The sequence below is a fragment of the Helicoverpa zea genome, chromosome 8 (assembly GCF_022581195.2).
Source record: "Helicoverpa zea isolate HzStark_Cry1AcR chromosome 8, ilHelZeax1.1, whole genome shotgun sequence".
In the NCBI taxonomy this organism is placed as follows: domain Eukaryota; kingdom Metazoa; phylum Arthropoda; class Insecta; order Lepidoptera; family Noctuidae; genus Helicoverpa; species Helicoverpa zea.
In genome coordinates, this window is record NC_061459.1 from 8,607,663 (window position 1) to 8,679,751 (window position 72,089).

The following is a 72,089-nucleotide window of genomic DNA, read 5'->3' on the forward strand; positions in this document are numbered from 1 at the left end:
TCGCTTAACAATAAAACAAGCCAATTCTAAATTTAATGAAATCGTATTCAATAGGCGGTTCGGCGTTCGACTCAAAATGTGTCCGTCCATTAATCGTGAACAAAGAAGACTATTAAATCAATTACCTACAGTAAATTTCTATAGGGAAGGGGAGGGGGCAATTTGCATGAACGTAGCCCAATGACGCTAATTTCAGTGGTCACTGGGTGTAATAAAATTTTATCAGACATTCGGACATCGATTTCCCTTTGACCGTAAATGTTAATGTTTAATCCGTAAGGGGTTTGTCACAATGTGAGTAAAGTTAGAGCGAGCTACGTTTCACTTTTATGTGTGAACCTTCATTTATTCTAACGACGTATTTTTAACTGTTAACAAGACTTAAGTTATACGAGAATTAATCATACGTTTGAGCAACTGTATAGTCCATGTAAAAATAATTAATAATGGTTAGGGATCAGAATAGAATCAGATTTAGTGATTCATAATTGAGGAGTTACCCACTTGTTCTAGCGTTATTAAGTATGTCTATTGAGTGGAGGTACTTCAATAGATTTTTGGAAGCTGACAACATCGCTGTCAAGCAGACAGTAGGTAATCACTTTGCAAACAATATCTACTTATAAACCAAACCAAAATGCAGGTTTTAAAATTAGCAAAGAAATTCCTTTATACAACTACGTTAATGTGCAAACACAACACTGAAGAGATCGGTTACATTCTTTCGTGTTTAATGAAGTTATCGTATTGGAAGCTCACGTCAGTTTGTCAGAGCGGGCCTGGCTTTGTCGTGTCGTCACCGTGAAAATCATTCAGTAGGAAAACCCGCAGGAAAATGTCGGTTTAAAGGGTTCCCCGCTCCACATCTCCTGTTAATTGTAACACATTTTTCGATTGAGTTAACTTTGTTTTTGGGTGAAGATTGTAATCATTTTGACGGCAACTCGTTAAAATATTTGAGTGATATTGTTAAGGATAATTGTTTGAGGGTGAAACGATTTCAGATGATTTAATGATTTCCTATTGGGTGATCAGAAGATTTGCTTGTTATTTTCCTGAATTCACATCTTGTAGAGAGTTTGATACATGTAGAAATATGTTCAAAGTCAATAAACCCTTTCGATATGAAACAAATAAGGCAGAATTTTAATTAAAATTACGGCTACCGATAGATGTATTTATTTGAAAATGGGGTGACCAAAGTGCACCCTAAAAGAGTGGAACGCTTTATGGTTCATGAAAAAACTTTATCAAAATTTAATAGCATTCCCCACTAGTAGGCAGAATGGCCAATGACTTTGATATTTTCGACGGTATTAATTAAAAAATTATAAAGCTTCCCGCCCCGCAGCCATTGTTGGGGCCCCACAAAGCATTTATATCGCGGAAAAAGATAAATATGCGAGACGCAGGTAATTCGCGTTCGCTTTTATTGAGCTGTTGTTTGATTCAAAGGCTCTTTATTGCGAACAACATTCATCGCGTGTATATATTGACTTAAACATCGAACTCTTTAATGGACAAGGCTTATTGGAATTCTGACGTCATTGTTATTGGGAAAGCTTTTATTTGATACGAGTTTTCACGGAAGACAATATATATATTCTTTTCAGATAAACGACTAATGTGACACCTTAAGAGCATAATGTTTTTTAGCGACACGATGTTTTGAAACAAGAAGTGCTACGCTAATGCGCACTGGAAATCTCAAAGGTAAATATTTATTCTCATAATAATAAAACGGCTGGAAGACTGCGATGATTTTCCGTAACAATGTTTCCCTTAGGAAGGCGCAGGTAATTATGATTGAGCACAAAATGGGTAAAAATAAGGTGGAGTATTGTTTCAGACATAATTAGGGTTTGTGGTCCCAGAGGGCATCGCGCTTCGCCAAAATGCAAGTCATAGAAAGTGCGGGAGATTTTTTTACAGATATTGTGATTTTCTTTTGTTTAGGTACTCAAATACCTAATAGAGAGTGGAGATTGTTTTTTATACACGTCATAAACCTACAGTGCTTTATCGAGACGCCTATTGTTTATCAAGAAGCATGAGTTAATCCACTCCCACATATGCAGTACTTGTGACATAAATTTCACTCAAGAAGTCGTATTAGATTAACGTATCTGCCTTCAGCCACGTTTGAATGTAACGGCAAGGAGCGTCGATTATGAATATTAATATGGCGGCGACACTCCCGCTTAGTGGTTCAACGCTAATTCGGATAGACAAACCGCTCTCGACAGTCAATGTTGGCATGTATTTGAATCTCGTAGTCATCTTATACGTGTTATTTTATTGAGAGGAAAATTCCTCCTTATGGTTTATCAGTGCATTTTAGTCTGGAGCGTTTAGAAGATTGGTCAGAGACTCAATCTTTTTTCAGAATCAGAATCTATTTTGGCGTATGGTGTTATCTTCAATTCCAACCAATTGATTTACTTTATGATCTACATAGAAATGAAGTCAAAATGCTGTTTTAATTTACTGTAGCGTGTCTGTTATAACACGAGTATATTGTGTACTCTGCCAATTCAAGTTAACTCTGAGCCGTTAGCTTCGATCTTCATTGGCGCTAAGATAAAGCCATAATTAAGGGCCTTCTCGATCGATTAAGTTAAGCCGAGTTTAAATAGACGTTAACTCCGAGAGAAAGGTTTACTCCGGCGTGAAATGGCATTAGGTTTTCGCGCGTTTTATACGCTGAAGACGGCAGACGAGTCGCTAAGAAAGGGGCTTTAATGGCAGATTGACTTAATTAGGTACGGCCGTATATTAGCGCAAGTATTTTTGATTGATACGACTTAAATGGATTTGTAAGTTTACAGCAGATTAGACTGCTCACCTTCTGAGTTTCTTTTAAGCCTTTCCGAAAGTTTTCTGATCAGTTAAGATTGTAATTCTATGCATAGGTATAGACAGTCCTGCTGTACTTTTAATGTGGCAGTTACTGTGTGGTACTATGTTTCATTAATAGCATTACAAACAACTCATATAACTTTTTACCTGAGAGTTATTATGTTTGATTTCCAAAGCATGTGACCCCTGAATAAACCTGTAACAACAGCATAAAAAGCTTAATACACCTATTAAATTATGACTTATAACTGTAACATAAATCCGACGTTGACGTAACAGTAGGAATTAATAATAAGAATAAATTGTTGACCTCACCAAAACGCAATAGTTAGCACGTTCTTAACCGTGTTTCGTGTGGAGTAGCAGTTAGAAATTACTTTTGTAATTAAATCAAGCATTCTTTCCAAAGTTACGTATTAATAATTTAGTAAAGGCTTTGACAGGGCAATTCCGTCTTAAGTACTTGCTACCCTTCTGTTTATGCTAAAAGGTGGGCTCGATAGGGTTGTGGAGCGAATTATCGACACTGTTGTATAAAGTCAGGTAAGTCTTTCAAAGGGATTAGTTGATTTTTTAAAATTCTGAAACGAGAAGTATTGATCAAGAAGTTGGGTGAATGGTCGGATTATAGTAGTTTTTGGCGGATACCTATGTACTTAGATATGTAGACAGACATGTGTTTAATCTACCACATTGTTAATGCTTTGCTAAAGTGTGCGAATGTTTCTCTTTAATAAAAGTCGTGCTTTTTCGAATGAAGTAATTAAAATACCTACTTAGTAAAAAAAAATCGATTTCAATATTCTAAAAACTTTAGGTATACTTACAGTGAAATTTCCATCACTACAATCGTTGTTGCGTGACGTACGTTTCCTTACGATGTTATGAATCGGCAGCGACGTAAATGCTGCTCCAAATGTCAGTTTGACCTTATGCTAAGTGGCGGGCCGCCCCTGAATTATTTGACAAGTGCCTGTTTGATCTTTATAGCTGCCCTTTCATATGATTGCTGTCAATTTACCGTGAATTTGTGATACCTGGCTGTATTATTAATAAAGTGGCTTGTAACCTTTCAGCTCATAAATTGGTTGAAGGAAACCACCTAGATCTATGTCAAGACGCAAGACGTCTTTCATAATAGATGACAAGGGTTTGTATATTCCTGGCTAGTTGTATTCACTTCCCCATCTAGCCTTGAGATTACATTGAAAAAGTTTACTAATTTGGTTTGTTTTCTACGCTGCAAATCCAAATAAGTTTAGCATTTTTATGCAGACAAGTTATACCAACGCACATACGTAGATTTGACCAATTTAGGCGGCCAAAAATATTTTACAATGTATTTCGTTTTTTCTATCTTTATTTTATCATTATTTTATTATTTATTTTATTTAAGCATTGTATTTTGATAATAAGCATGTTTTATTGAAAAAAACCGTAAATATTTTTTTTTTTATGTAGAGTATCATATATTTTCATTTTAAAAGTAGTTATGATATTTTTTATTATATCTATTTCAAAATAATATGTAATGTAGTAAAAAAAAATTAATATTTTTTTATTCCTCACTTTCTGCCTCTGATATATCAGACTCTGTGTTTGATTCAGCTGGTAATAGCATATTTTATTGTTTCAGGGCAAAATAATCTTGTTTTGATGTTTTTTTTTTGTTGGTCACATTTCTTCAGTTTCGTATTTCTTTAGTTTTCCTTCGTTTAGTCCTCTCACTACAATCTTTAAGTGATTTAGATGGCCGCCCCGGTCGATTTCCAACACTTGTCGGGCGTTCAAATGTTCTGCTTAACCAATTCTCATTAGTTTTAAGGATTTTTTTTACAGTTTCAGTTTTTTACTTTCGTAGCTATTTTAAAATATGCAAATCTTTGTTTAAAACTGCTTATATTATCAGGTGTGTCACCCTAATAGGTCAAAAGTTAGTTTCCTAGGTAATTTAGTTTTTCTTCCAAATTAGTCAGATCTTGCTATTGTATTTTATTGTAAATATAACGTAGGGTCACTATTTTTACGCCAGAGGTACTCAAAACAAAAAAAAATGCACTTTGTGACATTTTAAAGAAAAAAGTATTTTATTTTTGTATGAGCTTCAAATCTTAAAAAGCCTGTAAGTCGGACATCCGCAGCTATCCGCAGCCAAAAAATATGTCGTAAGCTAGTTTAATATGTCAAATATCTAAAACTAAAAAAAATGTTACGCGGTCGAACGCGATAATATAACAAAATTGTGTTTAAACAAGAAAATTACTAAAAAAATATTTTGCTTACACACCCTCTTTTAAAATTGAAATAATACTATAAAAAATTAAGTGATCACACTTAAAATATATTAAAATATAATAACTGTTACCTACACAACTCGAATCCATCATAATAGTTGCTTAATATCAATTAGATAGCACAAAAATAATTTTTCTTTAATACCGTCTACCGAGATATCTAAAAACGTATAACGTAAAATTTGCACTAAGGTCAAGTTCCAACTCCTGGTGCAAGCGCATATCGCATGTTTGGTAGGTAGATGTGGTAAATTCTTATTGCTGGGGTATTCCTCTTTCCATTTTACCCACAATTTGATGATAACCTTTATTTAAAAAAAAAAGACTTTTGGCCAGCTAAATTGCTCAAATCTACGTTAGTGCAACGGAGAGAGAATCATTAGCTCGCAGGTGCTACTAATGGTTACCTGTTACTTAAACATTCCTCGTATAAAATTGCGTTTTAAAAAGAAAATTGCGATTTAATTAATTTGAGGATGTTTTATTTTAACATCGTTCTGAATTACATGCTTTGTTTCCAGAAGTTTGACAAGATTATGTTTTTGGAAAAGGATTGAAAATAAAAAGTAAAAACTCACCATAGTATCGTGGTAGGTACATATTTTTATATTATTTTCAATTAGAAATTAAAGAAAGATTTAAACCCCAGTAGATGCATTAGAATTAAAATACTTGGCAACGATTTTGTTAGTAATTTGTACTGCAAAGTCATTACGTGAGTAGATGATGTAAGTCACGGTTTAAATTCTTCGGGAACTCGTTAGGGGTCGTTCCATGCGTCCGATACGGGACGGGTCGGAAACGGCCCGACTATCGCCGGCCGACGCGACAGTTTCTATTCAAATTACCTACGACTCAACCTCAAGTTTGTAACATTCAATTGTTTAATTCCGCGATGTCTTTATTCCATTGCTGTTTTTGTATGAATGTACTTACTAGACTACGGGTTTAATGTTTCAATGTATGGTGTAGTGTATGTATTTAGCCTTTGAGGTGAAGGTTGTAAGTACTGAAGGGATGTCTGAGCTCTAGACGACAGCGTCACCGCTTCCGGGCGTCGCGTCGGGTCCTACAAATGCGTGCAAACCAAAACTTTTGTTTGAATACTGTTTAGTAGACAAGTTAACAGTATAAAATATAGGTAGTTCTTCAATTACAATTAATTTCCACATTACAATAACATTACGGTGATAACTTTTATAGCCAATCACAGTATATTTTATGCAGCTCATGATATTATTTTTTATGTGTTTCTTTATCAGAGTTTTTGTATGCAACGAGATATAATTATAAACAACAAATTGTGATCATAAATGTCAATTATCTGCAATAAATGGTTTATGCAGACTCAATGCAAAGTTTTAAAACATACTAGGTACCTAGTAGGTAGGTACTGATGTTTACCTTTTGTTTTTTGACATTGTCACTCGTCCGTTATCAATAAGTAAATAAAGTACCAGAACGATAAATGCAATTATAATTATTAAAAGTCAATTTATTTATCAGTGTGCCGAGGGATAAAGACACCGAAAACTGATTGATTGACAGGCATTATTACATAATTATATTAATTGATTGACAGACGTGATTAAGTACCTACAGCTTATCGTTAAGTATGCAATTACTACCTATATACAAAGCGATGTAGAAATTAAACTTACACAAACACCTTCGATAGCTCAGTTGGTAGAGCGGTGGACTGTAGATGTGTGATAAAGTGACTGTCATCCATAGGTCGCTGGTTCAAATCCGGCTCGAAGGAATCTTTTGTCGTTTATTACGCGAATTATGCGAATTGCAATAGCTTGAGTAATGAGTATAATGTCAAATTTTCTTTATCTAAATTTTTTGCTGTTTAAAAGCTATATAACTATATTTGGAAAAAAATGTTATAGGTACTGCCGATGTAGCAGTTCATTTGTTTAGGTACTACGGTCATAGACAAAAAGACACACAAAGCGGTCAAACTAACCTCTTTTTGCGACAGGGATCAAAAATATAAAAAAATTCCTTCGAGCCGGATTTGAACCAGCGACCTATGGATGACAATCACATCACATCTACAGTCCACCGCTCTACCAACTGAGCTATCGAAGGCTTGATATGATTCACAAATAAAACTATTTCAATGAGTATAAATAATAGGGTAGTAAAATATAAAAAGATTCCTTCTCCTTTCACCTCAACACATTGCATAATGTTTTGGTTTTTTAAAAGCATTATCAAGCCTTCGATAGCTCAGTTGGTAGAGCGGTGGACTGTAGATGTGTTAGAATTGATATCCATAGGTCGCTGGTTCAAATCCGGCTCGAAGGAATCTTTTTATATTGGCTACTCTGGTTCATAAAGGCTGAATCATAAACAAGCCTTTGATAAACAGCCAGTCGAGTGGAGGGCTGTAAACGAGAAGTGTAGAAATATTAATAAATTAGTATCAGTGCTATTTCTAATCTGGCTAGAAGTTTTTTTTTGTTTTAATAAATGAAATGAAATGAAATGCAATCGTCTATTTTGCAAGTTGGACATAAAATCACTTTTACACGTCATTTTTAAGAACGCTGAGGTCGGCATTTCCTAATGACTGATCCCTGAGAAGAAATGCCGAAACAAACTCAAGGGTCATCATTTCTTTTAAAGTCCAAACATGTTTTAAATCAAATAATATTAGGTGTGAGTGTCACCATGTACGCGGTCTGGAATGGCCTTTTGAGGAAAGAGCCACATCAGGCTGGAGCTGACCAGTCCCAACAGACGGCACGCATGTATCAGTCGTCGTGTAGCTCAACCATATCTTAGGGAGCTCCGTTGAGCTCCCTAAGATATGGTTGGTCGTTACCTGTCACACGACGATACTAGTGCAGTCATTGAAGCGAAAAATACGGTCTAACCTCCGAATTTTTTTACTGTGAACCGATTTGCATAAAATTTTGGTATTAGGTTCATCTTACCCTTAACTTCAAAAGTGAATATGATTTGAACTCCGCCACCCCCCCTGGGGGGGTTGACACCCCTTCTTTGGGGTGAATATTTTTTTTGCAAAATAATCTCGGATATCGATAGAAGACCTTATTTTAAGCTAAAGTTGTCTTTAAAGTTTTAAAAAAAATCCAATACTTTTCAAGTTATTGGCAATTGAAAATTCCCAATTTTTCACGTTTTTCATCGGTTTTTTGCAAATATCTCCAAAAATACTATAGGTGAGGAGGTCAGATAGGCAGTCGCTTCTTGTAAAGCACTGGTAAAAAGTCGTGGTGGCCTAGTGGGTAAAAAAAAAAGTCGTGGTGGCCTAGTGGGTAAAGGACCAATCTCTCAAGTATGAGGGCGCGGGTTCGATCCCAGGTCAGGCAAGTACCAATGCAACTTTTCTAAGTCTGTATGTACTTTCTAAGTATATCTTAGACACCATTGGCTGTGTTTCGGATGGCACGTTAAACTGTAGGTCCCGGCTGTCATTGAACATCCTTGGCAGTCGTTACGGGTAGTCAGAAGCCAGTAAGTCTGACACCAGTCTAACCAAGGGGTATCGGGTTGCCCGGGTAACCGGGTTGAGGAGGTCAGATAGGCAGTCGCTTCTTGTAAAGCACTGGTACTCAGCTGAATCCGGTTAGACTGGAAGCCGACCCCAACATGATTGGGAAAAAGGCTCGGAGGATGATCTCCAAAAATATAGGTGTTATCGAAAATTTATAAAGAACAAAATTGTAGCAGGTAAAACAACGAACAATTTGTTTTTTTTATAAAAGGTCCTAAGTGCAATATTAAGCTAGATATTAAAGATCAAAGCCGTTTTTTATTTTGTCTGAAATTTAATCGACGTAGTTTATGCCATCTATTATTTTAGTAAGTTGATCAATTTACCAGTTTTATTATTTTCCGGTGACATATATACACATTACAATAGTTGTGACTCTTTATTATACTGCCTACTTTCACATTGCTCCAAATATTGACACTCCGAAGTTTTCAGTTACTAAGTAGAAAAAGTTTTTGGACCGTAACTCCTTCAATTTTCATGCTATCACAATTTATAAAAAACCACTGTTAAAGTAATTAAGAGAGCTACAACATCCATAATTGCAATATATAGTAAAGAACTTTTTTCTAAAACGGTGAAGGGTTAAAGTGCTTAAGAGAGGCTGTGATTGCGCTGCCACGCGCTCTTTAAACAATCATATCTCCGTCAATTTTTGTTCGACAGAAAAAACAAACAAACCAAATTGTTTGTCAGAAAAATACCTAATTTTTTTATCAGTACACTTTTATACGTATCTGTCGTAATTTTTGAGATATTATGAAAAACAAGTGGGTTTTTCTTTAATTTGAAATTTTGTTCTTTTCGTTAATCGTGACTTTTTTGAAAAATATCTGTCCTGAAGCAGCCAAACTGATACTATCTATCAAACTCTTCATAATAAAGTTAATCTTAGGCGGAATACGATTAATTTTAATTTTGGTGGAAATAGCACTTATGAAACCCATTGATTTAAAAGAAAAAATATAAGATGCTCCCCTTATTTGCAATACAGCTCACTTATTTTACGTGCAAAAGACTTTTAATAGTACTCATCTTAAAGCTTATTTCAAGCACTACAAAACCCATTTGTATTCGAATGCATAAAATGCATCTACTCGCCGCTACATGGCATTGACCACAACGATTAAATTTCAGACAAAATAAAAAACGGCTTTGATCTTTAATATCTAGCTTAATATTGCACTTAGGACCTTTTATAAAAAAACAAATTGTTCGTTGTTTTACCTGCTACAATTTTGTTCTTTATAAATTTTCGATAAAACCTATATTTTTGGAGATATTTGCAAAAAACCGATGAAAAACGTGAAAAAATTGCGAATTTTCAATTGCCAATAACTTGAAAAGTATTGGATTTTTTTTTAAATTAAAGACAACTTTAGCTTAAAATTAGGTCTTCTATCGATATCCGAGGTTATTTTGCAAAAAAAATATTCACCCCAAAGAAGGGGTGTCAACCACCCCCAGGGGGGGTGGCGGAGTTCAAATCATATTCACTTTTGAAGTTAAGGGTAAGATGAACCTAATTCCAAAATTTCATGCAAATCGGTTCACAGTAAAAAAAATCGTAGCAATAATGCTTCAATGACTGCACTATACCAGATCTGCAGAACATTTGCGTAGGCCATTCAAAAATACTCAAACCCGCCAGACTGTATTTATGTTATAAGAATATATAATGTTGCTCGCATACACGATACTCACATTCACAATAATAATAAATAATAAAAAAAATACAATTATAATATATAAATGTCAAAAAAAAAATTTCATTAATAAAATGTTATCTGATGATAATAATATTTAAATGTCAAAAGAACAATACACAGGCATTTGAAAAGATATCACTCACTAAGCGAGCAGCTCATTCACAAGCTTCTTTATCATTTAAATAATCAGATATTTTGTAATATCCTTTTTTCAAAAGTTTGGATTTTATATGATTTTTAAATTTCTTAATAGGTAAATCACGAACCGCTTTGGGAAGTTTATTGTAAAAGCGTATACATTGACCCATGAACGAGTTGCTTACTCTGTGGAGGCGAGTAGCATGTACAGCAAGATTATGTTTATTCCTAGTATTTATGCTATGAACATCAGACATTTGAACAAAGTTAGAAATGTTTTTACGAACGTACATTAAATTTTCAAAAATATATTGAGAGGCAACAGTCAGAATATTTATTTCTTTGATTTTCTCTCTGAGAGAAACTTTTGGACCCAGATTATAAATGGCTCGAACAGCTCTTTTCTGTAAAATAAATATAGTCTCAACATCTGCACAGTTTCCCCAAAGGAGGATCCCATACGTCATTGAACTATGAAAGTAACTAAAATAAACTATTCTGGCTGTATGTGGACACAGCCAGAATAGTTTATTTTGATTATTCGGTGATTAGTCGGATCTTTTTAATAGCATAGGCGGCTGAACTAAGCCTTCCTGACAGTTTAACAATATATGGGCCCCATTGGAGTTTGGAATCAACGGTCAAACCAAGAAATACCGTTGACTCAACAGGCTTCAACTCTACTCCATTTAGTTGTACATTGGTTGGTAACTGCCTTACGTTTGGCGTTGAGAATTTAATTAACTTCGTTTTAGATTCATTTGAAAGAAGATTATTGACATTAAACCAATGAACAACCTTAGAGAGTGCATTGTTAACTTCGTCAAAATTGTCGAGTTGGCGCTTGATTTTAAAAACGAGTGAAGTATCATCGGCAAACAACACAATCTTGTGATTATCCCTTATGTGATAAGGAAGGTCATTAATATAAATAAGGAACAAAAAAGGGCCTAGAATTGAACCCTGTGGAACCCCCATGGTGACCGTGGATCCAGAAGACCTCTTACCGTTGACATCCACCCTCTGAATTCTATTATGCAAATAAGAAGTCAGAAGGTCAAGAGCCTTATTTTTGATACCATAGTGGTGAAGTTTCCTGATGAGTATATCATGGTGCACGCAATCAAAAGCCTTGGACAAGTCGCAGAAAATACCGAGCGCATCCTGCGAATCCTCCCAGGCCTCGAATATATTTTTAAGCAATTCCACGCCCGCATCCGTAGTAGAACGACCCTTGGTAAATCGAAATTGTCTTGTGTGCAACAAGTTGTTTTTATTAAAATGGCTCAACAATTGACGTAATATTAACTTCTCAAAAATTTTACTCAAAGTGGGTAAAATTGAAATAAAGCCATATTAACTCACAAAACCATGATTTTAATCAAAATAATGTACTTTTATACACTAAAATATTCTCTGGATGCTGACACAGAGTATTAAGCATATGGATAGATAATGTGCTAGAAGTCGCAGCTTGCTTGTTAACAAGGCATGAAATTGTCAAGAAGATTTTGAAGACTATAGATTTTGAAAAAAAGTATTTGTTTAATTTGTTTTTCAAAAGAAGAATTAATGTAGGGCATGATGCAGTACTCCTTAGGCTAGAGAGTTTAGTGGAATTGTACATATCAATGTTAGTACACGTACGTGCCTATGAGCACTCCATTTTATCACTACTGCGTGTAACCTAAGTAGAGCACCTTTCACCTCAACACATTGCATAATGTTTTAAATGGTACTTTGTTTTTAAAGTGCATTATCAGGCCTTCGATAGCTCAGTTGGTAGAGCGGTGGACTGTAGATGTGTTAGAATTGATATCCATAGGTCGCTGGTTCAAATCCGGCTCGAAGGAATCTTTTTATATTTTACTACCCTATTATTTATACTCATTGAAATAGTTTTATTTGTGAATCATATCAAGCCTTCGATAGCTCAGTTGGTAGAGCGGTGGACTGTAGATGTGATGTGATTGTCATCCATAGGTCGCTGGTTCAAATCCGGCTCGAAGGAATTTTTTTATATTTTTGATCCCCGTCGCAAAAAGAGGTTAGTTTGACCGCTTTGTGTGTCTTTTTGTCTATGACCGTAGTACCTAAACAAATGAACTGCTACGTCGGCAGTACCTATAACATTTTTTTCCAAATATAGTTATATAGCTTTTAAACAGCAAAAAATTGAGATAAAGAAAATTTGACATTATACTCATTACTCAAGCTATTGCAATTCGCATAATTCGCGTAATAAACGACAAAAGATTCCTTCGAGCCGGATTTGAACCAGCGACCTATGGATGACAGTCACTTTATCACACATCTACAGTCCACCGCTCTACCAACTGAGCTATCGAAGGCTTGATATGATTCACAAATAAAACTATTTCAATGAGTATAAATAATAGGGTAGTAAAATATAAAAAGATTCCTTCGAGCCGGATTTGAACCAGCGACCTATGGATATCAATTCTAACACATCTACAGTCCACCGCTCTACCAACTGAGCTATCGAAGGCCTGATAATGCACTTTAAAAACAAAGTACCATTTAAAACATTATGCAATGTGTTGAGGTGAAAGGTGCTCTACTTAGGTTACACGCAGTAGTGATAAAATGGAGTGCTCATAGGCACGTACGTGTACTAACATTGATATGTACAATTCCACTAAACTCTCTAGCCTAAGGAGTACTGCATCATGCCCTACATTAATTCTTCTTTTGAAAAACAAATTAAACAAATACTTTTTTTCAAAATCTATAGTCTTCAAAATCTTCTTGACAATTTCATGCCTTGTTAACAAGCAAGCTGCGACTTCTAGCACATTATCTATCCATATGCTTAATACTCTGTGTCAGCATCCAGAGAATATTTTAGTGTATAAAAGTACATTATTTTGATTAAAATCATGGTTTTGTGAGTTAATATGGCTTTATTTCAATTTTACCCACTTTGAGTAAAATTTTTGAGAAGTTAATATTACGTCAATTGTTGAGCCATTTTAATAAAAACAACTTGTTGCACACAAGACAATTTCGATTTACCAAGGGTCGTTCTACTACGGATGCGGGCGTGGAATTGCTTAAAAATATATTCGAGGCCTGGGAGGATTCGCAGGATGCGCTCGGTATTTTCTGCGACTTGTCCAAGGCTTTTGATTGCGTGCACCATGATATACTCATCAGGAAACTTCACCACTATGGTATCAAAAATAAGGCTCTTGACCTTCTGACTTCTTATTTGCATAATAGAATTCAGAGGGTGGATGTCAACGGTAAGAGGTCTTCTGGATCCACGGTCACCATGGGGGTTCCACAGGGTTCAATTCTAGGCCCTTTTTTGTTCCTTATTTATATTAATGACCTTCCTTATCACATAAGGGATAATCACAAGATTGTGTTGTTTGCCGATGATACTTCACTCGTTTTTAAAATCAAGCGCCAACTCGACAATTTTGACGAAGTTAACAATGCACTCTCTAAGGTTGTTCATTGGTTTAATGTCAATAATCTTCTTTCAAATGAATCTAAAACGAAGTTAATTAAATTCTCAACGCCAAACGTAAGGCAGTTACCAACCAATGTACAACTAAATGGAGTAGAGTTGAAGCCTGTTGAGTCAACGGTATTTCTTGGTTTGACCGTTGATTCCAAACTCCAATGGGGCCCATATATTGTTAAACTGTCAGGAAGGCTTAGTTCAGCCGCCTATGCTATTAAAAAGATCCGACTAATCACCGAATAATCAAAATAAACTATTCTGGCTGTGTCCACATACAGCCAGAATAGTTTATTTTAGTTACTTTCATAGTTCAATGACGTATGGGATCCTCCTTTGGGGAAACTGTGCAGATGTTGAGACTATATTTATTTTACAGAAAAGAGCTGTTCGAGCCATTTATAATCTGGGTCCAAAAGTTTCTCTCAGAGAGAAAATCAAAGAAATAAATATTCTGACTGTTGCCTCTCAATATATTTTTGAAAAGGACAATGCCAGGGTCTGGGCTCAAAGTTTGCCCAGCAGTGGGAGTAGTTCCAGCTGGTTCCATAGTGCACTCTGAACACGAAATCCAAATATTTTTGAAATCGGTCCCAGAGGTCCCGAAAAAAACCGGTTCAAATGTTCTCCATAGATAGTCACTTAACAAAGCCTGAGCCATTTGCCCAGTAGTGAAAGTGGTCGAAATAGGTTCTTTACTGCACTATTAACACGAAATCCAAATATTTTGGAAATCGGTACTAGAGGTCCCGAGAAAAACCGGTTCTAATGTTAAACTTGAACAGTCACTTTATGAAGCCCCAGCCATGTGCCCAGAAGTGGGAATGCTTAGGATAGGTTTTTTACTTCACTGTTAACACGAAATCTAAATATTTTGGAAATCGGTCCCAGAGGTCCCGAGAAAAACCGGTTCTTATGTTAAACTTGAACAGTCACTTTATAAAGCCCAAGCCATTTGCCCAGAAGTGGGAATTATTAAAATTGGTTCCTTACTTTACTCTTAACACGAAATCTAAATATTTTGGAAATCGGTCCCAGAGGTCCCGAGAAAAACCGGTTCTTATATTAAACTTGAACAGTCACTTTATAAAGCCCAAAGCATTTGCCCAGTAGTGGGAATGGTTAGAATAGGTTCTTTACTTCACTGTTATCACGAAATCCAAATATTTTGGAAATCGGTCCCAGAGGTCCCGAGAAAAACTGGTTCTAATGTCAAACTTGAACAGTCACTTTATAAAGCCCAAGCCATTTGCCCAGTAGTGGGAATGGTTAGAATAGATTCTTTTCTTCACTGTTAATACGAAATCCCGGTCCCAGAGGTCCCGAGAAAAGCCGGTTCTAATGTTAAACTTGAACAGTCACTTTATGAACCCCGAGCCATGTGCCCAGAAGTGGGAATGGTTAGAATAGGTTTTTTACTTCACTCTTAAGACGGAATCCAAATATTTTGGAAATCGGTCTCAGAGATCCCGAGAAAAACCGGTTCTAATGTTCAACTTGAACAGTCACTTTATAAAGCCCAAGCCATTTGCCCAGAAGTGGGAATAGTTAAAATAGGTTCTTTACTTCACTCTTAAGACGGAATCCAAATATTTTTGAAATTGGTCCCAGAGGTCCCGAGAAAAACCGGTTCTAATGTTAGGCAGCCATTGTTAGCAAGCCATTGTAAGCAGCCACAAACCTAACAACCTCTTTTCTTGAAAAAACATTCAGATAGTGGTTTCACTGTTAACAGGATAAAAAAAAAAACAGAAATAGACGTTTAAAGGTAATTGTTGTTTCTCTTGCTTTTCAGTCTCTATCTACCACAATCAGTTCTAAGTTCGTGTAGCGTCATGCAATTAATATCCGTAATGGCAATGGAAAAATCTTATCAAGACGAATAAAATAAGCTCGAACACGAGGTAGTAAATAAATACCGTTGAGGAGTTCCCCTGTCTCACTGTCATCTCCATCGTCGGGTCAGGTCTTAACCTCCACTGTTTTGTGGTGTCGGAGACATATTCCCGAATGACAAGTTTTTATTCGATATGTGCTTACAATTTCCGAGAGTTCCCTATTGTTTTAAGGTTTCTATCACCAGACCCTGGACTGAATAACAAAGGAACCATTTGGAAAGTAAATTCTTTCAAACAATAAAATGATTGTTTGAATCGGTTGGTAAACGACGGAGTTATGCACGTACTTACGTAAAAAGAATACAAACAAACTGAGAAACTCCTCCATTTTTTGAAGTCGGTAAAAAAAAATTCTCGTTCAATACCTCGTATTTGTCGATTAATATTATAATGCATATCAATTAAGGTAATAAAAGTGGAATCGTTAAGAGTTCGTATGCATATTTTTCGTAATATTGAATAAGAGTCAAACCAGTTTTTCTCAGGACTCCTGGGATAGATTTCGAAATATTTCGGTCTGGGACCTATTATACGCCTATGGAACATAATACACTATGCAGTTACTGTGGGCAACTCTTGAGCCCAACTTCCATACAAAGAATAGCATTGTCCTTTAATGTACGTTCGTAAAAACATTTCTAACTTTGTTCAAATGTCTGATGTTCATAGCATAAATACTAGGAATAAACATAATCTTGCTGTACATGCTACTCGCCTCCACAGAGTAAGCAACTCGTTCATGGGTCAATGTATACGCTTTTACAATAAACTTCCCAAAGCGGTTCGTGATTTACCTATTAAGAAATTTAAAAATCATATAAAATCCAAACTTTTGAAAAAAGGATATTACAAAATATCTGATTATTTAAATGATAAAGAAGCTTGTGAATGAGCTGCTCGCTTAGTGAGTGATATCTTTTCAAATGCCTGTGTATTGTTCTTTTGACATTTAAATATTATTATCATCAGATAACATTTTAATAATGAAATTTTTTTTTGAAATTTTTTATATATTATAATTGTATTTTTTTTATTATTTATTATTATTGTGAATGTGAGTATCGTGTATGCGAGCAACATTATATATTCTTATAACATAAATACAGTCTGGCGGGTTTGAGTATTTTTGAATGGCCTACGCAAATGTTCTGCAGATCTGGTATCGTCGTGTGACAGGTAACGACCAACCATATCTTAGGGAGCTCAACGGAGCTCCCTAAGATATGGTTGAGCTACACGACGACTGATACATGCGTGCCGTCTGTTGGGACTGGTCAGCTCCAGCCTGATGTGGCTCTTTCCTCAAAAGGCCATTCCAGACCGCGTACATGGTGACACTCACACCTAATATTATTTGATTTAAAACATGTTTGGACTTTAAAAGAAACTATGACCCTTGAGTTTGTTTCGGCATTTCTTCTCAGGGATCAGTCATTAGGAAATGCCGACCTCAGCGTTCTTAAAAATGACGTGTAAAAGTGATTTTATGTCCAACTTGCAAAATAAACGATTTCATTTCATTTCATTTCATTTATTAAAACAAAAAAAAACTTCTAGCCAGATTAGAAATAGCACTGATACTAATTTATTAATATTTCTACACTTCTCGTTTACAGCCCTCCACTCGACTGGCTGTTTATCAAAGGCTTGTTTATGATTCAGCCTTTATGAACCAGAGTAGCCAATATAAAAAGATTCCTTCGAGCCGGATTTGAACCAGCGACCTATGGATATCAATTCTAACACATCTACAGTCCACCGCTCTACCAACTGAGCTATCGAAGGCTTGATAATGCTTTTAAAAAACCAAAGTACAATTTAAAACATTATGCAATGTGTTGAGGTGAAAGGAGCTCTAATTCTGTACAGTTAAGACATTGATTACTTAGAAAATGGAGTGCTCTTATATATTGAAATACTAGTTTTAGCCTCCACATTTTGCTTGGAGCAGCTGAACCTTGGCACTCCATTTGTTTTTATGCTGTCGTCACCTTTCCTTGTTAGAGGTAGGTATAGATGCAAATGTGGAACTTAAATCTAGAAACGGCCAACCCGATTTTGATGAAATTTGAAATAATGATACATACAGTCGACTCTTGTTAATTCAAATCTGCGATATTTCGAACCTCTCGTTAATTCAAAGTTATCACGAGTTCCCTACAAAATCTCTTTACATTTCGAACTAAATCAATACATTTTGTTGCACTTGGTAATTCGAACGAAAAAAGCATTGCTATATAACAAAAGGACGCATTAATTCGAATTCTTAGTCGTCCAACACTCGAGAATTCAGAGTTGCAGAGAGGAAGAGGCGGAAAGATTGTAAATCAGAGTCAGAGACAGTGGCGGGGCAAGGCCTAAATTTGATGTGGGCAAGACAGATTTCGCGAGGCCCTGTTCTATGGCGACCTGAAGATAGATTCTTTAAAATAATAAAAACAAACAAAACAATTAACACTGCCAAGTTTTTATTCATAAAAATACAAATTAGATTAAAGTCGCTGGCAGAAGCTAGTACTGAATAACACTATTATACGTTTCTATTTAGTGCCGGTTTTAACTCTACCAGCGCCCTGGGCGAGATTTCTACGGCGCCCTCCAATTGCAATTCAAACTCATAGGAAAAACAGAGATATAATATGCAGTTACCGATTTTTTTTTTATAGTTAACAAGTCAAAGCAAAAATTACGTAAAACGTAGCCCAATCGTACATAAGTTATTGCTGGTTGGTGATGGCAAAAACACGGAAACATAGCTTCTGATTACGCGAGCGAAGCGAGCACGAAATTTTTTATAATATTTTAGAACTCAAAACAAAAATTACTCAAAATCTATCCCAAACGTACCTATAACTCTTTGTTGACGCCTATGTATTAAAATTTTGGGACTTAAAGTAGTACCGACTTAAAGAAAGTTCATATGGAAACTATAAGTTACTTTCTTGTTAATAAATGGACTTAAAAACGACGCTACCTTTTTTCTAGGGTAGACTAAAAAATGTTGACACTGACAATGAAAACAACTGTACAGTGAAGTAAGTAAATTTTTGAGTTTTGGATCACTAAAAGTCCTAAACATATATGATAAAAGGCAACTGTGTAGTGAAGAAGCCGCGAGCGAAGGGAGCGCGAATTTTTGTGAGTATTGGGACATTAAAAGTAGCTGTATGCGATAAAAAATTCAAGTCCAAAGTAACCGCGAGCGAAGCGAGCGCGAAAATTTTTGAGTTTTGGGACATAAAAGTAGTGTTTGTTCGAAAATTTCTCAAATTTAACGCGGAATTAAACAGAAATTAAAAGAAAGAAAATTGATTTATATCTTATTTTTTTTTATTCTCACTTTAAAAATTTTTACCGCGAGGCCGTAGGCGGTGGCCCACGCCGCCCACGCCTAACGCCGCCTCTGGTCAGAGAGCAGTCTGAGTAGCAGCAATCTGTTTTGAAGCAGTATAACGGAGCTGTTTCGAATGATTAATTAATTCACATTATGAATACATGTATGCACACAAATGTGTCTTTAAACTTTTGACATTGTTATAAAATAGCAGTTAACAAATAATAATTGATCAACACTTAATAATTCGAAGTTTTGTTTATTTTCTTTCACAAATTTAAATTTATCCAAAGTAATAATGAATGTATTACTTTGGATCAGCAGATATGCTCATTTCTATTCGGGTATACTTACTCTTTTCAGTTAAAATTTTAGGACGTGGACGAAGACGAGGGCAAAATCAGTCTTTGTTATTGGATTATAGTTAAATCTATTTCATCAACCTTTTTTAGCCACATGATTCTTAAATAGACTTTAGTTTTTTCTACCTAGAAAAGATTTACCTATATCAATACAAAAATTGGTGTAATTAAGGTACATAAAATATTTGTCGTTACTTAGTAAGCTATATAAACTTATTCATGGCAAAAGATTCCTTCGAGCCAGATTTGAACCAGCGACCTATGGATGACAGTCATTTAACATCTACAGTCCACCGCTCTACAGACTGAGCTATCGAAGGCTCATTGTTACTTAGGCATAATAACCATTTCAATTGTGTGATAAAAAATAAGGGTGCTAAATGTAAAAATATTCCTTCGAGCCGGATTTGAACCAGCGACCTATGGATATCAATTCTAACATATCTACAGTCCACCGCTCTACCAACTGAGCTATCGAAGGCTTGATATGATTCATAAATAAAACTATTTCAATGAACATTATTACGAGGGTAATAAAATATAAAAAAAATCCTTCGAGCCGGATTTGAACCAGCGACCTATGGATATCAATTTTGTCACATCTACAGTCCACCGCTCTACCAACTGAGCTATCGAAGGCTTGATAGCAAGCGCAGAATATGAGATTACATCGTAGAATGTTAAGCAATAGCAGGAGGTGAAAGGTGCTCCACTTCGGTGCGTATGCGACGAAAGTGTGCAAACGCACGTTGTAACCTTGACCAGTTGTGTTTATTTACCTTATGTATGCGTTGGTGTATGGGTAGTTGGTAGCGCATTCCAGTTCGTAATCAGAAGAAAATACCACGTGGTAAACATACAATAGGACTTTTGTTTTATAAAGTCACAGGTAGTATTTTGTATAGAATTGAATCTACTTATTACTTTTTTAGTAAAAAAATATCTACTGTAACCTTCTTCACAGATAAATGTTTCAAATGCTGTATCGTATTTAGTTTGATTCAACATTCCCTCAAAATCCTTGAAAATGATTTCAACAGTTTCCAAATGCAAAATTACCACGAATTCCGGATTAAAACATACAGTGGTGCAGTTATAACAATCCCGAAGTTCACAGATAAGACGGTGCTATTTCAACACGGGTTCGGTTTTACTGCAGCTTGCACCGTTCCCTTGTCAAATCCTCCATATTATTAGCATATTAATTGAGTATTCTGGTGTTAGGAACGTTGAGGATCCTAACGTTGGGTAAAGCCGCTTTACAACCGTGGTACCATGAGGATTGGATATCATTAGCTAAGTTCTAATGAATGCGTAGACGGTAGGTACTGATTATGGTGTGTTAGGGCTCTGTATGTAGGCGGGTGGTAAGTAATGGAGTATTCTAGGCAAATTAGTATGATGCAGCTACAATTGCACCGTGACAGGATTTTCAGAATGGACCGTACTGATGATTTTTTATTTAATGTTCTAAATTTTTTAGAAGGAGACCTTATTTACAAGCAATAAGTCGTTTTGGGTCTTCAGCGAGAAACTCCACATAAGTTAAATTGAATAAGTTTTTTTTTCTGTTGATTTCTGAATGGTACGTTTGACACGTTAATAACTGTCTATTGTTTTAAAGATTTATGTTGACATAAGTGTTCATATTGAAATTGTAAAATGTTTCTATTCATAATTAAGTTTCTTTGTTCCCAAAATTCTATGACAATACAATGTGACATTGGTTGTTATAATTTTTGCTCAGAATTATATTATCATTATATGTATTTGCAGATAGTAAGGTAAACCAAAACACATCAACAAAGCTGCCAAGATTTCACTCGAGGGACAATTTAGCCAACCAGGAAACTATTGTGTCAGCAGACATACTCAACATGCAACTTATGCGACAGTTTCCCAACAATAATAGCAGCGGGAACGAAACTATTTAGCGAGTTAGCTCCGTCAATAGAGGGCGCCACCTCGCCGGGTACGAATAACTCATTTAGCAAGAAATTAACTCGCGAACTTTCGCGAATCTCCTGAGTCGACGCGTCGCATGTCTTTAAATATGGTGATTGTTCATACATTTTGTGGGGTGAATTATTACCAACTAGTGACTGCGGCAGTAATTTTGTTGTAGTTTCTCTTTTGCAGTTTTGTATTCAATGTTTTTTTACCACTAAACAGGATACAAAAAATACAAACATCCCAATTCAGAACCGCCTCCTTTTTGGGAACACGGATAAAAATTTATCTGATAAATGTAGTTCTAGGATGTCATTGTATTTGATCAGCGTAATAAATAAACATTCGTTTCTTTACAATTGTACATAATGCAATTCAATAAAGAACTAAAAAGACAAACTATTTTTTAAAACAAATGTTGTGTTCTTGTTTCAGACATTGAACTGCTACGGTCTTGTTACGTCGTAGACACGTAGAAGGATAATTCCAAAACCAACATTTATTCATTATTATCACAAATTTTAATAAAAAGCCAATTAATAGCGTTAACATGCAGTCCTGGTACAACTCCATAATATGAGTTGCCGCAATATGAAAAACTAATTGCCATCAGCTACATTTTTGTGATTATAAAACAAACACGTGTATTTATTAAAACATCAAGCTGGCTCTTGTAATCCATATTAACATTGACATGGGTGTTTTGGAAAATAATGTTATTTTGTTGTTAAAATGTCGAGTATTATGACGCACACTTGTATTGTAGGATCATAATCGTGTTTCATGGAGGCGCGAGGCGGCGCGGCGACTAGACGTTCGGCTTGTCGTGCTGGGAAACTAGGGTTGTCGATATCATATATTTATAAGAATATTTTTAGGGAGTTTTATTTTTGATACATTTAATGAGTATTCTAAGAGATTTTTTTGAAGCTATTTAATTTTTGAAGATGTAAACTAGATAAATAATTGTTTGGGTTCTTGTGCTATTGCAGTTATTATTGTTAGTATATTCTCTTCGCCTTGATTCAGTACGGACCATATTGTAATGTAATGCCCGACACATATTAGACTGACCATTTATTTCCCTTTTTTAAACCTCGCGAAGCAAAAGAACAAAAGATTTTCCTTAAACTTATTTCGAAGCGTTGCGCCCCTACTATAAACCCGCCCTGACATTCACTTAATTACATAGATTACAAGTTGACATTTTCGTTTGCCACGATTTAAACTTGACTGAAATGGATTATCCATATCCATTGCGATGGGTTAATCTAGTGTGTTTATTGTTTAGCAGTATTTTTATCGCACTGAAACACTAGCTCAGTTACTCGAAGTTTAATTAAAAAATGAAGTCTTTTAAATCAATTTTAGAGGCCAGTATATATATATGTTGCTATGTATATTGTAAGTGAACAGTAATGCTGAGACAATTTTGGATAAACTAAAAATATTGACGCAAACTCCCTAATTTCATTTGGAATTGTTCTAAAAATAACAAAGCAGCATTAATAAATGGATGATCATTTCGTTACACCTTAAAAGCTTCCAACCTGTCAAGTTCAATATTAATCAAAGTCGGAACAGACAAGTACGTATATGAATATGTGGGCGCATTTTAATTATAAACGACCGTAATGATCATTTTTCATTCTTAATTGCCGTTTTCGTGCGTTTTACCTAATCACCATTATCCGAGTAAACATAACAGTTGGGGTTTTCACTGAGTTTAAATTAATTCGTATAACATTGTTTACATATAAAAAGGTTTGAATATATTACGCAGATAGTGCGCTCAAATGTTGATAGTTCGCAAACAGTAATAAAAAGCCGTTTGTTTGAGGGTTGGCTGCGTTGATTTTGGGTACATGAATATTCCGAGCTGTTTGGCATTCTCGCCGCAGAGGCGGTATCTAAACACCGGGAGTGCAATAAAACTAAGCACACGACAATCCGACGAGCAATAAAACTCGACGCGATCGTTCAAGTTCAACATGGATGTTGGCTGAAGAGCTATACTTCGGCCGTTCAGAGAATGCGTTCCTGACACCTATCAGTTAGTCACGACTAGTGATGGGCACAACATAACACTGAGTTCGTTACCGTTCCTTCAAAATGAACCGCCGCATTATTTTAAGATTATTTTCGTTTTAAATTGGCGGAATCATTTGTTTTATATTTTAGTTATTTAAGTGGAAACCAAAAAAAGGTAATATTCATATAATAAAATTGTTTTATTTATTCTTTGTTACAAGTACATTGAATTGAATGTGCGAACAGAATATTAATCAGACTCCGATTTGCTTGAGGAGGTGGTGTCTTCATCATCATCTTCGCCTACATGTATAATTATATTATTATCAATAACAGAATCAATCCTGATATCTCGGTCTAACAAAAGCCGGGTAATCAAATAAAAACAGATCGAAAACACTTGAAAAACGTGGTCTATGCGCACGAAACGACAACGGACGACTGTTTTAGCGTCACAAAATGGCGGCCCATAACGCCATTTGGGGTTACCATTTTTAATCTAAGTATAAAAATGCGGTTTGGTCATAGTTTTATTTTTATATTTCATAAACGTTATAATTAAGTCTTATAGTCCATTATTTTCCAATTCTTAAAAAGAAAATCAAAACGTATTATTTTATATTATAACTGTATAAGAACAGATTACGATACTTGCCTGTTATTTTTAGCACAGCACTACAAAATATAAACCGCTGACATAACCTTGTAATAGCGCAGTATAGATTTAGAAAAATATTGTTTACCAAGTTATTTGACACTCAGTTTGGCACAAAATTATAACATTCATTGATTATTGATATAATAATGTTGTTTTAATGCTCCTCAATTGTTAAAACGGTAAACAACCAGCAAAAATATTTTTATCGTAACTGCAACGCCATTGCAAAGTTACGTCGTCAGTTCAATCGCGACGTGTCAGGAACGCATTCTCTGAATGGCCGAACTATAGTGACGTCACTTCGCTTTCATATCACGAGCCTAAACCACGCTTAGTGCGCGATGCTCCGACGACGACGTAGCGTCGCCACGAGCTGCAACGCTTTTTGAATAAGGGTTGTTACCTAAATGTATCGATATTTCTGCACTGTTACACGTACTTGATTTACTAACGTACATACATATGTAAATAAACTGCATGGTTTTATGACATGTCTTTTTAAAACTATTTCTTGTCTATTGCCTATATCATTAATTATTATAATTTTTTGATATCAATGTCTATTTCTTCTTTCACAAAAAATATATATTTTTTTTTAATACAAAAAGAGTTATTTAACGTAAACCTTTTTATAATTCAAACCACTTTAAAATACTATCGATATCGAGCTCCAGCATTTCCCTAAATGCTCCCGTGTTTGTGTAAGCGTATCCCTAAAGAACAGCACCACCTGACACCATTATGCTATTATAATATTTTGCTACTCTGCCTCCTGATGTCTTCTTGACGACGCAGTGAATACCAAATTCATGTACCGAACCCTCCCGAGACAACGTTTCTTTGATTTTGTATCGCGAATCAAATTTATTGGTGATTGTATTTGTATTTGATATCGGTGTCTTTTGAATGACATCGTAAAGTTTACTTTATTATGACAGGTCTTTATATCCGACTTTACGTTGAGGTATAGCAACGCTCTGTACAATATAACACAATAGTAAAATACAGATTAAGTTTTTTTGTTGGGGTTGAATGGGCACCCACTTCCCCTTGCTTCATGTCAAATGTGTTTATGATAAATTTATTGGAATTTAAAAACAAGATTCCAAAAATATATATGAATTACCTAGTACCCTTTACTTTGCCGCTGTTATATATCTCCAGCAAAATTAATCGACAAGGGGACTCAATTAAAAAAGTTATAAGTACAAAATCTCAAAATATACGACATGATTCTAAAAACCAGTTGGAAACCTAAGGTACATAAAATTGGTAGCTCTTCAAGACCAGCAAATAGGTAGGTACACACGCAATTTCTAGGCTGTTTCATGACAAAACTTGAAAAATATCTGGCAGTATGAAGTTTGGCACATGTTTCTACGTTTGCACGCATTTATTTTTTATTGTGAGGGTTCGAAACCCGCGGCTGGATTTTTGTTTAAAATTGCATTTTTATATTTGGAACGCGACCGGCAACCGACATGGCGGGTGACAAATACGCTCAACGCTGCCATGAATGACAATTGAAGAGATATTTTTATAAAGACGCACCGATTTTTATTTTTATGCGAAAGAAATTGTGCTCATAAAAATGGTGTTGAAATGATGAGTGTCATTTTTCACTGTCAACGGGATGTCTCTTTATGGGGCTATTGTGTCTACATGATAAAAAACCGTGTTTTTAAACGTACCTGCCATCAATAAGGGGAAAATGCTTTATGGCAAATATTTCATTGGCTTTGTTTTGTTCTCCTCCTTCGATTCTTCGATGATGAAGGAAGACTTTGTTTTTTTTTTCTTTTGATATTTAAATAATTTATATGAAATGAATTGTGTTTAGGAAAAAACTTCTTTAATTTGTCAACTATTGAATTTAAAGCAATACATTAACGTTACCCTTATCATAATGAAGGCTTTAGGGCAATCCGCGTCCATTATACTTTATTAACGTAAGCCGCAGTGGTGGATTGGCGTATTAAGCCTGTTCCAATGAGCTGCCATGTAGCACGCAGTTATGCTAGGAATGTGCGCACATGAGATTGGACGGGCACGCACAACAATGTTTTAGACAAATAGGTACCTATTGATAAACATAAGAAGCGAAAATAAAAAAGGTAGACTGATACTCATGATTTCTTATTCGCATTGCTGTTATTCAATGTTTGTAAAAAAATATATTAGGGAACGTTGTAGGATTTTCTTAAGCAGAAATTAAAAAAGAGTAAGTATTATATTTTTTGATTGGCATTTTCTTTGGTTATGGTATGTAGGTTTGCTATAATTTTGCATGATATTTTCCAATATGATACCCCTTATCTATTATTTTTCAACAAATACTTTTAAATAAAGTGAAATAAAACTTAGTTAAAAAGGGTTATGTATACATGTTTTAATTTTGGACACTTGATCCGTAAGCTTTTGCTCCCGACAGTACCTCTGCATATTCCTAAGCTCCAGCGGCTACATTTGATTAACCTGACTAGACAGGCTTCATTGATTTACAGTTTGGCATCTACTTTAATCCTAAGCCAATATCCAGTTCTAACTAGATAAGGCACTTAATTCATGCTTAATGTTTAGCTGCATTGAAATGCATTAGCTTTGTTAAGTTAATCATTGAAATGTAACTTAAACTATTTCTCTTTAATATTCTAAGAACTTGACTTGAACTATCGTTATATTGAATACAAAATTTCTTAGAAGTAACCGAGTTTTTTTTAATTCGGTAAAATATGACTTAGAAGAGTGTTGCTTTATGTACTGAAAATAAGTGATTTCGATCATTAAAATTTGTACATTTAAAATATGTAGTAATTCCAATGCAGTACCGTTTTTGGAAGCACGAGGTGTAACAGACGATAAAATTATTTATGTTACGTCCGTCAGTGCCGTAAATGATACGTTTAATCGAATGTAAGGTCGGTAAAAACGGTCGATCGCCCGATGCTGGACATTAATCGCCAGTTAGCGAGGCATTATTCACGGGCACGCGTTGCACCGAGCCCACCACCCTGTATCACCCCTTTAACACACGCACTTATAATACACGTATCCACATTTCTCCCCAAAACAATTCGAACCTTAACACCAACATCATAAAGCACAAAATTAAACGGTCCTAAATTCCAGTTACGCGCGATGCAACACACAAGATCGTTTGACTAATCCAAGCCAATATATTCTCTATTTCCCAATGAATAAAATTAATTCCTTTTTAAATTCCGCACATACGGCCGTTCGAAACTGTTCGAAAACGTTTTACACTATTGTACGCGTGCAATATTCGGGAAAACAGATCTTTATTTTGAGGGCATTAGAGTATGGTTAGTGGGATTTTTGTCGCACGAAATGTATTTATTAATGCGGATAGAATATGGCACAGCATTTATTACGCCAATATCAACAGCCACAGTTGCATTCGACAATTAATTATTTGTAAACAATATCGGAGGTCGTGTTCGCTCATAAATGGCTTGCTTTTGATGTAGATGCTTGATTCAATATTGATATTAGTCAATGATAGTGTATTACTGAGGCACATAATCGCATTGATGACGTATACTGGTAATATATTAATTGGCTAATTAAGGCAATTAATATATTACCACCACTTTGGGTCAATGTGCAGGCGTGTTGTGGAACAATGTATATCGTTTGATTAGGTACATTTCTAATTACATGATTACGTTTAATTGTAATATTAATTAAGTATTTTAAGCAAGTACGATTATTAAGTATTGATGGTATTGAAATAGGTTTTTTTATATTTAATTCCACGAAGTATTTTTTAAGATCTTTGAATGAGGCACTCATTTTTAATAACAAACAGTTACGATTAAACTATACTGTGATTGTTAAACCCAGCTAGATATAAGCACATTAGCCTGAGGTGTGCATAGTGAGGTAGTGGAGCGAACTATCGCGGTATCTTCACGCTCGGCCGACTGGAAGCCTTCTGCTCCATCACACGCGTCGATCGCTTTACGCACTTCAATATACTAGCAAACCCTTTTTTGACTTTTTTGTAATATATCCTACATTACAAGCAAATAAGTAAGAGTATTAAAAAAATAAAATAAAGAAGCTGAATTACGGAAAATAGATAGGTGCATATGGGTTTATTGAAAGTGATACCTTTTTTCCTGGTAAGATATCTGCTCTGTGTAAATTGGCATAAATAAAAATGGTTTTGGGTATTTTTCGAAATTTTGAAGAAGTCAGTATAAAAATTCCCTAGTACTGAGAAATTTATCACATAATATGCAGTTTTTTACAATCACACGCAAATTGATGCTCAAGCATCTCATAGCTATTGCAGAGTCACTTAAATGCAAGAGGTAGAACGAAGTACGATCGTCTTTTGTTTTTTACCTACGATTATGTCAAGGATATTACAAAATTTCTTCCTACTTTATACAGAATTTAATCGTTCCACAGTTCTAACAATTTTTACTTCACAGTCTACGAATATTTCTGCTCGCATTATCATGCCGAAGTTTCGAGAACACATCTGTCGCACAAACAAAACGTAACTCCAAACGGCTCTCGAATTTAATACTGTGAAAATGAATATTTATAAAGGCGTCAACTGTTAATCCTGTATTGTAACGTTTTCTCTCCTCCTGACTGATGACGCCAAGACAATACGGGGCTCTTATGGTGATTGTACGCCGCTTACGATTTCAATAGAAGGGTTTGTGTTGGAAGAAATAATTTTGATACTTTTCGAATATTTTTCATAAAAAAAATAATTAAGAATTATATAAATAATATGTGAATCGGAGACTGAATTTTACATGAAATGTGTTTTTTTTCCACACACGGCCTACACATGATAACAACATCATATGAATTAGTTTTAATATGTTCATTATAATTTGCCTTAAAAATACTGACCCATAATTGTTTATTTTAGTTCCAACCTACCTTCGGTGGTACCTACGAGTAACTTTATCAAGAATGTTCACAGCCAACAGCAGTGTACGCGTCTCAAGAAAGCGCAGTTCATCTAAGGAATTAACGAACAAAAGGCTTAAGTTAGCTCCAACGCCTCTCCTTTGTTTGAACGATTCGTTTAAAAGATCTCGGCTCAACAGCTGACGGGCCGTCGTTTACAGATTCAATCCACTCTTAAAGGCTTGTGAAATTATTGAGCCTCTGTATGGAATTTAAAAGCACTTAGCTGTATAATTCTGTAACGCAGTTAATGATCTTCACGAATCTTAAGCATTAAAATGAAAACAAAATTATCATAAGTACATACATATTCACTACTTCTATTTGAAAATTGGCTTATTGAAAAAATTTACAATTAAGTAAGCTACATAACTAATAACGATAGCTAACTAAATATAAGGTTATAATAATTTTCCACGATGCATTATTTTCTTACTTGCTCATAATTATGGTTGTTATATTTTTCCATCACCATTTATATGGTTCCTAGAGATAAACTACAAGCGAAGTTTACTCCAAGTTTATTAATAAGCAGGTCCAAGCGTCCCTTAATTACCAAAGTGCACAGTAGTACAATGGGTGCAACAAAACAGATTACAAATGGTAGTTGTAAATCACGGTAACACTTGCAGTTAAGGAGATATAGCCCATTCAGCTCTCTGCGTCTTAATTAACCTATGTCGTAAATATTATACAACTACAGGCATACTATGAAGTATACGTATGTATGATCTATGTATATTAACTTTTTAGACACCTAAATATTTAGTTGTAAAGGTCTGGTTCCAGAGTTGAGAAAAAAATAAACCATACGACTAAATAGCCCATATGGCTGGATTTGGTTTCAGAATTTTCTTCTCTTGCTGCTTAAAAGTTTTCGTCAGTTATTAATAAAAAAATGTTTGACAGTATATGAAAAATACACAGTTGGTGTTAAATAAATAATCTAAATCATTACACCGTTTATTGGCAACATAATAAGCAATATGGCCAGTTATAAAAGTCAGTGCAAACATTTACCGGTATTCGATAGCGCAACTTTATTAAATCGGAAGGGGACCCCAGATAAATAATTGTGTTCATTTATTTTCATATTTGTTTGCTTGCATGTAGTTATACAAATATTCTGAATTTAATTAACTGGCGTATTTATATTAAAATGCGGTGCAAATAAAGCTGCATACAGTTGAAATGATAAATGATTCGTTCGTAAAAATGTGAACGTGAAAAGCAGTAAGAAGGTAATTATTAAGGTGAGTACGAATTCATTCACGAATATTTAAAGAAATGTGTATTACTTACATAAAATATTTTTAATCACTTAAAATTGTGTATAAAAGCCATTCCGATTTTTATTTTATTGATCAAAAAATATAGGTTCACTCGAGATAGATTGGGGTAATTCTTGTGTAAAAATTACTTTACAATTTCTATAGAGAAGAAAACATGACAGTAAGTCCCAAAACTTTGTACATAGAGTAAGTATGTAACAAACAAAATAATATCCCATACTCCCGGGAACATCTGTGCTCCGTCTTAGGACTCTTGACTCAAGTCCGGGACTCGGAAACTGTGGTTGACATAGATCGATGTGCGACCGCGGACCACCGTCTCCGGGACCGGGACTACGCTAAGTGACTGATTGCACGACCCACCTCATGTGTTCTCAGAGTTACAATTTGTTTATTTGCTTATATATTTGAAACTTGTCTAGCCAGATCAAAGTTGACTTTTGATACAAATTCATCTATCTTTGAAATATTAAAAATCTTCCTAAAAGTAAAGGTATCTTGTCTGGTACATTCGAGTCACCATAATGCAGTATGATTGATCTGCTTGTCATGACAGGAATGGAGGTCGCAAAGGAGAAGTAGCGTCGTAAAGCGTCCTAAAATGACTGTGCGTCTAACATTCTTTGCAAATTGGCAAATCTAACCCTCTAGCTACTGTTGTAGTATGTTTATTTTCAATATCAGCAGTGTCAATCAACAGATCGGTAGCCCGGGTAGGTGTCAGCAGACGGTGCGCGGGGCCCAAGTGGCGTAAATAATTGATAAATTGCCATCGCACTCCCCGGAGTGACCCGGGCCCAAACTTGGAATTTACGACCATTTAATTGTAGCTTAATTCCCAAACTAGTTTCAGCTCATGATATATAGTTGCGGAGTGAACCGGGATTTACTTAGTTATATTTTTGTTTGCTGATATTGTTATTAGGTAACAGTTTCTCTTTGTGTAACTGCGTTTGTTTTGTGTAACAAGCGCGGTCACGTTACGCCATTTCTTAACAGTTCAGACACCTTAAAAATGGAAGCTCGTCGAAAAATACATCTCGCGTGTCTGGTACACAAAGTAATCTTTAAAAAGAAGCCAACATACTTGTACGACAAGCTGGACTGGGTTAGAGACGTGCAGCAGAGATATACACGTAGGAGAGAGGCAAATAAGCTAGTGATACCTGTTCACAGAACGGCTCAGTATAAGGGGGGGTTTAAATACTCTGCTACGAAAATATGGAACGACCTACCCCCTCCTTTACGTAGTAGCATGTCCCAGGTAACATTAAAAAAATATCTGACAATATTATTTCTTAATAAACAAAAGTTAGAGTAGCAACCACCTAATATAGTGTCAGTCACACTACCTACCTCTAACAGCGTTCATTGTTCATTGTTCTTGATGTGTGTGTAGTGTTATTTGTGTAGTGTAACTTGGTTTGGATATGTTAACTTTTTTCTACCTACCTAAGCTCTCTTACAAACTGTTTTTTTAAGTTAATTTTTTTTTTAATTGTTTTAAAATTTCGTGTGCGTGTAAATTGTACCGTTTTAATTTCAATGATGGTCAGGGGATATCTGAAAATCAGGGCTGTGCGCAGCACAGCTTATACTGAGATATACCCCTTGCCACACTGGTTCTTTTTTTTTTCTTGTATACTTTTTGTTATTTTTCAATGACTGTATGTGTGGCTAAATAAATGGTTTAAATGGTTTAACTGCTGTCATAGACTTAGGAACTATCAACTTTTAAGAAACTGTTTGCTACTACTGTTAATAACTATCATTATCGTCATCTTGTAGGATCTAGGCCTTTAATAACTTTTATTATAATCATCTTGCAGGACTCATGGGGCTCTCTTAACACAGTTATAAATTATGTAGTTCAATCAGAAGCAAACCTTATCCTAGTCCTAGAGCCACAATATTATCTGTATGAAACATGTTATCATCCTGTCATCTATCGAAAACTGATACGCTCGAACTCCACAATTAACCGCCGGTATAAAACCTGATGTTAATAATATTTGTCATTGGAAGTACTTATAATTGACTAAAACTGGAAAGGGTGGTGGGGGCGTCGCCATGTACTTGCGGGCCGATGTCCCGTTTAAGATCGTCAGTGCTTCGCCTTCATTGTACTCGGAATCAGCAGAGTATCTATTTCTTGAAATTCTCCTTAATCGCACCAAGTTACTTCTTGGAGTATTATATAGTCCTAATCTTAATGTAAATTACTTTGACATGTTAGACTCTCTGTTATATGATTATTGTCCCTTGTACGAGCATGTAGTTATCATGGGTGACTTTAACACTTGTTTGCTTAAGGATGACAGTCGAGCGTATAAACTTAAATCTCTCCTTTCTTCTTTCAATCTTAGTATTTTACCTCTTTCTGCTACTCACCATTTTCCCAATTGTACTCCTTCCCTGTTAGATCTCATGATTGTATCTAAGATCAGCAATGTTTCTTTTCACGGACAGCTTACTGCTTGTTTTTCCTACCATGATTTCATCTTTCTGTCTTACAGGATTCGTCCTCCTAAGCGAAAGCCACAGTACCTTTTCCTTCGGAATTACAAGGGCATTGACTTGGAGGCGTTAAAGCGTGATGCAGATCTCATTGACTGGTCCTGTATTTTTGAGTACGACTGCATCAACGAAAAGGTTAATTGCTTCAATGCTAAATTGTTAAATTTGTTCGACAGCCACGCTCCTATTCGTCGAATTAAAGTAAGGAATATTCCGGCTCCTTGGCTCACGCCTGCTATCAAGGAATTGATGGCCAGTCGTGATAGGGCGAAGAGGAGGCTGAAGCGTAGTCCGTCTGAGCGTAATCTCATAGCGTACAAAACTTTACGTAACCGCTGCAGTCGAATGTGCAGAGATGCTAAGAGACGCTACTTCCACAATTCTCTTGATAACCGTAATTCCTCTGAGGTTTGGAAATTTTTAAAATCTATCGGTATCGGTAAAACTGCGGCTGCTCCTAGTGGTGACACTGACGTGTGTGCTCTTAACAATCACTTCTCCTCTCCTCCTGTTCGTTTGGGTGCGCACGTCAGGGCCAATACTCTGAGCAGGCTAGCTAGTGTGCCGTTGCCTGATTGCCCTCCTTTCGAGTGGTGTGCTGTGACTTTGGATGATGTGAAAAAGTCAATTCTTTCGATCTCGTCTAATGCAGTTGGCAACGACGACATATGCTCACGAATGATTTCCCTCACTCTTTCCTCTGTCCTTCCTGTTTTGACTCACATTTTTAATTTTTCCTTGTTCTCCGGCACCTTTCCCGATCTGTGGAAAGCAGCTATTGTTATTCCTTTGCCCAAACTTTCTAATCCTATAGCTTTGACAGATTTTAGACCCATCTCTATACTCCCATTCCTTTCTAAAGTTCTTGAGCATCTAGTTCACCGTCAGCTGACTGCGTATATAGACAGAATGGATCTGCTGAGTCCGTTTCAATCTGGCTTTCGGCCTGGTCACAGTACATCAACGGCATTGTTGAAGGTCACTGATGACATTCGCCTCGCGATGGAGAACAAATCTCTCACCTTACTCATCCTTCTTGATTTTAGCAGTGCCTTTAACTCTGTTGACTTTGATATCCTACTTGGTATTCTTAAATCTGTAAATATTTCCCCTTCCACCGTAAGTTGGTTTGATTCTTATTTAAAAGGCCGTTCACAATGTGTTCGCCTCGATAACTTGACCTCTAGCTGGTGCAATCTCACTGCGGGTGTACCTCAAGGTGGCGTTCTCTCTCCTCTCCTGTTTTCTATTTTCATTGACTCTGTCACAAAGGTCATTTCTTCCCACTTCCATCTCTACGCAGACGACTTGCAGCTTTACAGACATTTTCCCTGTACTGATGCAGAAGCTGCCATTGCTGCCATGAATCGTGACCTGGATGCGATTGGTGATTGGGCGCAGTCCTTTGGGCTGCAAATTAATCCCAGGAAGTCTCAGGCCATGATCATTGGCAGCAGATACATGCGTAGCAGGCTAGATGTTGCGTCGCTACCACCTCTAAGTTTGAATGGGGTTCAGATTGACTACGCTAATACAGCAAAAAACCTGGGTATTACATTTGATATGAACTTATCGTGGACAGCTCAAGTTAATGAAGTTAGTCGCAAAGTTTACTGCACTTTCCATGCGCTGAAATGCCTCCAATACTTTTTGCCATTGAAAACCAAAATATCTCTTGCTCAGACTCTCATCCAACCCATCATAGATTACGCTGATGCCTGTTATCTGGATGCCACAGAGGAGCTTTTAAATAAACTTGAGCGCTTGCAAAATCTTTGTATACGTTTTGTTTTTAATCTTAAAAAGTATGATCATGTTTCACACTTTCGCAAGGAACTCAAGTGGCTCCCAATCCGTCTTCGCAGGAACACTCGCATTTTATGTCTTCTTTTTAATATCCTCTTTAATCCTAAATCTCCAACCTACCTGCGGGAACGTTTCTCCTTTCTCCGCTCACCTGATGCGTCCTGCAGGACTCATCTCAAATCCCTTCTTAAAATCCCTTCCCACTCCACTGACTTCTACTCCTATTCTTTCACCGTGCACGCTGTACGGCTGTGGAATAAGTTGCCGCCTGAGGTGAGGAGCTGCCAGACTGTTGCTGCGTTTAAACGCAAGTTGAAAGAACACTATCTTTCCTCTCTGTCATAGTTGCATATAGTATTTATTGTATGTATATTTATATATATGTATTTAAGTAGTTTATGTTAGTGATTATATATTGGTTATATCTTCTTTCTTTTTACACTGTCTATCTGTACCTATCTCTTTTTATTCTAACTCTCCCACAACGGGCCTGCTGGAAGAAATTTCTTTAGAGATAAGCTGTGCCCTTGTACTATTGTTCCTATTATTTATTCTTCTTTGTGTTTTATGTGTACAAAACCATTAAATAAATAAATAAATAAATAAATAAAAAACAGATATAAGTCATGTGTCCGGCGATTACGCTCGGGGCGGGTAATATGCACGCAATATTTGCGCGACCGCCGCCGCGCCGCGTTGCGCCGCCCCGGGCCTAGCGACATACGTTCACTAATAAAAGTGTAATACTTCACTTTATTTTGTGTAGTCACTATTTTTATTTGCTTAAACAAGAATGAGCTTTGTTTGATTGTGTAAGTTAATTATTCAAGAACAAAGTTAAATGAATAGAAACACTGAAGCATGTCTCTTTTGAATTCATCAGTACGAAAGCGGCAAATCTGCGAACAAATGAGTACCTAACCATAATTCATAAGTAAAACCAAAATTAGCATCTATGAAATCATAACATCTTATGTAAATGCAACTGGTTGAAAACATACCGCCACATGTAACAAGTACCAAGAAATTCAACAAAGCAAATACTGCAGTACAAAGCTCTTGCCAGACAAAAGTCGCAAGAGAACAACTACTAATCATATTAGCCGTATTAATTACATCCCCGGGCGCTGCCGAATGAAAATGTATGGTAAGACTAAACTCGAGGTATTCCCGCTACAAACTAATAAAGTGGAAATCCGTGCAACATTCATATCTCAGGTTCTGGGAAATTATGAACTTTGTATTATGGTTATCCTTCATTAGACATTCCTTTTACTCGTTTCAACAACTGCGTTCGCGTCGATTCATTACGGATTCTGGGCAATCTATTATTTAGTATCGGTTACAAAATATTTGTTAGAACCGCTAACAATTAATTGTGGTACTCCAATTTTGTTTGTTATCCTTTTGTTTCTGGGTAAACACTTTCAGCGGTTTCGACTTTTACTCTTTTTAATTTGAGTTCACAAATATTTATAGTGGACGCAAAATCCATACCATGTCAATAAAATCAATATGTAGATCAGTCTAACAGGCACCCCATAAGCTAATCGGTTCATAATTAACGTAACAACCGCAGAAATCATGATGGCCGACAAATTCACAGGTACATACATTACGTACATACAATCACAACATTTTCCATGGGGTTACGTTGTAAATTGAACATGACAGTCTGCGGTTTAATAACTGCGACTATCAGATGCACAGACGGACCACTGCCCTGCACGTTGATTTAATTATGTCCTTTGGCTGCACGAGCACCTGTTTGATTTACCAATACCGAACGTTTTTAATAGATAAAAGGATGAAGTAGTACACTCGGTAGTTTTGAGAATTAATATCGTGTGCTTTCATAAATCGCTGTGCCGAACTTCAAGAGGGTGCTTTTATTGGTCAAAGCGTTGCTGCGGTTTTAATTTTCGAGTGACTGCACAAATCATTTTATTAATTTGTTTTTAATTTTGTAGTAATTGTAAAGCGGATGTATTAATCTTTTGTTCGTATAATAACTTTTTTACAGGATTGACATATGAATGCCATGTGTGTGTGCCAACTGTGAAAACGAAAGTCACCATATATACCTACTTAAATAAGCATTTTCTTATATAGTATCAAGGAGAAAATAACTATCTATTGTTTCAACAATCGTTTCGAAAATGATACAGTTTTCCAAGAAAAACTTCTTATAGAAGTCGTTTAAAAATATGTTTGAAGCAAAACCAAATAAAAACTGCCTCGCACTTATATATCTGCTAATACATATGTATACAGATCACAATGATATAAAATATATTCGTACAAAATATTTAGCGTTGATTGCCGGAGGAGCGCCTAACGACAGCTGTGCGTGCAGAGTGGAGCGCGAAATCGGACGAGCGACGGCAGTCCGGGACGCACACGGTAAGCTCAATGTGAGAAGCTACGGAGATAATTATGGATATGGCAGTTTTGTATAACATGCACTAGAGGTATTTGTTAATATGAGGTTACTTTTTCGGACTGTGAAAATATTAGCAGAAAAAGGACTTTTGATAAAACTTACCGATGAAGAAGCTTTTCAAAAAAAACTTAAGTATATATATACTTGTACCCCTAGGTACTTTATAAGGTATCTTAGGTATTTTATAACGTTAAATAAAAAAATAAGATGTACGCATGTTAATGTCCTTCGGTTAATATCACCATGGGTTTTTCATGTAGGTTCCTACATTTATGTCTGTTCGTAGTTTCATAGTTCCGTGTATAGTGAACAAACTAGCTTATCATTAGTTTCCACCTCAATACTGAAATTAAGTCGGTCCCTTTATTCGGTCCTTTGTGTTTGTCTAGTTAAATTAAGTTGAAAATTTATTCCGTATCAGTTTTGCCGGAACCCTCTGCGTCAGCAAGGAATTTATAATTTTCGCAAAATTAATATAGTTGGGACTTAATTCATTTTTGATGATAATTGCTTGCCCGCAGCTATTACAAGTGCAGTTAAAATTATTGCAAAACATATAAAATTGCACATGGCCCTGCAACGGTTACATCTGCTTAATAATTCCGTTTGATATTGATTCAATTAGTGTCGCGTATTTTGGTACTGCATGCGATGAAATATTAATAAAAATCTGTTGGAATAGTAGATGCAAACAAGTATTGGGAATGACAATTTGGGGCTAAGTTTCCATGCAATTAGCGGTGGGTGAGTTCAGTGAGTGCGAGTGATGTTGGTAGACGCGACAGCGGCAGTGAATTAATATTCGCGTCGGTCGCGCGGCACGGATGACGTCACGAGCAGCGGACGCGCGTTTACGCATGCCTTGCTCGCAGACCGACCGCTCACCAACACTCATTAGGGTATACCCGGCGATTTGCTTCCAAATGTTTGCAAGTTTAATGGAATTTGCACTGATTTGTTGCCACGATGCATGTTATGGAAATAAAAAGAAGAGAGAGAAATTCGAATTCGTTTTGAGCCTGATTTTTTTTAAACATGAAATCTGTAAGTGTATCAGGTTGTTTTTGATAGCATTTATTTATGTGATAGTATTATTGCATTCGAATATGGTCACTTTTGTGTGAGGCTCAGACAGAAGTAACTTGTGTTACTTAACCAATAATTGCCGCATTATTGCTGCTAGCCAAACTGTCTAAATCTTTCAACCCTCAGGATTGACCACCCGATTTTAAAAGACCCATTTAATTAGCCATTACCCTACAACCCGTTGCCGTAACCATAGATTAATTCCGCTTCACCTGCGCCTGTTGTTTAAAATATCTGCAGGATGTCCTCCCTCATCAATTGTCAAAACGAGGGCATAAATTAAAGTCCCCTGGCACGGGGCAGCCGAGATTAATGTTAGTATTAATCGAGTGACCGCCACACTCGCCCTCTTCCAAGAACGTTTACTGTTCAACCCTCGTGCGGCTTTTTACTGTCTTTTGTTTCATAAATAAATGTAGCCACAGATTAGATTTGCGAGTCGTGTTAATGAAATGTAAGTTGAATATTAGTTGCAGCTTCTTTGCGCGGAAATTATTCTAGATAAGGTGATATCAAGTTTTTGTTACCCATTCTGAAAATTACCTATGTTTCCAAGAGTTATCAATGGGAATCCACTTGAACACATCTGTATGAGTTTTTGGTACGAATACGTGAAAACAAATTAGAAATGAGGATTGTATTTTTCAATTTTAACAACGAAAGATCTGATCACTTACAGGCTAACAATTTCAGCGTTTCAAGTAACAGAAATGTTCTGGTCTTAATGATTTGTTGGGAGCCGGTAGGAATGAGACGTGGCGTGTAGGTGACCGCCAATTAAACTGGCGGCCGGTTTATCTTGCTCGCCGCATGCGAGTAACGAGCGTGTCTTCAAACCCTCCGTCGTCTGCACGAGTTTCACCACTTTGCACTAGTTCGTGCAGAAATTAAGGATTATACGTTACTGTTGTTTTTTAAGGAAGATGTATGTAAGACGATATTTTTTGATGGTGCCAAATTATAAGTATTTTATTAGCACATAATTAATTTATTTATTTAAAATACTTCTTGCACAAATAGTACAATGGCGGACTTAACGCCTTAGGCGTTCTCTACCAGTCTACCTTTGGGTGGCGGAGAGAAAGCGTTGCTAGGTGCAAACAAATTGTAAAAAAGAGAAAAAAAAGAAACATATACCTACATAAATTATAATACACAAATAAATTATATTTATATATAACTATATAAATATGTACACTACATAAAATACTTACCTACATATCAACAATAATAATTCGGAAGGAAAATGCTGTTTATGCTTCTGCCAATTTACCAAGATAGTGGTCACGAAGTTTAACTTTGAAGGTGATATAGACAAGATATACATTATTTCAAAAATTGATTAGTTTCAGTAAATCTGCCATAGTTTAGGAAATATTTTATTTTTTTGCACCCATGCACCTATTTAAAAGGAGTAATAAAGACATGATTACATGCTCAAGGAATAATCACATTCATCCGTAAGATAAGTATAGTTAATAGCTGACAGAATGCCCCACATAAAACCATTACACAGCCAGAGCACCCGAACAATAGCACATAATGTAATTTAATTTCCTGAAGCCCTATTTTATCACCGGATTATTTGATCAAAGGGCTAATCGAGTCCACATACCTACAGTTTAGCCAAAGATAAACTTGCGACATGCGGGCGGCTGTGCGTGTTTAACTAATGACCGAGTCATGGGGGCCTATCGGGAGAACGGGGGAACGGGTGCCAGGGGAGGGGGGCCCAGGTCCAGCGATATCATTAGCCACAGATGCCGCTGCCCGGTGCCCGGTATAAATACATTAAGTGCGCCGTCAAACTGTTAAAGCTCGCTTCAAACATAGTTTTGAGCAGAGATTACCTCAACCCAGGCAATGTTTGTTCCACTATTTTGTTTACTTTTAAACTATAGTTTAGCATTTTATTGTTTACCCAACAACTTCGTGATATACGGTTATTTTTTAAAATAACGACAATTTAAACGGAGCGCCGCACTATACACATCTAAATCAATAGACAATGAAAAACAGCGGCCACTGCATGGAATATGGCGCCATAAAATTCTATAAACCCAATAAAAATCGTGCTCGGCGTTGGAACGTCCACATAAAATCTCAAAGTACATAAACATATCATAAGAGGGGATGTAGAGCGAGTTATCCTCACAAAGAGAGTTTTTCTAAGGGATAAGCGGCGGTTTCCCCAGATGGTTATTTTATACAGTGGAGTCGAGTTAACGGCCTGGGTTTTTAGCATTCGCAACTACGCCGTAGACGCGCTACGCGGCGTAGCCGTAGTATCATTCTGTGTAAATGGGGGTATTTACAAAATGTATCTTTGCTCCTTACAATAATATTATGAGCTTACTTATTTTCATAACATTGTAAAAAGGGGTATAAGAAATAAATGTTAAATAGTCTATAAATAAGAAAACATCATAAAGAGTTGCTAGTACTTTTTATTTACTGCCGCAATCCCTCCTCGTTTATTGCGATATAAATCGGCGACTAGATATGATTTATCAGCTCATCACTCCTGGTTAGGTGTGAGTAATGTTGCCGCCGTTATTGCAACATTATAAACGTCACGATGTATCTCTATATGAGAGTTACGAAAATGTACGTATGTTTTAAGACAGCGAATACGAGTAAACCGGACCACGGCTGACTTAAAACACATTACCATACTCGGGGGACACTCACCCTTTATACAGACATCGGGACGTTTAAATTGAAATGGATCGGATTCAAGAGTCCATCCATCACGGTCTTTGCCCCACATCTAATGGTTTTTTAATAATTCCACTTCGGACTTCAATGTGTCGTCCCTCATTAGAAAGAGGAGTGTGATCGAGTGCCGATTGTTCGCAATATGACAGCCAATTGACAGTTCTCGATGATAATCGAATAATGAAAGCGAGACGCTGCAGACAAAAGGTGTCATTGAGGTGTGAAATATGGAGCGAAGAATACAGATAGAATATTGAACAAAAGCGTCGATTATTTGTTTGAGGTCTCGTGAGCTCGTTTTATGACAGGTTTCAGTGATTTGATATTTATTTCTATTTCAATTATAACACAAATTTTATATAAAACAGCAACGTTTTAATATTTCCCCAGGTAACAGTAATTTGCTACAAACAGTAACAAACTTTCCTTTGCATAAAATTCCTGCATAAAAAAGTCCTTTCAAGCATTTGAGCGCACTCAGTCGCATTACTCGACAATTTAATTTACAATTTCGCTGTTGTCCTCCCTTTGTTTATCTATTTCATAAATATATTATTTCGATGTCATGAGCGGAAAGTAAGACAATAAAGGTACGAAGACAGGAATGCAAAAGGGGCGAGCAAACAAAACGACCGCGTTCACTGACCGCTATAAACAACGGGAAACTATGTGTGCGGTCACCTTTATATTTCATGCAAATCGACCCGCTGCCGGCGACTCTTTGTAGAATAATCGTATTGCGTGATAAACGATATTTGTTGCTTACTTTGCGGTCCTCAAGGAAAATAGTTTCTGTAAGACTATTATTGTTCCACTTCAAGATATTTAATAGGCATGTTGTTACCGTTCATTTATTCATAAGTAAGTATAACTTCAGCGCTGGCACCGTAAGTATTTTCTGTAATACTGTTTAGTACATGTAAGGGTTGGTTATAACAAGGAACATAAAACAGCGAGCAAGCACGATGACGATCATGTTCCATATAATGAAATTTCACTTACGCATAATATAACGTTCGACATAAAGAGTCCTATCTAAAAATGCATCTCGGAACACGATCTATTCCCTCCATAAAAGTTACAAATAACCGCGAAATGACGCGTCATTAAATAATATCGTCGAGATAAGTGCAGATTAATGTGGTTTTTTATATCGTTCGATCGACATGGCGTTTGAAACGACCCCTTCACGCATTAAAACCGCGAGAGCAGCCGATGTATGCGATTCCAAATTACGATATCGTGACGTTATCGCACAGGGAAGAAATCAAAAACCATGCATGAATGAACAATCTCAAAATACATTAGATTAGGATATTAAATCAAAGCATTGCACACATACAAACACGAGTTTATCGATGCATGTGACGTTATATTAAAATTGAGCAACATTAGTTTGCACGTAGCTTAAATTATTTCCCCATATTTTATGGGACACTCATATATCAAAGCTATGAAAAAGTTTGCCCCACCTACATAATATTGGTAGGGCAAGCATCTGTGCAGAAATCACCCGGTCACTAGAATATTGTTTTCACTATATTAGAAACGTGATCGCAATTTTTAAGAGCGAAAAAATTCTATTTCAACTCTACTCTCTGACGTTGGGCATATTTGATTATACGTCGAGTGTGTATTCCCTTTTACAGTGTTATAAAGTGAACGATATTGGGGAATTTTACGATTCCATCTACATGCTATATTGAAATATTAACTTTGGATTAAAACTACGCGAGCCGCCGACGGCATGACGTAACTGATTTTGTTAAAATGTAACTTTTATAGAGAGCAAAATTCTGATTTCACAGCATATTTTTAATATGGCCAATTGATTTTATTAACATGCTTACAATTTTCCTGTGACTTGTAAATGACGCCTATCTACGCTCACCTGTATACAAATATTAACATAAATGCGGGTTGCTATAATTAATCACTGTGATGTCTCGGTATCTAAATGTATGCATGTCCTGACCGTCTCCAGTTTGATTTTCATTAGGGCAAATCACGCTCCGCAACGCTCACGTCAATTTATAGGTGTACGTATCACATGGCGGAATGTATTCCTAAGATGATTAAGCGCAGTACTAGAGAATCTCTCAAGACGATATGAATGTGGTCATTAATATTGGAATTTCCAAACATCTTTCGAGCTATTTCATATTCATTCCTTTTCCAGGCGCTCGCTTCTTGTATCTATCCCGTAGGAGCCGTTTTTGTTTGGTATAAAAAGTTTTTGCTCTATATCTGTAAGCAAAAATTCATTCCTATCAGAGGTTGTATGATAAAAACCGAAACCAATCAATGTATGGATCGTATCGATGTTTGTTTGAAAGCTTTATATTTCCTTACTATTATTAAAACCCAGACTTAAATGTCCTACATAATAGCAATTACAATTAGTACCACACTGGTAAGGTATAATCTAATCAAAGTTATTAATAGCTCAGAATTACTACTCGCATACTTCTTACGCAGCCCACCTAACCTACTTCAGAGAGCCATTGTTCAGTATCGAACTAATTATAAATAGGTGGTATGCATGCAATGTGAGTAGCATGTCAATCGATACCAGACTGTCGGGTGTATATTTCAATCTAAATCCGCCTTAGTTAGGAACTTGATCCTCAAGCCTACCGTTCGGATAGACTGGAGTCCATTTGATGTACGTTTAACTAATGCCTGACACCTTCCTGAATGGAATCACTGACGTTTATGGGGATATTCGACTGCTGGCGTCTGATGATGTTCAGTGGGATCTTGGATATTGGCTGAATCTCGACGTATCTTAACGTATCTTAACATTCTACTAGCATTCTGCCGTTTAATTATTTGTTTTTAATTTATTCAGCGCGACATTTTCCTTTCGACTGTCTTTTGTTTTCGCAAATTCTTGATAGAAAACCAATGAAAAGGAGCACATATTATTGACAGTGAAACAACGTGTCACAATAATAATATTTGGCGAGCATACACAAACATAGTTTAACATACTTCGTACCCATTTACGTCAAACAGTAGTGACGACATTCGCGTATTGAAATACATTTTCAGGAAATTAATATAGCGATAACAAGTCACAGTATACCATTGTCTTACAGTGACACAATGTTGAGATGACTACACAAGTAATGCTTAAATTGAAACTGTTTACTTACAATGGAGTAGTGATGTCTTATCGTATGTTAAAACCTTCAAACTGTTTCTCGTCGTTTCGAAAGCGATACACATTCACAAAACACAAATTAGCGATTACTAATGAAATGATATAGTTATCAGCATACATATTACCTAATTCCATAACCATATATCCAAGGCACAGAATATTATATTTTTGCTTGGTGACGAAATTTTCTGTATTTTTTGCAACCAGATATAATCTTTTTTTTTATACGAATGAAATGATGCACTTAAAGTTTTGGTTGTGCGAATGAAGATTTATAGTATTTTCATGACTTCGAACTTATGATAAACGTACAATCTACACAGGTGAAGTTATGATGTTATTCAAGATAAATAACAAAGTGGTAATCAATTCAGTAGTCCTTGTCAGAAGTTTAGACAAATTGGGGTTGATTATATTGTCGGCTAAACTGAAATCAATATTGATCCGGGATTGTTTATTTAATATTGTTAGCTTGTTATTACTCGTTGTGTTTTAGTTCTGTACTGGGATTCTATAAAACTCGATCAACAACTCGCATTTCACTTCGATTCGTAATGTCATTTCATACTTTAGGGGAGGTAGGGGAGGGATGGGCACTTTTTCACAATTTATTGCATAAAAAATCAGATTTTACAGATCATTATCAACTTTTATTGCCATTTCTTATATTCGGCTAGATATAATGAAAGAGCTTTCCTAAAAATTACAATCAGTTTCAAAAAAACTTTTAAGTTAAACGGTTTTATCTTATGTGCACTGAAAACTAGAAAATAAAAAATAGTTACTTACCTGTCAACCTACGTAGGTGGTCCCGGTCATATTAGACTAAAATAAAAACGTGGGGCCCATTAACTATTGCTGTAGTACTCTCTTCTAAAGGTATAATAGGTGTGGATTGCATCGACTTACTATAATTGTAACTGGAGATTTTGACAATCAATAATTAATAATAGAAAATACACATACCTTTCATTAGTTTTCTCTTTATAACGATCCGAAACCGCAACAAAATATTTAAGTACTTTTACGAGTGTTTGTTCTTGACAACTCACAGAAATGACAGATAGTCTATGGATGAACACCGTTACCAGTCGGTAACGTAAACTACCCAATTAAAAAAAAAACAAAACTATGATCAGAAATCAGAATCCTTTTATTCTGATTTGATCATGTCTCCCAACTGCCCATCTCTCCCCTACCTCCCCTATAGATAGACAGATTTTGACAAATCTGTCAAAATCTCGACTTTGATTTAGTTCAACTTGTCAACACGCTCGATAGTGAAGCGCTAGTGTAGTTTGACAATGTCAATCACGAAACTTTAAGGTAGAATTCCGTGGGTCGCGATTGTCGCAGCCGCGCGCGACAAAAGTCAACCTATGAAAATGTATGGCACCGCTGCCGAGGGCTGCGACAGTCGCGCGCGGACGACGAATTTCGTGAGCCGCTCGCGGCCGTACGCTTCTCAACATGGTCTAGCGCTTAATAACATCTATAGAATTTTAGTAAAACCAGAATTAAATTTTTGACAATGCCGCGAGCAGCTTACGAAATTCGTCGGCCGCGCGCGACTGTCACGGGCCTCGACAACGGTGCCATACATTTTCAAAGGTTGACTATTGTCGCGTCCACGGAATTCTACCTTTAGATCGAAGTCGAAGTGAGAGTGATGTCGGAGTGAGTTGTGATATTTTATAGAATCGACATGCTGTTGGGTTAACTGATAAACGAACTAACAATGCCGTGATATGCAAATCGCTGGATGTGCAATAGAGCGTTTTGCAATTTTTCCTTTGCACAACTCTTTATGCCTCAACTCTTTAATTATTTTGTAGTATGTTTCTTAGAATGTTTCATGTATTCTTGTGCCAGAACAAATATCTACCAAAATGATAGCCTGCAAAAATAGTGCTACTGTAATTCATACTAACATTTTAAGCCAATCAAAGCTGTTATCAGTCATTACATATAAATAAAACTTAATTACAAACATAATACCTAAAGTTAAACACAAAAGAGTGTATGACAAACCCGTTTATCTGACTACAGTTACACGTAGTAAAGGAAGTCGTTGGCAGTTCCGTCCCCCCACCCCTTTCACCCGCACCCCTCAGGAAATTCCCGACTCGCAACTTTGCCTCCGATGAAAGAAATACTTCGCGAAAGTTGTTCGCGTTTCTTTATTAGCCTTTTGATTTGTTGTAAGTCTACTGCGAATAAAGGGTTGCATTTGAAAAATACTTTGAAAATATTTTCTGAATTGTAATCGGCGGACCGTGGTGAAGTTAAATAGAGAAGTGGTTTTGTGTAGGAATGGAGAAGATAAACGTGAAGTAAAATATTTGTGCGCAGATATCATAATGCAGTAATGTTTTATTTACATAATAAATGAACAGTAGGTACTATAGCTATTCTTGGAAGATGGGAGTAAGTTCTTAAAACTTAATCATAATTGAGTATTTTTCTGCATTCTATAACAAAACGATTCGCATAAATTACTTTCTGAATAACTAGAACACTATCAAACTGAATATCACCAAAACACCGAATCCCATACAATTCAAATGTAAATACTGGTTAAATAGAGCGCCCGTATCTGGCACAGACAAAACACGAATTTAGAGGCTTAGTTCAAACTAAAGCGTGATTTAATTTTAAAGCCAACTTCTCCCGCCGGCGTTTAGGAATAGCCTCTTAATAAATCTGCTACTTACCCAACGTCCGGGGTTCGATTCCCGGCGGGGTTCACTGCGAATTAACTAGTTGGCCTGTGGAGTACTGACCAACGGAAGTTGCGCTAACTTTGTAATTGGCGGGAATTTATTACTGATATCTTGAGAATACCCTCATATTTTGACAGCGGAGTTTGTTGGCTTTATTATTTTGAAAAGGGTGTAAGTTTGTTCATGTACAGGGGTTGTTTTTTATAAGTATTCTACTAAAAGGTATTTACTTTGTCTCTACGACTAATATAATATTCGAGACAGACTGGATGCTTTTTTTGTCGTGCTTGTGTGTCGTGGTGGCCTAGTGGGTAAAGGACCAATCTCTCAAGTATGAGGGCGCGGGTTCGATCCCAGGTCAGGCAAGTACCAATGCAACTTTTCTAAGTCTGTATGTACTTTCTAAGTATATCTTAGACACCATTGGCTGTGTTTCGGATGGCACGTTAAACTGTAGGTCCCGGCTGTCATTGAACATCCTTGGCAGTCGTTACGGGTAGTCAGAAGCCAGTAAGTCTGACACCAGTCTAACCAAGGGGTATCGGGTTGCCCGGGTAACTGGGTTGAGGAGGTCAGATAGGCAGTCGCTTCTTGTAAAGCACTGGTACTCAGCTGAATCCGGTTAGACTGGAAGCCGACCCCAACATGATTGGGAAAAAGGCTCGGAGGATGATGACTGGATGCTTTTTTTAAAACAATGTTAATAAGTGATAGTTTCTTTTGCCAAGCGATACATTTAAGCATGTAGGCAGTCTTACGTTTTGTTTATACCTACTAAAACTAATTGAAATTTAATTTTAACCATTCTAAAATACCGATACAAACTGTAAGCAAACTTCCAATAATTATAATTAGTTATCGAAAACCCGTTACAAGACAGTCACGTCTGGCCTGCAGGTCGTCAAAGGAGAACTAATCCCAACTATGATTAATTGAATTTAGGAGTGGCTAGAGTCGTGTTCTACCCACGAATCTGTTACTTCAGTTGTCTGATACACTTCGCTGGAACTTGGGACGGATCTACTTGGAAACGGACAGGTAAGCGCTTGATTTTCATGGTGGAATTGGTTTTGTATTTTGTGTAATATTAAACTGAATTGGTATTTTCTGTTTTGAAATTAAATAATATTGTTTAAGCCGACAAAACAAACATATTGTACTTAGGCGGATCATCTTGATTAGGTGTAGTTTTGCGAAAGTAAAAAAAAATAGTTATGGTCTGGTACAGGACAATGTTTGGCAAGTTCGTATTCAATAAACAGATTTTTTTTTGTTTATAACTGTATACGAAAATTGTGTAATTGAAATGGATAGATAAAAAAATAATGCGATAGAATTTAATCACACTGTCCGTCATTAAAACTATATTTATTTTCTCCATAACCCTAACTATATTCGTCCTCATTTTAATACATATATTAATGGCTATCCCACTAATGTACAAGCTAACAAGCAAAGTGGACACAGCTGAGTTAAGTCTGTTTTAAACAACATTCGGTGACCAGAGACCAGAGGGAATAGTGCCCAAGTTTTTGATAGTTCGTGCGGCTTCGGTATTTACTAGTTAAGTTTAGGGTCACTTTGGACAACTTGCACCATCTCCGGGGAATACCGAGCGTGTGTTTGACAGACTACTTTTTTGTTTGTTTACTTTATAATTTAGTGGATTATTGTGTTAGTTTTTCTTAAGTGGGTGCGTAAACATTTTAAGAGATTGTTTTGTGCTTGAGTAATACAAATTAACATACAAAAAAATTTAAGCGATGTTGGGAGAAACGGATTGTTAATCCAATTTACTTATTGAAAGTTTTTATGCAAAGACAAGGAGAGGTCGAACTTCCAGAAAATATGCTTTTCAGTTACTTATTTAACAGTAAGAACAGTTTCCATCTGGTTTTCAGATCTAACATTTAGTAAATCACGTCTGCAAGTGCATACCCAAACACATGTTAACGACAATACTAGAATATTTTCCGACGGGGTTTGTAAACAGCGGTGCATCTGAGAGCACGTGCGAACAATCAGTCATTCCGTGCGCGTCGCGTGTCGCAGCGGACCGCAGCGGATCGCAGCGACGGCGCGGCGTGGCTACCTGCATCGTAATGAGTGCAACCTTATTGTTTTCTGATATGACAACGTATCGGTATTAGGTATATTACGTGAAACGGCCAGGATGTGATATTGAACTTATTAAATGGATGGAAAATGTATCGTAGTTGTTATACGTCCATATTTTTTCTGAAAGATATATTTTGAAACCTGCTTTCGTACCTATATTTACGAAATATACCTCGTATATTAAACCGAATAAATCCCAAATATCAATGAAATTGCTGACGATCGATTAGCCCAAAAATTAAACAGATCCGATTACAATCCAACAAGCAAACAATCGAATGCGAATTCGTCATAAAACACGATTATTACAAATGACCGCTAATGTCCAAACAGTGATAGTGAACGCATGACGTGATACGATCCGATATAATTGTCGGGGGCTGCGATCACGTTCGTCGGCGCCGAGAGTAATGGCTGTTTGCTTAGGCCGTGTCCACGGGCGCGCTCCTAACAAACAATATGTTGACATGACGCACATTAGCTAAAATCGACGGACGCTATGAATCCCAAGTTTTGCGTGGTTTGCGTTTAAATGCGTGTTTGGTGACGTGCCTAAATACCCAAGTGGGTACGGCCAGAGACTAATTCATGAAAATCAGTCACGGTTCACTGTGTTGTTGCGGGGAAAACTGATTCAAGAGCCTAATTTCAAACAATGTTTTGTCAGATACAAAGACTGAAGGAAAATTGTGTAGTAGTGTAAAATAGTCGACAGGGTTAAATGAAGTGGCAGTAAGAGGTTAAATAAATATTGAATTCGCCTAATAATTTATTTACCAACAACATAGGCTGAACAAATTAATAAATTACGTAATTGAATCCGGTAACCACATACCAACAGTCGTACCGCATAAATGTAAATTATTAATATTTATCAACATAATGTTTAATATGCAAAAGTAATATATTAATGTTCATACGAAAATAAACATAGAAACAACCGATTAACATCTCCTAAAATAATATCTTTATACGAATAAAATTATTATGTTGTTGTTAATTGTCAAATAAAATATTATTTTAAATAAAAAGTATTTCAGCTTCACGTTCTGCTTAAGCTTAGTCACGTATCTGTACAATCGGGGTTAAAAGTGTTAAAAATAATTAAAATATTAATATAAAAGTTGTTTGATACTGTTGAAGAATATTAACTGATTAGGAATATGTTTTTGGCCGACATCAGTGTGTCGAACTCATAGTTTCTTCAAAGTTTTTTTTTTGTGTGCCCACTTCATGGAATAAGTAAACCAGAGAATGTTATGTGTAATAGGGAAACAGAATTACTAGTGGAAAATACCACAGTAAACAAGGATAAATGAATTTCGCAAGCCTTCACTAAACGGAATAGCAGTTCTACCCGGTTGTACAGTAGCGGTCACTGAGTCAGCGAATGACCGGCAGTAACAAATTTAGTCGGCGGTCGCAAACGCATGTTGTTTTAGGCCGTAGTCAAACAAGGTGCAGCGTGACCGGTGCTAATACCGTGTTTGCGTTGGATATTTATGGCAACACTCGACGTGCTCACACGCCGGAATAATTAGCTCGTTATAAAATGCACGACGCTAAGTTATCTTGTTTAGCACGCGCTTTTGAGCGCGACTGTACGCTGGATGGAGATTCTTGTTTTAGAAAATTATTTGCAATTTTGTGTTCTTTTTATGGGTAATGAAAGCACATTTCTTAAGCATGAGATGTTGGCAATATTACTGAAAAGAGGTATCTGAAAGTAAAAAAACTCAGCTCTTCATGTCCGATGGATTACATGTGATTATTTTTTTACATAGGCATCAAAAAATTCTAACCTCAATTTTCATAGTATCAATTTACCTAACACGGTGTTCGTTTTTCGTTTGGTCGCCGGCTGCAAATTAATAGGAGCACACTTTATCTCGTCACAGTGTTATTCGGTTACAGATATTCTATATCGAGAGAGCTAGGTATCGAGAGGTAGTATCGACGTGGCGGCGAGCCGAGTCGATTAAACGTTATAAACGGATTAAGCTGACCGCCGGCTAAGTGCCAGCCGACCTGCCACTAAACTGAACACTCGCTAATCTACTGGACGTTACGCAAATATGATATTCGAGACTTGGCTACTAGATGGAATTTTACCTATTTTCTTGTAAAGCTAGTTTTATTTTACTTTCCTTTAGTTTTTATTGTATACTTTGAGAAAAGTACTTATTTTTCCAGTATTCAGTCTATATTTTTTCCACCTAATGTTTTGTTTAGATATCAAAATTATTTTGTTTTTTGAAACTTTTTTTTGCTTATGTGGACGATTATTAAGTTTAAAAAGTTTGAAAGTCTCATAAAGCTACTGAGGCATTAATTTACCTCTAGGGGTAGGTAAGTAAATAATATCGTCTCTACAGCACACCTCACACCTGATATCCAACAAATAGTTTATAACCTGCTGAAACCTTACCTACACAGCCACACTTGCGTAAACTTGTGTTAGTTTGTACTAACTCCTCAAATTTCGGTCTGAAGCCGAGAGCATTAAATTCCGTAGTCAATACTCGTAATCTGAGGGGCGCATACATTCGCAATTCGTCTCTGTAACGGGCAGATGTAATTAACTAAGGGTTTAATGACCCCTTTTAATTGGAGGCTAAGATTTGAAAGCCATTGTCTTACATATTCATAGAGGTACCTTGGGGCAGGTGGCTCTAATTTATTCAAAGGATAGGACATGCAAATTGGAAGTGGAATATCGGTCATGTTAATGTCAGATTTGAGTGAAAATTATTGCGGATTGGCTTCTGAGGGAAGCTAGATAGCTCGGTCTTAGTTAATTATTAATATGCAATGTAAGTACATGGCATATTGGACAGTAAACACAACCTTTCAAAAACATAGTTTAATTCATCTAGAATGGTGTATTTCTTTAAAAAGTATTATTAACGCGTAGCTTTGTGATCTGCCATTACGTATTTTCACATGTTATCATGTTGAATAGTTAATGTGACGTCATTAGTAACTCGTTTGAAGGACGAAACGCCAAGAATTAGAGATTCTTCCCTCTTCTTGTGTTGTGTTCGACTAATTGGTGGTATTAAATATTTATCTTTTTATCTTTGCGTTGTTATTACAGGGAGTAAAGAGATGCTCCTTATGAGATAGGTAAAATTTGTAACAGTTTGCCGTCACAATACTTAACATATTATGAAAGATTTGAAAGTTTTCTTGAGTGAGTCAGAAACAAATTAGTCTGTTCCAAAGTCCACCTATCTTCTAATCGGAGTAGATAATCCGAGCAATCCTTCAATGCCGCAATTTGGCACAAATCTCTAATCCCGTAACCCTCTAGGCACTGAGCACTAAACGCCAAAGATGCTAATTGCTATCTGTTATCTTACGCCAAAGAAGATCTTAGGGAACAACAAACTACCCTTATCTTGAACAAGGAGGTTCTAAAGAGCAACAAGCCTCAGGGCTGAGCCGCGGGTAGATCCCACTTACGCAATTATGTGGGACAACACTACTGACTAGTGACGTACTGCCCGACGGGGAACGGCTTGTGGAATTGTTGCTAGTCCGTTTATGTTTTGTTTTCATGTGTTGTCATTTTCATTTATGTTACTGTGTCATATGTTTTGTTGTTTAAATAAATGAGTTTCACCTTAAAAAAAAAGTATTTTGTCTCAGTGAGTAGTCACTCTCTAAACAAAACAAAAGGATTACTGTGATTAAAACATACAATTGCAAGTCAGTACTTTTTCCCAGAATAATAGAACTTAAAACCTCCAAACGCAATACCAAGAGCCACCTCTATAGTCGATCAGCTACCACAACAAACAACACAAACTACGTACGAAATGCGGGACTTGTACAAGAATACCCAATATTCAGTGGTCTAGCAGAAACAATGACACAAGTGCATCCCACTTCATCCGCTAAACAGGCGGTATGGCACGCTTTGTGCCGTTTCGGGCAACTCGAGCAAACTTGGACCCGCCGGGACAGGTAGACAGGATCTAAGAACCACTCGAGCACAGGAATGCCTTTGGTTCTAGACTCACGTGGAAACTGTCTGATCGTCTGATAGTGTCGCAAGGAAATATTTTGGCTGGTGTTTGTGATGTGTGTTTGTGTTTTGTTTTGTTAGAAAGGTGTACATGTACATGAGGGCGTTTAGTATCGATCTATATAGTTTCTACCTCTGTGGATTTGCGTCCACGATACCCATCCTTTAAGCCTACAATAAAAAAAAAATACCTGTATCAAGAGACATTAAATGACTTCCAGTGTCGTACAGTTTCTCAATTTTCCCGGTTTTTTCTTAGTGGCATGTTTTTGCTGAAATTAATATCAAATCAACTCATAAACAGTCTACATTAAACATTTCAACCGCAATTACCGCAAGTATTCATCGCCACAAACGATTGTATTGCGAACCACTTGAAACTTTTGCTTTGACGTCGTCGCTTCTCTCGTGCCGCCGAATCTAAACAATCGTGCTCGTAAAGTTACAGCTTTCTAACTTCAGCCAACTTGTTAGGTTTCACTTACGCGATAAATATGTTCGCCGAGTTCGGAGCTGGCTTTAAAACTGTAATTAATGGGTAATTCTCAGTTGAAGGAAACTTTGCTACATCATGTTCAGAGTTTTATCGTACTTGAGGTTTGCTTTATTTTGTCAATTTACTTTAATTATATATATTTAAAACTTTAATTACTTTTTGCATCATATTTTTTCTTTAAAAAGTCAGATAATATTTTATTGTGGATGCTCCAGATAACGATAAAATTCTAAATTTGAATGACCAAGTAGGCATACTATAAAGTACCTATCGATTTACTTCATGGTACATGTGCTAATTGAAAACGGCCGCTTTAAATGGAGTTGAGATTTATAGAAAATTGGCCTTTTAAAGGTATATAGGTATTTTCTAACAATTAAGTATGTACAAAAAATATATATCCAACTGCATTTGGCAGTTATTTAATTCAAAACAAATATTTCAGGCCAATAAAGATTTGAACACATCTGAAAAGTAATACGATATGCAGCACTGAGTTTACAAGTAGGAATCGACTTCACAAGACTCGAAGGGGTCGCAATTAATTCCTGATTGATTCACAAAGCTAGTTGGAATTTCACTAGTCCCCCCCCCCCACACCGCATCACTCCCCTCGCCCACCTGCCTCCACGTGAGGATCAGACAAAGATACGAAGTTAACGTCAGCTAAGGTTTGTTGTACAAAATTTATATGAAACTTTGCTTCCGAACTGTAAAGTGTGCGGTTTTAGTACGTCGAATTTGGTGATGATTTATTTAGTTGAGTTGCTGTCTTGTGTTGTAAGAACTTACTGATGATTCTACTATGTTTAATCTTTTGGCGCCCAACTGAGACACATCTCATAAAGGGTAAATAAACAAGTTAAATCAAGAGACTAAGCAATCAATAGTCACTACTTATCCACAAACACATTCGTCTTAGCAAGGCCGCAACTGGCTAAACTGACGTGATAGCGGTACAACTGCTAAGATATTCCGAGACGTTCAGAGTTCGCGGCCGCCGGTTCATTATGTACGAGATTCTCCCTTTTTGTTCCTTCGTCCTTTTCTCACACCCTACGTGTGCTCATCAGTAATTATCTCCAGTTATTAATATGTAATGAGACGTGTGAAGAAAGTGATAAGTTGAAGATTCCGAAGTGATTATTTATGTTTGATGGAGTGGTTGGGGCGTGACTTGTAAATGTTGATATATGAGATATGTGTATTAAATAAATTATTGGGAAAATTCTAAGAATATCATCAATTTACACCCGTAATTGCTTAGATAATTCAGCAGATTTAGGTAGCTGCCTTTCATTGAATGTGTTAACTGAATTCTGACAAAAAAGCCGTTGTAGGAAAACTAAGTAGAACGAAAATACAATTACCCTTTTAACTAACCACCATCAACGATCAGTTTATATTCAAGTAACGTAATAAAACTCAACACCTACATACGTCAGATTTTGCCTTCAAAATTCGTTAACTGCTTCATAATCTAAGCTCGTAACATCATAGCGGTTTAACCCTTACACTGGTTAACTTTGCGAGCGCCTTTTCGCCCAGTCCACGAATATTTTATTAACGTAAACGCGTTAAATTAACTTCGTTACCTCGCAGGAGACGTGCCAGCCTTTTTAACAACATCCAATTTTAATTAGGACGTAAAATGTTTATGAGAGTATGTTAGTCTTTTTTGTGTAAAGCTAAAGAACATATAAGTTTTTGGTACTGAATTATTCTCAAGTCTACGTCTATAAAAAGTTAGGTAGGTAAATTAAATGGTTCAACAGAGCGTTTTATAAACTAGCAACGATCCATCATGAAAAATGTTACCAAAAGCAAAGGGGACTCGCATTTTCAATCTGATTCCGGAAAATGGATAGCTTTAGATTTTAAAATGTTTAGATAGATAGATAGATAGATAGAATATTCTTTATTGTACACCAAAACAAACAGAGAAGGACATTACAAAAAAAAATACGTGTGAGTACAATAGGCGGTCTTATCGCTCAAAAGCAATCTCTTACAGACAACCTTTGAACGGAGTCGATTTTAAATAGATATATTACGGGTAGTAGGCGTACAAATAATGATTAAAAAGGTATATATACAAGTATAAGTTTACTTAAAAAAGGACAAAGAAGAGCTTTAAAGTATTCACGCGACCACTAAACAGCAAAAAGCCGACATCCGCTACGTCATTCGTGTAACACAGGTGCTTGAAAAACTCGAGTTTTGTGTAAATGAGCGGGAGGGTAGTCGGCAGGGCCACGCATATGGCGGGAGGAAGCGACGGGCATAAATCTGTGCGACGGTGGCGCCGCGGCCGGAACAGGAAGCGCCGACGTCGTTTGCCGCATTGTGATATCGGCCGGCGGGCCGCGCGGACGCCTCTTTGTGAACGTCACTTTATGGAGGCTATTCGAGAGATACGCCGCCACCGTGGCGTGTCCTCAAACGCTATTGTCATGCCACCTTTATGGTGATAGCCTGCTTTGATACAAGTGGCTGCCACATTTTAATGTTGCTTGAGGAACTGAATAAGATACTTTGATAAAGTTGTTAAATAAAATTGCGATACCTTTTGGATATTACGTTTGTAATCATAAGTCTTTTATCTAGTACCTATCACAGATTATGTTTTAGGGTAAAGAAAAACTCTATAGACAAACATAATATAGAATGAATACAAGCAACTACTTACATAACGGTTGAAAACTTATAATTATATGGTTGTTACTGCCAAGCTTATAAGAAAACTATCTAGATATCATGACTCTTCAGTTTTCTCCAGGGAAAGTTTTCAACATAAAACATGGTTGCATCTGCATGGTCGAGTGGTTATAACCGGTCTTCCTATCTTCAAAATTACCCCACTATATAACTCATAAAACTAGTCCAACACTGACGTAGTGGTCACGTCAATTTCGTATGATTTCCGAAAGGCGTACGGTTTCGATACGAAGCTGCACTGGTCTAATCGCGGAACCATTTGTGAGGGCGCATCCGTCCGACGCCCGCAGTTATTGTGCTCGGCTGAATTTTAAATAAAAAGGAAACAAACGTTGTTCTGTCCTCCATTTGTATTTGTCTGGTAGTATTCTGTGATTTCTGCGAACAATTCTAGTTTCGAATTCCTTCAATTGTTATTGGTTGTTAGTGCTTTTGATAGATATGTTTTATGCCAATGTTGCTATTGAATTTCACGTCGGTCTTCCACTGCCATTCTCATGCAGAACATAAAAGCAAAATGAATAAAGTCATGATAAAAGTTAAACTATTGTAATTGTTCGTGGAAAATGTGTACAATTTGATAAACACAGAATGGTGTTTTCATTTAGATAAGTAAAAACCAATGACCCAAAAACTCTTTAGATAAAAGTCACAAACAACGATTGAAAGTAATATCAACCGTAAAAATCTGTGTGATTCCGCGGGTAGTTAAACAACACGTTAACGACAAACGCTTATGCAAATTGAATCGTTCAGCGCACGGACATCGTCTGTGGCGCGGATTTTCTACTGATCGCCCTTGATAACGCTGTATTTGTGGTCATTCAGTTACATTCTTTATTCAGTCACATTTTTTGAAAAAACAAATAACAATAGGTACCTTTTTTTGAGATAAAGGACATGTAGCAAATAAAAGCACTTACCTATGCATGACTGACAGTGTTTTGTTTCGGGGTCCAATCACTTCAGTTTATTTCCCAAACAGAACTTACCACTACGGCTAATGCAACTTTCATGCCAGAATACACAAAGCATATCCAAATACAACTCACGACAGAACTAGGAGCCGACAAAAGATTCCCGCAAACTATTTCGCAGCGTGAGTTCTCTCAATATTTATGAAGCCAACTTCTCAGCTGTCATCAATCACAAAGTTATAAATAAAACAATAAAAGGTAAAAACTTACCGCGAGGGTCGGCTACTTCACTCCCGACCGTTATATTGGCCCGAGGAAAACCCACTTATTGGAATAATATGTAGATTACAATGATATTAGAAATATTGCGAGGGACCTGTCGATACTTTATTACGTGCCCGACCCAATAACTCTTTCGGATTTTATTAAGGGTTGTTTGATTAAATTTTGTAAGCAAACAGGCTGTTAAATCATGTTTTTATGATAATAAAATCAATATTTTAAGCAAGGCTATGAAGACGAAGAAATTATAACACTTGCTCAGACATATGTGTTTAGCTCATCCTGCGTAATATTCTACATCGCTAATTATAGTTGTCTTTGAAAATTATAGCTTCAGAAAATAAATAAATAAAGAAAATGATAAGCTTTACCTGTGTTTGACTACTAATTTAGATGAAAATAAATAACATTTTCATAATAAGCTTTCTTAGCTTACTCACTGTAAAGATAACCTCACACATGTTTAAATTTACCTTATCACGATGACCATGATTAAAATACAATCTCAGTAGGTACTTTAGTTAGTTATACTCAGTTACACACGACAAAAGTAAGAAATCTAATATCCTTTATAACTAAACAGGGTAGCATCAACAATAGTTTTCCAAATGGAGTCGGAATAAGTTATTTATGATAAATCGTATAAATCATTTTCTCTAACGCGCCTCGAGTTGCGATAAAAGTGGGCGAATAAACTTGTGTGTGATTCGTAAACGTGATACTAGTGCGGTGGAAGTTTGCCGCCAAACTTTGCGGAGAAGGAATAATGTGGCCCTGCTCGCTTTTATTTACGAAGTGCTCCTAGTTTTGTGGTAGCTTTTATAGACTGGTTAAGTATGTGTGATTTTAAAATGTATAAAATTTGCAGTTGAAAAATATTACTGAATTAGGTAACAAAAAATTGTCCTTCAAGCCGTTTTACTATAAAAAAAAAATATTTTTTTTTATTTACTAATTCTTCAGCTTTTCTTCAACTAAGTGACGTTTTAATTACAATAGTTATCAACGAAATAGGTTACGATCATCTGTGTAAACCATTATTGACTGACTTATTTAGTGAATGACGACTGCTTTATTTTGCGGTTTAAAATTGATATATTTGAGTATCTTTATTGTATTGCATCTAAAAATCTTTGTAAATCCACAGAACTCTAACATACACAATCAAATGAAAGCGAACGTTTTTTCTTACCTCATCTTGCTGCCTATATGCCAGTTGTAATGCGTTTAATATTTCATGATATAGCCGCCAGCCTATCTGTATCGCGCGCGCCATAAATAACGAACAAAAAGCGGACGAGGGGCGAAATCAAACCTATCAATATAATATTAGACGTACCTATATTGTTGTCTCTGGTTCAAATGGCCAAATTAAGTTTATATGTTAAACTTCCATGTGTGTTAGAAAGAATATGTGATAGGTTTATTTCTACAGCAAAATTTTGTCAAGCAAAGTAGCGTTTATTGAACCGGGCGGCGCGGCGGATTCCTAAAAGTAACAGAAGTTTTTAAAACAATTTATTACAGTAAGCACTTTCTTATGTTGTCTTTTTGAATAGATTTTGCCACCGCACTTACCAAAATTGTTTGCTTCCATGCCGCAAAGTTGCGAAACTATAAACAGTACTTACAATTGGTGTTGGAAATTTGAATTCAAAAGGGCTAAACGGTGAATTTATCGCGTGTTTCCGATTTAAATCGGCGAATTAACGACATTGCAGCGCGACGGCGCGGGCCGCCTATTCGCCGGATTTATTTCAGTCGCACCGCGAAAATTATACCATTTTGCACTAATTTTTGACGATTAACCGAGGGAAGTTCTGCATAAATGTTGATTACCAAGCTATGGTTTTTTTTAATATGTTTTTTAGTTAACTAGGTACTTATGTCGTTATTTTACCTGAAAAATTTAGGGAGCAACGAACTTTGAAAGTTTTTATTCACTGGAATTTTTTGGATCACTCGTTAGTGACGTTACCCAGCATCGTCAGTCATCTTTAAACTTGTGTTATCGGTCTTACACATTAGTAGTTTTGAATAGGCCCTTCTATTTCGTCGTGAAGCAAGTTTCACTACCTTAATTAAGGCTGCCGCGCCGATGGTTTTTGATCATGAAGACAGCTTGAGAAGTCAGGTTCAGACCAGCTCGGTAGTACCGTTAAAAAATAATGAAAGCATTTATCATTATCTATTTAAAACCAAATCAGATAAAATGTGCAAAAAACAATCCTATCACGCATATTCATTCAGCCCTTGGCATAATTCCTGTATCCCGAAAAACAAAAAAGTATCATCTGTGCTTCTGACAAGCGCTCATCTCGATTTACGAGCACAAATCAAACATTTAGTCGGCGGCTGTAAATCAGAATAGAAGGGATTTATGGCGAGGTTGCCGGTGCCGTGGTAAGCACGTGCCTCCGGAAAATACCGCGGTAAACATCAAATAAGCTGACGTAATGAGCCATGCAGATATTTAAGGTAATGTTCAATTTAAAAAAATAACCTAAACATTTATAAATACAGACAATAATTCTTATTTTGATTTCTACCACTAACCTAAGCGAATATTAGATTATTACATTTAAATAATTAACTTTCATTAATTTTATCGCGGTTATAAATATATTAATATTATTTAATCACGACGTCCTTTACAGTATACATGGTCACGGGCAGACTCATAAGAAATACATATTTTATAGAATGTTTCATGCTACGCCACCTAACTTTTTGTAGCACGGTTTAGGATTCGTCTCGTCTCCCATGCGCTGGCAACGTTTAGTTTATCCATGTGAATTTAGCTGTTCATTTCAGTTGCTCGTGTCTGTCTCCATAATACTGTTTGTGGGTCAGCTTATGTTTAGGGTATGAGAAGAATTCGACACACTACATTCAAGGTTTTTTGCGTTTGAATGAGAACTTATGTGAAAATAAATACATTAAAAGTGTCAATCATTCTTTGTGCACTTAGTTACATTATGCTAATACAATTAGCTATTCAAACAACAGAACATCTGAGCATATCGCTTCGCTACTGTTGTAATGTTTTCTATACAAAAGCGTGCAGTTAATGGTTTTTTAAATATCGTGGAGCACTGTGCGGCTTCCACACGTCGGTGAACAATGGCACGAAAAAGGGGGAAAATATAATTTATTTTGGAGTTAAATCTTTTGTGGAAATAATATGACATTTCTATTTGAAGTTGGCGTGTGATTTATCGGTTGCCTTGTTGCGGTCTCGCTTTTGAGCGGCCGTTCAATGGAGGTGTCCGCCACAATCCGCGCCCGTTTCTGTTTAAGGATCGATGAATTGGCTGCGGTTTGACATTTTTAATAATTTAATAAAACAACGTGGTTTTACATGCGAACGTAAAAAATATGGTGTTATAAATGTTCTGTATTTAAGAGTAATATAATAGAAACAGTAATGAAAAAGTGTACATATTTTTCAAATGAAAAAAAAAAATATGCGCTGCAGAATGTTTCATTCTCTTACACGAAGCCATATGCAACCAACCAAAACATCGCAATACGGGAAATAATGTTAAACGAGTTATAAAATTCAACTTCAACGACGAGTTATTTTCAATACAAAGGCGAGTAGGAAAAAACTCGCATCGAATGTTACTGGTACGTTAATTCAAAAAGTTTTCATTAGGCGACTCGTGGCAGAGTGGCGTGCGCGAACATTCGCATAAAGCATCGCGACTGAGGGAAAGAATTTAAAGTATAGTAAAGCAAATAAAACGGGAAGCGACAGTGGCGGATAAAGCCAGCGGCAACAATTGCTACATTCCAGCCTCGAACTGTTGTCGCCTCTGTCCTACTCTTAGTGGCGCTGCTATAATAGACGCGGCTTAGCGCAGATTTCATAGAATTTGATTTTTTAAACTGATAGTGGTATGGTGGTGGTAGTCTATATTACAAATCGATCTATTTTAATATCGAAAATGTAAAGAACAATGTGATTTACATTAGTTATTGTGAAGAAGGTAATGATTAATTGTGAACGTATTCTTTAAAAATATTCCGAAATGAAACCTAGATTAATAGTGTTTACGTTGGTAACTGTAATTAAAATTAAGCATAACCTAATAATTATTCGCACACTGTAGAACAGCTAGCAGAGTTGGCAAAGCTTTGGACAACTAACTCGTAGTTTTTCTTTTGTAAAACGAGTACAGTGGCCTTACAGCAATCTCCACAAAAAATTAAGCTTTGTACGATTGTTATGACGCTAATATATTACACTATTGTCCCCTGAAAGGGGTTTAATTGAAAAATAAAATGCCATTTCTCTTTGTGTCGTGCGAACGGACACGAGTGAAAAGAGTTGATCAAAACAAAAGTACCACAAAGATTGTTTTGACAATAAAATAAAATTTTAAAATCCAGTAAACATTTCGTGGTACATAAGCATGGAATATGAAAACATTTTTTCTCAAAGCGACCCAAACAGTGCAAGCGGACAGAGGACGGACCGTCACGCAGCCGTGCCGAAAATTAAAGGATTCCGTCCGTCCAAAACAAATACGAGAATATTTTTATATTTTATTTTTTGTTTAAAATAAAAAAGCTGCGGCAAATGGTGAGTAGGACCCGCAGGTGGGAATTTAAATAATCTGACAGGGATTAAAAGAAGAAATATCAGCTTTTGACCGTCGCCATGCGCACGAGGCCTCGCGGGATTATCCACATTAATGTTATGTTGCATTTATATGTATTCCAGGTTTTACAATTAAAATTAACAGGGGTGTTCAAATTCCGGGAACAATTTCAATTGTTTAAAAAGGATTTGCTTTGACACACGTGAGCCGCAGGCTATTTAGAAAAATAAAACATTTGTTGTATTGAAATAGTTGACGGTTTAATTACTGAAGTGCAGTTTTATTACTTTTGTAAATTGCTTTTTAAATAAGCTTGTTTTGTGTTTTAACATAGAAAATGATGAAAGGCCTCACTCATTTCATAAGTTCCTTCTAACATATATATATATATATATATATATATATATATATCAATCAGCTACAGTATCAATCCCTTAACCACAGTCGGTGTCCAATCAAAATTTTAATGCAAACACCATTAAACCCAAGATCTGGTGTAGACCTTTCGCAAACCAATGCATAAATTGCGAATGCCACAGAGGTTAGCAACGCTGGGGATCTAGCTAAACGTCAAGTTGATTAATCACCATTTCCCCCATGTTATTAACATGGTAATAGTCCGCGGATCGCTTTCTTAGCGATACTTAATGATACGGGATTTGCGGGATGATTGCGCGGTACCATAGACACGGGTTAGCTTACTCTTATCTTTTTTGTACAGAACTGGAATTGTACTGAGTCACCCGTTCGTTTAACCTGAGCTTGAAAATATCAGTAATTTTCAGACTTGCAAATGACGTAGCTAGAATCAAAAAATTGCAGAGATTCTAAAATTACGTAAATATACTCCACAAATTATAGATAGATAAACTTTTACGTATCCAGATATTGCCAAAAATGTGACTACTGAAGTTCATACGCACGTTCTCTACAGGACAGATAAAATAATTTGAAATTCTGTCCTGTAGAGAATCTGTGTAATATCTGTTCTGTCCTTTATTTGTGAGTTAATTATAATTATCTTTGTATAGGGACCAGATAATTTTGAAAGTATGTACTTACTCGGTGAACTTATTTTATTAATAAAAAATGAGCATACCTTGCATTTCAATTATCGATTTTCCGTACCACATAAGGTGCTAATTGTAGAGGTACAACCCACCCACGTCATCCACCGCCCGCTAAAAGGTACTCGACGAGCTAAAATATTTGTTCACCTATCCACCGTCCCCGAGGATTGTTGTTTCTATGAATAAAATAACAATTATAAGTGATCCCCGTCCCTAGCGCGCGTGCTTAATTCCGTTTGAAACAATATTCATCTGGCGATTTATTGTACTGACACACTGATCGCTCGTTCGTCAAACCGAGTATGATACGAATAGCATGAGAGAAACTGTGTGCATTGGAAGACAATATAATTTTGTGTAATTCGAATTCAAACATGAATTGAAATCAATCATTCTAATTTAATATTGTATTCTATAAATTAATTGGAGTAAATTGGTGAAATAATTTAGATAATTTGTCGCATGGATTTGTAAACTATCAATTCCGCAACAGCGGATTATGCGAGTGAAAATTGAGGAATCTTTCAACTACTTCATATAGCCAACCATGAATGTAACCTTCAAAACCGCAAACGTAAATGACTTGCTAGCGAAAATGTTGGCTATACCTACTAGCCATTTGTGTGTTCCACTGTCTATGGGGATGTGTGAAGTTTGTTCTGTTCGTCATTCCTCCCATTATTTGACGTGGGATTGCGACTCGTTGCCCAAATTTAGTTTTGATGACACCCACCGTAGTAAGTGGCGTTACCCTTAACAGTTTGTGGAGGTTCCAAATTAGTTTTCATTTTACTTATCTATATTTGCCATACTGAAATTAAGAGCACTCGGTTATAATTTGTATGTATAATACAACGATGAGACTTGCTTTTCGTATGTTTTAATGAAAATTACTGGGACCTAAGCTCGGTGAGTTTTATGTATTCGTCAAATAAAAAGGTGAAATGCTTGATTGGAAACGCTTCAGTTCAATGAACCCATTGCCGTGTTAGGTTATTTCTATTACAAAGGGCCTCGAGCTAACTAGCTAACTCCATTTACTATTAATAAACTAAAATACGATCGATAAAACAATTACGTTGCTTATGATGATCGGTAATAGCCTTAATAGCGGTAAAAATAACCGCGTGACATAAAAAGATCTCGTAAAACGATGGTTGTAAAGTTGTTTTTACTTAAAGTTCCCTTTATGGGGGAATAACCATAAAGAGCGAAGTTTGGCGAACGATAGGCGATATCTGTCGAACGTTCCCATCTGCGTTTATCTGTGGGGTTAACTGCCAATCAGGCGGTCGTGCCGGCGGCGTGCGCCAAAATGTTGGTCGACCGCGCGCTAAACCAGAATCGCAAACCAACGTTTATAAAATGTTCCAGTGATTGCCTCTTTGTTGCTAGTTTAATGTGCTTGTAAGATATCATTGCTTGAATTGCATAGCAAAGTTAGAAAAGCAGTTACGGGAACTTTAATTTATCATCATCCTCCGCGCCTTTTCCCAACTATGTTGGGGTCGGCTTCCAGTCTAACCGGATTCAGCTGAGTACCAGTGCTTTACAAGAAGCGACTGCCTATCTGACCTCCTCAACCCAGTTACCCGGGTAACCTGATACCCCTTGGTTAGACTGGTGTCAGACTTACTGGCTTCTGACTACCCGTAACGACTGCCAAGGATGTTCAATGACAGCCGGGACCTACAGTTTAACGTGCCATCCGAAACACAGTCATTGGTGTCTAAGATATACTTAGAAAGTACATACAAACTTAGAAAAGTTGCATCGGTACTTGCCTGACCTGGAATCGAACCCACGCCCTCATACTCGAGTGGTTGGTTCTTTGCCCACTAGGCCACCACGACTATTTAATGAACTTTAATTTATATGTTCCGTATTTGCTCAAAGAAAACGAAGTGAATTTATTTCTTCAAAGAAGAGCATTTCAGACTTTAGACAAACTTATATACTTACACAAATAAAATATGAAATTTCGCAGTCGCAGTAGCAGGTAGAATCTCTCCTACGTAATCATGAGATGTGTGAGCGCTCCAAATAGCTCATTACGCCCAAAAAAAAGCAAAGAAGATACCCACACGATCACCACCACCAATCCACAAACACGCAACCTTATTCAATTCGCACATTCTCATCTCGTCCATCGATAAGGACGCCATCAACCGCCAATTCTTTTTCCCCGTCAGTCTCCCCTCGCAAATGATCCAGCCGCTTATTATTTGGCATGTGCGCAAACATTTACCGCCCTTATCACAGCCATTAAAGATACGGCTTCATTACCGCAAAGGTTTCGCTACTTTCGATACAGCGAGCCTTTTGTACCGTTTGTATTGCGTTTCTTTTTAATGCACTTGTGTTTCCTTGTTTGTGTTTAATTATAGTGCTGTTTTATTTGCTTTGTTACGTGTTTTTTGCGGTTTCTGGTGTAGAAATGTTGGATTTACATAGAAATGTCTTTGCAACTTATAATGTCCAGTAAGTACTGTTTGCTTTGAAGTTGTTTTACGCTAGTCAGTCCAGTTATGCCACCAGAATGGAACTGTTTGCAAAAGGATATTTGCATAAAACTTTATTTACACAGCTAACTTCTGGACGAATAACTTTGATGTTACAGTGTACCTACGTATTTATATTGTGCATAACGTTTTATTTCATTATTTATTGTCAAACGGGAGTTTTACGTCATTTTTACGTCCCCACACTCCCATTTAGATAAACAGCTGACTCTCATTTCCTAAACGACAGCCGACGGCGCTCAAATGCTAATGTTCGTACTTTGAAAGCTTACAACACATTAATTTTTACTTTACTTGTAAACCAGAAAAATATACGTGGAAACATTCTGTTTTTTCAAAATTTTACTGACTTTTATACAGAATATTAAGTAGGTAACATTTATTGAATGTGTTCAAACTTTGATATAACTTATAACATACACAGTAAGGATAACATAGTATACCTATCTAAATAATTAGACTTGTGGAGTACACTTACATGTTCAATGACTGAAGCGCCAGAGCGTGCACTACAGACCTTATGCAGCAGCTTTGCAGCCAAAGGGGCACAACTTTTTGCAGTCTATAGTCCCATTAGAACTTCATAGTAGAGGCATAAAAGCGATACTGGAGTGGCAACTAATAATTAACACCATACTAAAGCTCTTATGGCGATGATTGAATGAATGACTTTAGCTGAATGAAGAAAACTTCACTGATCGTTCACCTTGTCTCTCATTTATAAAATATATTTGTTGCTCCTGAGTCAGACATTACTGAATACAAATAAATATTAAGTGAAGGTAAGTGTTTTTGAGCTATATTTTGTATTATATGGTAAGTAGCTACAAACGCAGATCAGTTTATCGTTGATATTGTTGAAGTATTTTTAACGCGCCTCAATAATTACTTCAGAATATCGTAAAATATATAAATTATTATTATATAAATAGTTTTATATCACATACCTACACGATATTGAAATTACATACTGGACTACATTCGTTTTTAGTAAATTGCTTGTTCGATATTTAGATATATTTTACTACAAATGCGATAAAAACCTATAAATTTATCGATTACTAATAAATAATTATCTTGTAAACATGGCGTCCATTGAAAGCAGCTTTAAGTTGCAACTTCAACCTTAAAAACTCCTCTCTGCGCGTCATAGCGCTAAGCTTCACTCTTCTGAAGGTCCAAGTAATATCTATACCACTATTGCAGTTCAAGTCTGCACTGTGATACTGCAGATATCAAACCACACTATTAATGGCTACTTGTTTAGTGATCCGTAGAAGTCGTTGGAAACTCTATAATACGATGATATATTATTGTTAATTGTTTAACACTTAAGTACTATGTGTTACCTTGTTTTCAGAGTACCGTTCAAAATAATTCATACTTATAATGCACAACAAAATAAACAAGAACTTTGCATCTGTCCATCTAAATGAGAAAAACGGAGTGTTTCACTATACTTGAGAGTAAATAAATGGAGCTACTGATTTTTTTTATATTCTTGAATAAATACATATTTTCTGTTATAAGTTTTTTATTACTTCAAAACAAACATTATTTTTCCTCTGTAACTGATTCGTTATCAGTAATTGAGAAAACAAAATCTACGGGACCTTTGCTTGTGTTTGTGAATAAAATAACAGAATGTATCCAAATGAGCAGGCAATGTCTATTAACCTCCTGCTTCTATTGTGGAGCCTTAATGTGGCTAATAGTAGAACAGATGATCAGATTCCTACTTAAGTCTGCACAAAAGAACAAATCACTTCTGCAATGAAACCTTTAGTGGCAGAAAAGTGATAAATATATCTTTTAAACAGTTCCGTTAAAAAGTCTACAATTAGAGTCTTTATGCAGTTCTAACGCGTACATCAGCGGCAATAGAAACTTTTTAGCAGCTTTAACCTTTAACATAATAGTTTGAACTCTCTTTTAAAGATGTAGGCTGCAAATGGGTTGTAGAATGATTTCTTTCTAAAACCTAGAGTGACATTTGGTTCAGTTTCTGCTGCCTTTAGTGATATTCACAGCTATGAGCAGCTACGGAAGCAATAGTAGAACTTAAAGATACTTTCGGAACCCCTAAAGCACTACTGTACAGCTAACAGTTGCAAAATAGGCTGCTATTTCCACTAGTGTGCTAGTTGGGAATAGTTGTAACAACTGAAACTTTAATGGAATACTGGTATCTACTCACTTGCACTTAAAAATGTTTATGTAATCTTGAACATTCAACCATATATTTAGTACCATACCTCTACAACCTTACCAAAACCTACCATAAACAGATATTCATAGACTCCACATAATATGAGCCATGTAAATAACATGTGACGTCATGCGCGGGTCGAGGGAAATGAAGTGGAATCTTTCAGATAACGCACACAATTACACACGACCGTGTTCACACACGTCACGCACACACACAAACAGCTCTTGTAGGGTTGAATTCACACAATGTTATGTAGGTGACATCGATAATTTGGTATAATGGGGTGTAAGTGCTAAATTGAATGTTCATAGATAGGAGTTGATTCGCTTTGACGTGACCTCAAAGTCATTTAGGGCGCAAAAACAACGGCGTTTCGTTTGTTCTAAATCTATTTAGCTCATGGAATCTCATTTAATTTTTGCATGAACCAAACTTTTCTCAGTAACAACTTGTTTTCTCAGTAACATACATATTTCTTTGCCAGTTTCGAACTTATTGATTTCTTTCCAACAGATAGACATTGACTTAATGGTTTCTAAATCTTTTCATGATTGCCGGACATCAACGACGAATTAGTATTATATACCTCCTTATACGTGGTTAGTACATTTGTAACTTGGCACAACCAAATTTACGAACATCAGCTTATGCGACCAAAATATAGTTAGCAACATATATCATACGGTCCGGATATAATCTACCAGTGAAACACATTTAGCAACAGTTCACAAGTGATGTCTTCATTTACAGCGAGTAGGGTAGCTTCAAACATTTTCCTGTTCGCACAATTGAGCGCCAAAGGAAGTGGCGGGAGATAACGCCCACTGGCTCCCAATGGGCCCGTGTTGTTTTCCACTTGTGTACACATGTGCCCGACTTAACCGTACTTAAGTTGCTGCCCATAATTTTAGCTTGTTATGCGGTATTTGGTCGCGGTATTTAGCATAAGTATGTAAAGAATAGGTAAACCTACTTACCCTAATAAAAAATTGATGTAAGACATAGAACAAGAGTGTGCTGACATTCAGTTACGTTTTTGACATAATCATCATTTACGATGGCAGTATACTTAGCTTGCGTAGGCGCTACGTTTTCGTAGTACTACTACGCCGTAGTAGTTAGACTACGTTTTAAATCTGACTAGGTTTTCTCCGCAATTTCACTCACGCCCAACTAAATAGATGGAACAGAACATTTTTCTGGAATAATTTTTACTACGTGTTATTGACGTATCTACCCCCAAATCAGCATCAGTTGCCATCTATCACTCATTACGTCTTTCAGTATTATTTCTATCATCATAGCTATTATTTTCACGGACTTTACCCACAGATAAGCTTCATGCGGTATGAATGTACTGTCATCAATCTTTTCGACGCCACTTTTATTGGGGAAGGATATCATTCATAGCAGATTACATGAGAAATGTTTTTCTAAACACAATTTAAGATACGATCGTAATTGATGTTGATCGAATAATAATTGGTAAATAATAAATGATATTGAATTTTAATAAACAATACACTTAGGTTTTTTACTGTTTATCCCATTGTATGCCGATGTACAGATATCCAATTGATTTTTTATTGTTCTATAATTGGCGGCATACAAGCGGTTAATTTACGATATCAATAACAAGCGTAGCCTGCAAACGTATGAAATGTAAGAATTGCTGCTTCTCTGAAGTCTTTTTTTTTGTCAAAAAATAAAGCTAATAAAAACTCTATTGAATATTTAACATCTCCATAATCTTTATCATCAGCAAACAAAAAGCATCTAGACAAAAGAAATAAAAATTTATCTCAAGCAAAACACCCCATAAAACTGAATGTCTCGAGAACTTTATAAACGCGATAACGACTAAAGTTGTTTCGAGCTTTGTTCCTCCGCTTACATAAACACGACCAGACAACCATGACCCCCCATCGTCCGCACTATGTTTAATTTCCCACCAAGAAAAACGAAATTAGATGAAGTGTTAGAGTTCTTGTTACTATGGTCGCTGCTCGCCTAGATACCAAGCGATGCTACGAAAAAAGAGGATTTCAAGGAGTGTCCGTCTCAAGCTCCGCCCACAGTACGGCACGCCCACAAAGATCCTCTCTAGAAAGGAGCAGAGTGAGACATTTCTTCAGTTTCAGTACAACGTAAATGAAGCTGTGAACGCGGCTCGTATAAAGCGCCTATGTGTGCGGGCACTTAATATAAGCACACATACAAACACTGTATTTACACAGACACTAGGATTACATTTAGAAAGTTTTCTGTGTGGTTTGTCTGTGCATTTGTTGAACACACACTAGTGAAGCTTTCCATTTACTGGGCTATGTATGTATAGAAGTAAATTAGAGATAGCGTGGGAGGGAGGTAAAATGAGGCTGGCGATCAATAATTTCGACCTCTAGACAAAGATATTTTCGTTCAACAGAAATGTGATATATAGCGAAAGTAAATAGATAAACATAGGTATTTAGGTAGGGTTAGAAACTTGTAGGTATCTATTTATATTGTATAGAAGTTTACTACTTTTCATCTTTAATTTTACATTTCAGACCATTGTGCTTGTTGGTAATCACTGATAGATTTTATTGATATGATTGCAATGTACCTACTTGAGTGTATCCCATTATATTACGAAGCCAACACATAGAACGGTTTTAGTATTTTAAAATGCATAAACACTATTTTCACGATAAACACTTTTTCTTATTTTCGGTACTTGAAAATGGACATAAACCAAATCGTGTGACAGGCTTGTAATCACTACAACTAAAATCTGGACATGTCAACCGAATTTATAGGCTCAGGTGCTTTTATTTGTCGTTAAACCAAGTGACAACTGAAGGTAGCTCGCGTGTTTTCTATTAGCTGCCTCACACAAAATATAGGCTCTTTGTAAACACGATGGAGATTCTTAGATATTTTTGGGGCGATAGATTCTTAGATATTTTTGGGGCGATAGATTCTTAGATATTTTTGGAGTGACAGATTCTTAGAAATTTTTGTCTAGATACAAAAATATCTTAAGCAATGAGTCGTATCGTCATACATTACAAAATTATATCATCAAACAATGACACGCATATTTTTGTAATCAGATTACCGTAACCCTTCAAGGAACTATAAGATGGTATTACATAGATGAAGAATTCATGACCAATGAAATTACTGATGAATGAAAACCACTCACTGAACTACTTTTTCAGTTTTGTAAAATGAAAATCTAAACAAACATCCGTTTTTCATAACCATGAAAAGGTAAAAATATGCGAGCAAACGTCACGGTATCCGGAAACGGATCCTGGTTTAATTTTTAATTCGTTCGGCAGCGACGCGGCCCTGTCGTTGTCGTCTTCCTGCCCGTCGCTTCCGGTTGCGAGCAGTTCTTTTTTTAAAAGGTTGTATTTCCGTTTTGGCGCAGAAGCCGATGTCACGCGGGATTGGACAAGACTCGGACGAAGCGGTTTAAATTTTTTTATCATTTGTTTTAGAATAAGCTTCATGAATATACATAGATACGGATACTCTTGATAAAAAATGTATTATTTATTAGTATTATTTTGAAATGAAAAACACATAAATCATACTGGAATCGAATTCAAACGAAAGATTTGTTATTAATTCATAACTCTGCGGATTTATTTGTGAATTAATCTCTTGTAGCGAGAACTTTCGAAAGTTTCAAACAGAAAAATACACAAACGAATACATACAGAATGTATGTATCCAAAATTCCCAAAAATTATTTGCATGTTTTTATCCGTACAGTCTAAAAACTGTAACCACAGCAGAGTTCGCTGAACACCCAGCATTATAAATGACTAAGGCCGTTCCCGATTATTTTCCGTCGGCCGGCGTTTTTTCTCAGCGGATGAAAAATCCGGATATTATCATTAATTATGAATCAGGAGGTTTCACAGTCAACGCTCTGACGTTTATAAATTGTACGAGACAACTTTTGGTATCATTTGGTATCAGGTAATTATTTTTTTAATTTATTTATGAATAGGTTTCGTTAAATATTGATGTTTGTTTACCCTTTTGGTGAAACAAAATTCACCTTTTGCTATCAGTATTAAAAAAATATCGACGAAATCTTGTGAAAATGAAAATCATTTATTGAAAGTAGGTTAAAAACGGCTGTAGCTAGAACAC

The 72,089-nt window shown here is 36.3% G+C and overlaps 11 non-coding genes across 11 annotated transcripts; 4 read left to right on the forward strand and 7 right to left on the reverse strand.

Moving 5' to 3' along the window:
• Positions 1-6,821: 6,821 nt before the first annotated feature.
• Positions 6,822-6,915, forward strand: Trnay-gua. The gene is made up of 2 exons: positions 6,822-6,858; positions 6,880-6,915. It is a non-coding gene; the product is annotated as a tRNA-Tyr (tRNA).
• A 246-nt stretch (positions 6,916-7,161) lies between these two features.
• Positions 7,162-7,250, reverse strand: Trnay-gua. Its single transcript is given in 2 exon segments — positions 7,162-7,197; positions 7,214-7,250. It is a non-coding gene; the product is annotated as a tRNA-Tyr (tRNA).
• A 130-nt stretch (positions 7,251-7,380) lies between these two features.
• Trnay-gua lies at positions 7,381-7,469 on the forward strand. The gene is given in 2 exon segments: positions 7,381-7,417; positions 7,434-7,469. It is a non-coding gene; the product is annotated as a tRNA-Tyr (tRNA).
• Positions 7,470-12,296: 4,827 nt separating this feature from the next.
• On the forward strand, positions 12,297-12,385 carry Trnay-gua. Its single transcript is given in 2 exon segments — positions 12,297-12,333; positions 12,350-12,385. It is a non-coding gene; the product is annotated as a tRNA-Tyr (tRNA).
• Positions 12,386-12,454: 69 nt separating this feature from the next.
• On the forward strand, positions 12,455-12,543 carry Trnay-gua. The gene is given in 2 exon segments: positions 12,455-12,491; positions 12,508-12,543. It is a non-coding gene; the product is annotated as a tRNA-Tyr (tRNA).
• Positions 12,544-12,789: 246 nt separating this feature from the next.
• On the reverse strand, positions 12,790-12,883 carry Trnay-gua. Its single transcript has 2 exons — positions 12,847-12,883; positions 12,790-12,825 (listed from the first exon to the last, which is right to left on the reverse strand). It is a non-coding gene; the product is annotated as a tRNA-Tyr (tRNA).
• A 69-nt stretch (positions 12,884-12,952) lies between these two features.
• Positions 12,953-13,041, reverse strand: Trnay-gua. The gene is given in 2 exon segments: positions 12,953-12,988; positions 13,005-13,041. It is a non-coding gene; the product is annotated as a tRNA-Tyr (tRNA).
• A 4,575-nt stretch (positions 13,042-17,616) lies between these two features.
• Positions 17,617-17,705, reverse strand: Trnay-gua. The gene is given in 2 exon segments: positions 17,617-17,652; positions 17,669-17,705. It is a non-coding gene; the product is annotated as a tRNA-Tyr (tRNA).
• A 2,142-nt stretch (positions 17,706-19,847) lies between these two features.
• Trnay-gua lies at positions 19,848-19,936 on the reverse strand. Its single transcript is given in 2 exon segments — positions 19,848-19,883; positions 19,900-19,936. It is a non-coding gene; the product is annotated as a tRNA-Tyr (tRNA).
• A 72-nt stretch (positions 19,937-20,008) lies between these two features.
• Trnay-gua lies at positions 20,009-20,097 on the reverse strand. Its single transcript is given in 2 exon segments — positions 20,009-20,044; positions 20,061-20,097. It is a non-coding gene; the product is annotated as a tRNA-Tyr (tRNA).
• A 69-nt stretch (positions 20,098-20,166) lies between these two features.
• Trnay-gua lies at positions 20,167-20,255 on the reverse strand. The gene is given in 2 exon segments: positions 20,167-20,202; positions 20,219-20,255. It is a non-coding gene; the product is annotated as a tRNA-Tyr (tRNA).
• Between the last annotated feature and the right edge of the window lie 51,834 nt (positions 20,256-72,089).